This window comes from Brassica napus, chromosome A5 (assembly GCF_020379485.1).
Source record: "Brassica napus cultivar Da-Ae chromosome A5, Da-Ae, whole genome shotgun sequence".
Classification (NCBI taxonomy): domain Eukaryota; kingdom Viridiplantae; phylum Streptophyta; class Magnoliopsida; order Brassicales; family Brassicaceae; genus Brassica; species Brassica napus.
In genome coordinates, this window is record NC_063438.1 from 24,070,390 (window position 1) to 24,128,014 (window position 57,625).

At 34.7% G+C, this 57,625-nt stretch overlaps 7 protein-coding genes and 1 long non-coding RNA gene across 8 annotated transcripts; 4 read left to right on the forward strand and 4 right to left on the reverse strand.

The window, feature by feature from the left end:
- Positions 1–3,601: 3,601 nt before the first annotated feature.
- Positions 3,602–5,887, forward strand: LOC106393623 (ethylene-responsive transcription factor RAP2-2). The gene is made up of 3 exons (XM_013834306.3): positions 3,602–4,043; positions 4,613–5,500; positions 5,592–5,887. Exons 1-2 carry the CDS (start codon positions 3,743–3,745, stop codon positions 5,449–5,451), a joined length of 1,140 nt encoding a protein of 379 aa, XP_013689760.1. The 5' UTR covers positions 3,602–3,742; the 3' UTR covers positions 5,452–5,500; positions 5,592–5,887.
- Positions 5,888–6,507: 620 nt separating this feature from the next.
- LOC106420558 (GDSL esterase/lipase 1) lies at positions 6,508–9,564 on the forward strand. The gene is made up of 5 exons (XM_013861411.3): positions 6,508–7,832; positions 8,228–8,355; positions 8,494–8,727; positions 8,843–9,098; positions 9,210–9,564. Exons 1-5 carry the CDS (start codon positions 7,568–7,570, stop codon positions 9,449–9,451), a joined length of 1,125 nt encoding a protein of 374 aa, XP_013716865.1. The 5' UTR covers positions 6,508–7,567; the 3' UTR covers positions 9,452–9,564.
- A 1,093-nt stretch (positions 9,565–10,657) lies between these two features.
- On the forward strand, positions 10,658–12,285 carry LOC106393631 (GDSL esterase/lipase 4). Its single transcript, XM_013834314.3, has 4 exons — positions 10,658–10,988; positions 11,131–11,258; positions 11,353–11,583; positions 11,663–12,285. Exons 1-4 carry the CDS (start codon positions 10,721–10,723, stop codon positions 12,155–12,157), a joined length of 1,122 nt encoding a protein of 373 aa, XP_013689768.1. The 5' UTR covers positions 10,658–10,720; the 3' UTR covers positions 12,158–12,285.
- A 668-nt stretch (positions 12,286–12,953) lies between these two features.
- LOC106409486 (GDSL esterase/lipase ESM1) lies at positions 12,954–15,177 on the reverse strand. Its single transcript, XM_013850118.3, has 5 exons — positions 14,847–15,177; positions 14,594–14,712; positions 13,915–14,115; positions 13,554–13,803; positions 12,954–13,456 (listed from the first exon to the last, which is right to left on the reverse strand). The coding sequence occupies exons 1-5, from the start codon at positions 15,106–15,108 to the stop codon at positions 13,122–13,124; spliced, it is 1,167 nt and encodes a 388-aa protein (XP_013705572.1). The 5' UTR covers positions 15,109–15,177; the 3' UTR covers positions 12,954–13,121.
- A 13,534-nt stretch (positions 15,178–28,711) lies between these two features.
- Positions 28,712–30,474, reverse strand: LOC106407453 (GDSL esterase/lipase ESM1-like). The gene is given in 5 exon segments (NM_001315667.1): positions 28,712–29,034; positions 29,191–29,446; positions 29,542–29,742; positions 29,956–30,074; positions 30,213–30,474. Coding segments are annotated over 5 exon segments (1,161 nt in total).
- Positions 30,475–31,212: 738 nt separating this feature from the next.
- LOC106373779 (B3 domain-containing protein REM7-like) lies at positions 31,213–34,589 on the reverse strand. The gene has a single exon (XM_048779862.1). It carries the CDS (start codon positions 33,624–33,626, stop codon positions 32,955–32,957), a length of 672 nt encoding a protein of 223 aa, XP_048635819.1. The 5' UTR covers positions 33,627–34,589; the 3' UTR covers positions 31,213–32,954.
- A 13,029-nt stretch (positions 34,590–47,618) lies between these two features.
- Positions 47,619–48,799, reverse strand: LOC111197888. The gene is made up of 2 exons (XM_022698037.2): positions 47,677–48,799; positions 47,619–47,635 (listed from the first exon to the last, which is right to left on the reverse strand). Exons 1-2 carry the CDS (start codon positions 48,797–48,799, stop codon positions 47,619–47,621), a joined length of 1,140 nt encoding a protein of 379 aa, XP_022553758.2.
- A 2,830-nt stretch (positions 48,800–51,629) lies between these two features.
- LOC125609058 lies at positions 51,630–55,215 on the forward strand. The gene is made up of 2 exons (XR_007339557.1): positions 51,630–52,698; positions 53,517–55,215. It is a non-coding gene; the product is annotated as an uncharacterized LOC125609058 (long non-coding RNA).
- Positions 55,216–57,625: the final 2,410 nt, after the last annotated feature.

Consider the following 57,625-nt stretch of genomic DNA (forward strand, 5'->3'; position numbering starts at 1 on the left):
TAAAATCATGTAATTATTACTGTAAGTGAGGTATATAAAAACGGCAGATTATTTTTGAGTTTCATGTGATTCAAAAAGTACTGCTCTACAATTTAACCGGTTCATATCACAAACTAATTTAGGGTTATGTTAAATCAATCATTACCAGTTTTGGTATTTATGTTAAACGAATTTAATCAATTTTTTTTATTTCTCATTTTTCTTCAAGGGAAAGCTGCCCATGGAAATATTAATAATCGTGTGAGATCCATAAAATATGTTTGTTAAGTTTTTGTGGCCAAGGCAATATATTATTAATATATTTTATAAACTAACACATTAACCTATGGAAATTCATCGTAGTGGGAGACTTTGTAGCCAAGACTATTAATTAAGCCTAAGGAACTAATGGAAACTAAATAATATATAGAGCTTATATGTGAGGGCGTATCAATTGAGAATTTGCGGCCAAGGCTATTAAATATTGCTTATGCTAATCCGATCAAATATCTCGGTAGTTATATAACAAGCTGTTTTAGTTTCTCATGTATGTATATTAATTGAAAATCATTTAAAAATTTATAACTCTAAGTTTGTACTAATTAAAAAAGACTCTGATTCGGTGTCATTTAATTAGGATAATAATTTAACTTACGTGACAGTTTAAAAATCAATATTGAAAAAATGTTGGTTCAAAATTTAATTACTAGAAAACATTATATTAATCTAAAATATAAGAAGAGTGTATTATTTTCTTAAATAAAAACTACGAAATTACCTAATGTGATTAACATAAATATGACAATTAATGATTATGAATAATAAAGATTTGATAACAATTTTAACATCCTTCTGAATTTTTGTTTAAATTTATACTATTAAAAAACAATAAACAGTGACATTAACCATATAATAAAAAGTTAGATTTTTTTCTCATATGTTATATTTTGAATTTTCTAAAATGACTTTAAATTACAAAAATGAGGAGACTTATATGTTATATTTTAAATTCGTAAAACGACTTTATATTACAAAAATGAGTAAACCTTATATGTTATACTTTTCTTATATATTAGATTTTTTTCTTATATGTTATATTTTGAATTTTTTAAAACCACTTTAAATTACAAAAATGTTAGTTTTCCTTAAGAATACGATTAAAAACATTAAAATGACATGTATCAATTCGATGGTTGATCTGAGACCTTTCAAAACCATATGGAAGATAAATGTCAAAATAATTCTACTGTGAAAATAATACTGTTGAATTTTTTCAAGAATGTGTTCGGTGGAAAAAATAAAAATTTTGTGTCTTAATTTGCTTAATGTCCAATCCGATCAACCCATGATTTATTAATTATAGTTTAATTCCATAATTTTTAATAAAAATTGATCCGGTCGTCGGAAAAAAAATTATATAATAACAACAAAAAAACATTATATATGTATAAATAAAATGATCCAATATATAAAATAATTATCGATAATATATATAAATAAATTCACCCTGCGCAAGGCGCAGGTCTTATCCTAGTTTATCTATATAACACATGCTGTTTTCTTTTTGAAAGAGGCCATTATATAACATATGCTGTTCCATATTACTTTTAATACATTTTAACTCATTTAACACCTAAAGATATGAATGATCGACATTTTAGGGCATATGTATGTAGTTTAAATTTTAGTGTTTTATAATGGGTGAATCTTAATTTGCTGTGGAATCTTTGGGTGATTCAAGATTGTGCGTTAGTGAAAGTAATGACTAATGACGAAACTTTGTTAGGGGAATGAACGATGTAGATAAAGTGAGTGTAACAAGTAAAAGAACCAAGAAAAGAAGAATGATGTTAAGGTGGGTTTGGGTATTACTAACACTGGGTTTAAGTTTTATCATAATATTGTTTGTACTCGAACTTGTTGGTTTACGTAGAAATAAATTGACGCATTCCAGACTTTCCCTCGTGTTCTCAGAGGGTTAAATGTGATACGCAAGAGCTTCTACATGGAAGTTAGCGTGATCTCGAAATGATTAAAAGAAAAAGTTGACGGTTATAAAGCATAGCTAGGACTCGTTGTTACACGAGAGGGGGTTCCAAACCCATTCAAAACGTGAAGATATGGTGTATCCACGACGATTCAATTTTTTTTTAAAACAAGTTACCACTGCCTACACCATCAAGCCCTCCCAATCATTATGGATGGTCCAGTTTCCGCTGTCTTTATGAAAAATGGGTCGGATAAAACTCTTCTCTATCTTTTTGCCGTTGCTGAAGTATGTCTAAGACCAATTATTCACACATCTAATAAAAAGCTATTTCAACATAATATGTTTACTGTTACTTTGACTTTAATAAACTTTTTTTCTTCTCAAAGTTGTCGGTTTTAAATAAAAGTGGTACTAACATTTCCGTAAGGACGGATTTTTGATATATATAAATCGGGCTGTATATTGTGTGTTTTAATTGATTCTATTTATTATTTTCGTTTTCTTAAATAATAATACTATTATTGAATGATGCATGCACCTAACACTTTTCAATTCTGATGGCCTCCTTTTTTTACCGTGGATATTCCTTGTTGATGTCTCTTCGGTAGTTCTTGAAGATTCTAATTAAGATTAATGTTTTCCATTTTACCTTTAGCTTTACATGTACCTTTTAATATCAGTGGCCTGTTTTTTTTTTTTCATAGTAAAGTCAGATGTTTTAGAAAGAAAGTCAATGTTATAACTTATAGGCGAATGTAAACACTACTAACAAAAAATGTTTCAAGCGAGATAGTGTATAGTTAGTGTTTAGTGAAATGATCTAAACATTTTTTTTCTATACCAGCTTATAAATATATATTGATATGATCAAATATTTCCAAATATGTATTTTTAATATATATTATATTAAACTATAAAATAGAAATTTGTTTACCTTTGTAACAAATAAACTAGTTACAGTATTATTAAATTCTTAAATATTATTTTTTTGCTAGGTAATATGTAAAATCTACATAATTCACAAAATCTATATTTTTTTTCTGAAAGATCCAATCTCAATTATCACTTACTATGTATTCTTTAACTTATCATCATAATAATTAAGGAGATTACTTTTTAACCTTGACCACAAAGACCACATAAGACAAATAAATCATGGTTAGATAATCAAACAATTCAAAGGAGATCAATTAATACTAGTTCTTAACTGATCAATTAACTCCCAGATTTATTTTTAAACTTAAACTCCAACTAATTAGCTCAATAGATTTTCTTACACAAATATCTTATGGTTTTTCAAATGAAAATACAAATTACATACCTTTTTTGTTTGCTAACTATAAATTACATACTTCCAATTATATTCATGATTATCATCCATTTATAATGATTACATCACAACAGAATCCACACCAAATAAATATAGTATCTTGTAATAAGTTTATAAGCTATATAAAGAGTAGTAAATTATATGCAAGCTATATAACCCATTGCACAAAACAAAGGACACGTATTCACCGACCTATAAGATTGGAAATTCAAATTACCTTAACTCAATTCAATGGCATTATCGTAGAACGAGTCACAGAGCAAGGGTACAATAATAAACAATAAATCTATATAATATACGACGCACCATCTCTTTATCTTTCTGGAGAGCAACAAACCACAGAGACAGAGAGAGAAAGATAAATATTTCAAAAGAGAACCCCAAAGAAGCTAAAACTTACCGTTTTCGCCGCTAAGTTTACATTTTGAGCATTTAACACCGCCATGTGTGGAGGAGCTATAATCTCCGAGTTCATACCTCCGTCGAGGTCCCGCCGCGTCACGAGCGAGCATCTCTGGCCGGATCTGAAGAACAAAGGGAAAGCTTCGAAGAAGAAGCGATCCGGTTTCATCGATCTGGACGATGAGTTCGAGGCTGACTTTCAAGGGTTTAAGGACGATGCATCGTTCGATTGCGAAGATGAATTCGATGTGGATGATGACGTCTTCGCCGATGTCAAACCCTTTGTCTTCGCCGCAGGTGCCAAGCCCGTAGCTTCCCCTCCCGCCGCCTTGGCTTCCACTGGTATTTGATTCAAATCTCGAATCTTTTGAATTGGGTTTTGTGTGTTAAATGTTTAAAGTTTGGATTTTTATTTGGTTAATGATTATTTTGTTTAGGAAAGATGAGAGCTTTGTTATGGGTTCGTCTCCATATTCGTTTTTAGTTTCTGTTTTGGATTGTTATTGCTCAATAGACAAAAGGTTAAGATCTGAATAGCTTTTAAAGGTTTCTGGGGGAAGAGACGAGAGATTAGAACCTTTTCTAGCTTTGTTCTGTTACATGATTACTGGACTTTTTTTTGTTTCTAGAAAAAATTGAGAGTTTGTCAAGTAGTAAAGGGTTTGACTTTTTTTGTTTTTTTTATGTGATCGTTTTAAAAGTTATTGAAATGATTTGGATCTTCTGGATCTTGGTTTTCAGAGGCTTTTACTTAGTTTCTAGCATCAGTTATTGTTAAAATCTGTGGAAATGGTTGATATTTTATTACTATGTTGTTCATGTAGATGATGCAGTTTTGTTTATGTGTGTTTTTGCTTTGTGAGTTTATCATATGATTGATTAATATTTTGTGTGTGTTTTGACTTCATTAGGTTCAGTCTCTGGGAAGAAAACCATAGAGTCTGGTGGACAAGCTGAGAAGTCTGCTAAGAGAAAGAGGAAGAATCAGTACAGGGGGATTAGGCAGCGCCCTTGGGGCAAATGGGCTGCTGAGATCCGTGATCCCAGAAAAGGCTCCCGGGAGTGGCTTGGAACATTCGACACCGCTGAGGAAGCAGCAAGAGCTTATGATGCAGCTGCACGCAGGATCCGCGGCAATAAAGCTAAGGTGAACTTCCCAGAGGAGATGGTCCCTAGCGTCTCCCAGAAACGCCCTGCTGCTAAGAAGGCAGTGGCTAAACCAAACCAAAGCCCAGCATCCGTTCAGCAGCCAACACATGTGAGTCAGTACTGCAACAACTCCTTTGACAACATGGGACATGACTCCTCCTTTGGTGATGTGAGTTTCATGGAAGAGAAGCCTCAGATGTGTAACAATCAGTTCTTTGATGTCGGAGGCAACAATGGATACCAGTATTTCAGTTCTGACCAGGGCAGTAACTCACTGGACTGCTCTGAGTTTGGGTGGAGTGATCAAACCCCCAAGACACCTGAGATCTCTTCAATGCTAGTCAACAATAACCAAGCTCCTTTCATTGAAGAAACCAATCCAGCCAAGAAGCTCAAAACCAGCTCTGAGGACGGGACAAGCAACAATGATAGTTCTGATGATCTGATGGCATACCTGAACAACGCCTTGTGGGAGTCTCCATTGGAAGTGGAAGCTATGTTCGGTGGTGATGCTGCTACTATGACTCAGGAAGAGGGAAACCCAATGGACCTATGGAGCTTAGATGATATCAACTCCATGCTGGATGGTGGAGTCTTCTGAAAGTGATTGATGGGTTGCCTAGTTTGTAAATAAAGCTCTTTGTGTGTTGGTGTGTTTCAAGTTCATTGGTGAAGACAAACAGCCTTAGCTTTGGTTTTACTTAAACTTCGGTTTGGTTTTTGTGTGTTGTTGTCTCACAGGGTTTTGCTGTTGGCGGGGGAATGGTACAAGTTCATACCTGGAGCTTATTGCATCGTTATCTTATATGAGTCTCTTTCTCACGGAGAGTGTCTCTCTTTTAAATTCCTGAAATAAAAGGGGTGATGAAGTAAATAGAGTTGTAATTTCTATCTAATGAGTCTCTTCCTTGAGTTTTTTTTGTTTACTAATGTTTAAAACTCTCTTTTTGATCTTTCTTTTTATAGCGTATTATCATCACCCTCGAAAGTGTTTATGTTTTGTACCCCCAACACTTATATAAAAACTGTTTGAAACCTCTGTTTGTTCTATGAATCTTCTGTCTAACAAAACTTTTGCTTGCTTGGTAGATTTGATATTGCTAAATGCTATCTTCTTTACTCATTCATCATGTTTAATTCGAAAAGCCCCACTTTTGATCTCTTTAAAAAGGATAAAAGATTCGGAAAAGGACAGAAGGAATAGGGTTTGCTCTGGTTGAATACTAAGATAAAATCAAGTTATTCTTGTAAACTTTTTCGTGAACCTTTTGATGAAAATATAACCAAGTTGCAGACAAGTGACAAGCGAATAATACAAAAAGTGCACCCAAAATTATTCTGTAAGGCACTATGAATGTGATGAAAAAAGGTTACAACGTATGATCAACGAGGCTGCGACTGATTCTCAAACTTTTTAGTAGATAAGATCACCCAATGTAATCGTTGACAAAGAATAAGATCACTTTAATTAACCTATGCTGAAATGCTAAAACGTTATGTGGTTCCTCCCTCTCATTAAATCCCAATTGCCCACTACAGAGAAATCAAAACACACAAAATGAAAAATTTGCTTACATCTGATTTTGGAGTTCTTTTGATTTGATTAAACGAATCTGTTCACACGTACACTTAAAAGTCTTAAACCATTCATAAAACAGTCATACAACTTACTTATACAAGGTTCAAGTTCCCTACGGGAAGAAACTCTAACGACCGTTAATTTGATTCTACTAGATTCTATTGGTCAAACCAAAATCACATATACACTACTTTGTTACGTTTGCATGATTCTAAATCTAACATTTGATTTTGGCCTCTTTTCAGTAAACTACATTATTAGTTCATGGCCTTATATATTCTTCTGTACGTGCAAAAGTCAAATTTTTATAGTTAATTATCTGATCCGGTCGCCACTTAGTGACTAAATCGTAGATTAAATATCATATTGCTTGATCCGAGTTTGGAATAATTTTTTGACTAATACCAACGATTAGTCAAATTATTGTTACTGGACTATTGTAAACTGCATGGGCCGAAAGTCAAACCCAAACTGACCAAGTAGCTACAACTTTGTAAGTCCTATATGTAATAACTTAAAATCTGTTGTTTTATTGTGATTGTTTGTTTTGGTGAAATAGTGTTTAAAGAAGTGAAGAAGGATTGTTGTGGGAGTGGACCGTTTAGGGGAGCAGTACGTGCGGATACAGATCAGGAACGTCCCGTGATTGAGAAACTTTCACTAAAGTTTAGTTGCTCACCACAAAAAGAAAATAATTTACGAAAATGAAAAGATTTACGCCGAAAAAAATGAAGATTTGCATTTGATATGGTATTCGTTTTGATTTGATTAAACTAATCAGTTCACATGATACAGTTAAACTTTTCCATTGACCAGCAGTCCCGTGAAAGACAAGAAACTAATATATATCTTTCTATTCAATTAGTTCAAGCATATTTTTATCCAAATCTTGACTGACTAATCCAACTGTATTATATTTTATATAGTTCCCTCCCATATTCTAATCACATTTTGACATTTCAAAGAGGAATTTTTACAATTTAATTTTGGCGGAAATTGTCCAGAAACGTCTGATATCATTTCTCTTCATTTTTTTCTAGCTCGCTTTGACTTGCTATCATCTATATAAACACAGGCGTTGTTCTACTTATATGGCACACACATCTTATATAAAAAATCATCTTGAAGTACCATTCATATGGCAAACAATGGGCAATTATGTTCGATATTATTACTCTTTTCAACTATATTTTCATCGATCAATTTAATAAGCTGCGAGAAAAGTTTGATAACGAACCAAGCAGCATTGTTCGTGTTCGGAGACTCCGTATTCGACGTTGGAAACAATAACTACATCAACACACACCGAGCTGCTCAGGCTAATGTTTGGCCGTATGGCCAAACCACGTTCAAGTTCCCGACCGGGAGAAATTCTGACGGCCGTTTGATTCCAGATTTTATCGGTATATTCAAAAGCACATATCTATCTTATTTCCATAATTCTTCATTTAAATCTAATGATATATAAAATTCTCAGTGGAACAATTTTCAGAACCCGAGACCTAACGTTATGGGGGCCCTATACAAATTGAAACTTTATCTAACTTTTAGCAAAAATCAAAATTTTATGTTTTATTTTGTAAATGCTTATTTTTAAAAAGAATAATCATAAATTTTATATCGTAATATATTTTTTACTTAATACATTTAACTATTTTTATGTTTTATATAGTATACATTTTACATGTATATGAGTTTTTTTTTTTTAAATTGGGGGCTCCATGAAGTTGGGGCACATTCCAATGTTTCATCTCACTAGGGTCAAGTCCGGTTCTGACAATTTTTACTACAAATGCAGCGGAATACGCTTGGTTACCATTGATACCACCTTATCTACAGCCGGGAAATGGTGTCAATCAGTTTACCTACGGTGTTAATTTCGCGTCTGCCGGCGCCGGAGCTTTGGTTGAAACATATCAACCACAGGTATTTAATTATTATATTTTCTTAACATCATTTTCTCTTTATATACAATTTCAAAGGTACTTGTAAAAGGTATAGAGTTCTAATATCTCTACTCTATCTATATAGTTTAAAACGTTTTCTGTTTGTTTCTCTTATTAGAATCTGATACCTTTGGGAAGCCAGTTAAACAACTTCAAAAACGTGGAGAAGATGTTGAAAGATAAACTAGGAGATGCAGAGACCAAGAGGATAATCTCAAGAGCTGTTTATCTCATTCAGATTGGTCCTAACGACTATTTTTATCCCTTCTCCGTTAACGCCTCTCATTTTGAATCCAATAGCAAAGACAAATTCGTGGATTATGTTATCGGTAACACCACGACTGTGATCGAGGTATTTGTATATAAATATATATGGACTAACTATAATTCGATACAAAACTATAATTTTCAATATGCTAAGCTAGTAATTAATCATATTTTATAATGTTTTGTACTATTCTTTGCAGGGAATTTATAAACTGGGAGGAAGGAAGTTTGGGCTCATGAACATGGGTCGACTCGACTGTGTTCCGGGACTGCTAACCATGGACCCAAATAGAATAGGATCATGTTTCGAACCCATCACTGAGTTGATAAAACTTCACAACGTAAGGATTCCGAATGTCTTGAGAGGTTTACAGCGTCGATTACCCGGTTTCAAATACTCGCTCTTCGACTCCTACACTGCTGGAACCGAAGCTATGGAGAACCCCACAAAATATGGTATCAATCTTTGTGTGTTATAAGTTTTTTCTAAAAGCTTTGTGTTATTTATTTTTGTTTACAATAATATCTCATATTTATTTAGGAAGTGAATATCGTTTTGGTAACTAGGGTTTAAGGAAGTGAAGAAGGCTTGTTGTGGAAGTGGACCGTTCAGGGGAAGCAGTACGTGTGGGTACCGAGCAGGAACATCACGTGATTTCGAGTTATGCGAAAATGTCAGTGACTACATGTTCTTCGATGGCTCACACACGTCTGAGAAGGCTAATCAACAGACCGCTGAGTTGATGTGGGACGGTCCGTCTGATCTTGTTGGACCCTACACTCTCAAGACCTTGTTTCAAAACTTTTAGATTAATTGAAAGATTGATCGATGAATCCAGAACAGATGTGTTACGAAGGATGATAAACTTGATGGTTGTATGATAATAATTTGATAAATAAATAGTATGATATATGAATGAAATCCTTTTCTGACCAAAAAATAAAATAAATAGTATATACACTCAAATAGTACTACACCCAAATACACAAAGAACCAAAAATATTGATACAAGTCGATTGAGATTGACATTTGGAATTTTGGATCATTCTAATTTAGGTCAACTTCGAGCACACAACAACAAAACAGACTCTAATCAACAGTATGCGATGCTTTTATCGACCTTTATTAAGGAAATGGGCCGTTTTATTATTGGTCCAGTATGTAAAGCCCATTGTTAATTATCTCGACGTCATATTTCTGGTTTTACTATTGAGCCCAAGATGTAAATCCTTAATTAGGTCAACGCATTATCTCATTAATCATTCTTGTCGTCATAAAGTGACTCAAGACGAATCTGATTCTAGAGCCATAGACCACCGTTTTTTACCTCTATTCCAAAAGAAAGCTACCAGTAGCATTTGAGAATATACATCAACACCGGTCAAATATTCCTATCATGATATTTAGAAGTTTTGGCACTACATAGCCTTAGAAATTTCTCACGTTCAGTGTCGTGGCAAAGGTAGCAAGTCCACAGTTACGTATATCTTAGACCACATCAGCTACTTTTTCCTTTTCTGTAACAGAACACCGTTGCATTTTCTAATTCACTTGACAAATTCAATATCAGCAGTACCTTTTGAAATGTAAAACTTCCTTTAACAATCAGAATATTACTTCTGGTTACTTTCAAAGTCACATGTTTGTTTTTTTCTGGTCAGTTTCAAGACCAGATAACATAACATTGAAAGTCGATCAACTAAATAAAATAATACAAATGTATATTTTAATAAATGGATCGTTAGAAGGTACCTATACTACTAGTATCTTCAATTATTCGAGGCTGCATTCGTGAATGCCGCAGCCGTATACAAAAAATATAATTTATTTACAAAATACAAATTATTATTTGAGTCTGTCTTCGTCAAAACTCCGCAGCCTTATTCAAAATTAATCGAGTCTTTGATGAAAAATTATATTCAAAGTCGTACAACTGAAATAAATGATTACAAAGACAAGCAACTTGACCACGTTACATTATTAAAACGTACTGAAATATTCAACAATCTTGTGCATATATATAAAACGGACCAGCTAATAGTTCTGTATAGGAAGAAAACGAGACTACAACTCAAACATGGCAAGTTCTAAATTTAGCTCGATTATCACCATCTTATTCATCTGCACGTTAAGCTTATCGTTCGGCTCGATTTCTTGCAAGAACGACTTCGTTACGAACCAAGCCGCTTTGTTCGTGTTCGGAGATTCTCTGTTTGAAGCTGGAAACAACAACTACTTCGATTCTCTCCCTGGTTTCAAGTCAAATTACTGGCCGTATGGTAAAACAACGTTTCAGTTTCCGACTGGGCGGGTTTCCGATGGTCGGATAATGATAGACTTTATCGGTAAATCATCAGTTCTACAACATCTTCTTACGTTTAAATTGTTTTTATTTAGACAAAAAAAAGTTATAATCTGATTGATTTTTACTTGTGTTTTTATTTATGTTACCATACTAATGCATGTTGCTGATTTTGGACGTTGCAGCTGAAGATGCTTGGTTACCATTGCTCCCACCAAACCTACAACCTGGTTACAGCAGCAGTCAACTAACCTACGGTCTTAATTTCGCTACCACAGCCGCCGGAGTATTTGCCGCAACTTTTCCCGGAGTGGTAATTAATCTCTTCAAAAGAAACAAAAACATCAAAATAAATATTCATATGTTTGACTAAAATCATTGACTTTGACTTTTTTTTTTTTGTGAAGTCAAAAGACTTAGGAACGCAGCTAAGCAGCTTCAAGAACGCAACGCAAGTGTTGAGATCGAAACTAGGAGATGCAGAGGCTAGAAGAGTAATCTCGAAAGCTGTTTATCTCTTTCACATCGGAGCAAATGACTACCAATACCCTTTCTTTGCAAATACCACAACTATTACTACCACGACCAAAGAGAGATTCGTCGATTTCGTTATCGGAAACACAACCAACGTCATCGAGGTAAATAATATATTTTATAAACAAAAACAGGGATTAATATTAGAATACTTTGTTTTGAATAAATGTGATTTTTCTTTAGGAATTATATAAAATGGGAGCAAGGAAATTCGGGTTCTTGAGCTTGGGTCCATACGGTTGTACACCAAGCATGTCGATAACTGACCCGACAAAGATAGGATCATGTTTTGAGCCAGTCTCGGAGCTGATCAACCTCCATAACCAAGAGTTCCCTAAAGTTTTGAGGCGTCTAGAGCGTCAACTATCAGGATTCAAATACTCTCTTCACGACTTTCACACTTCTCTGCTCCAAAGAATCAACAATCCCTCACAATACGGTTTCAAGCAAGGGAAGATGGCATGTTGCGGAAGCGGACCGTTAAGGGGAGTCAATACGTGTGGATTCCGAAATGGACCGTCGCAAACTTACCAGCTATGCGACAACGCTGATGATTACATCTTCTTTGATCCTGGTCATTTGACGGAGAAAGCTCATGGACAGATCGCTGAGCTGATTTGGAGTGGATCGTCTAATGTTACTGCACCTTACAATCTCAAAACATTATTTGGACTCTAGGTTTTTTCAATGTCAACGGTTTTATTTTATTTTATTTTATTGTATTTTGTACTTATGCATGAAAAATAATATGAGTTTTACACACATGTACCAAAAAATAAAATAAAGAGGAGATAGAACTTTTACTTTCTGAAAACTTGCTTACCTATTTATACAGTACTTGTATCTCTTTTAGTGTTTCATTGTAGACCCACTACATACAGATCGACAATGGCTTGAATTTTGTGGTGCATTACTACTTCTCCAGCTAGCTTCACCACCTGTTAGACAATACAACTCTGTTCAGTTTTGAATGAAACACAAACGTTCCATCATTTGCCGTCTGTTGAATTGGGCTTTGCGTTATATCTCTGAGGTCCACAACTATCCTTCGTTTTAACCCATGACACTTTATCATCTTCCTTTCCACACGTCTCTGTTCTTAGGAAGCAGAGTAGTATTACTTACATGATATACATTTGTGCATGTCACACATAAATGTGGTGAATACGATCTATATAGTAAATAAGATAAATTGGGGATGATTTGAGGAGAGGTATCATTAAAATAAGTTCAGTAAAAAGAATGAAAAGAGTTAACACAAATGCTCTTGTAAAGTGATTAAGTGGTCCTAATTCATATACATGCATATCCAAATTTTTCTTTCAACATTATTCTAATTTTTTAAAAATCTTTTCTTTCTTTTCAAAAACACTATTTACATAGTCAAAAATTATGAAAACAATATACACTCTAACAATCCATGTTTATACATGCATTATTATTAGTCCAGCCAGGAATGAGAAAGTGATCAAGCTGTAGAAACAGTTACGATCTCTCTTATTATTCTATCCCCAGATAACGAAACAGAATACATTTCAGATACTCAAAAGCAATTTATTCAACGTCATAAGCAGAATCGCCACGAAAACGATTCATAGAGGATGGTATTGGTAGCCAATCTTACATATGATTCAGCTCAAACTCATCCAACTAAATCAAGAAGTCGATAAACTGATGTAGATTTAGTAGATGGACGACGACGGACCGAGGACAAGTTAGGCTCCCAAGACTCAAGCATGTTCGCTCCAGCTGGAAACACAATTAGCTCACGGACCGTCATCGGTTGGATCACATTAGTGTCAGCTCCATAGATCAGATGAGCTAGTTCCTCTTGGGCCTTCTCTGTGTTGTGACGTCCGTCAAAGAAGAGATACGACCTTTGATACTCACATAGTTTCGAGTGAACGTTTCCCATTCCGCAACCGTACGCAGTGTGCGTCCCAACACCACAACATGATGAGTTCGCCACGTAGAACCCTATACATATAAAGAGATATGTGTTTAAACAAACCATATATGTTTCACTATAACTTTGAAATTTAATGAGCAACCATTGGTATATTGATTTAATTACGGTAGTTATGAGGTCTCTGTGTCCTCCGAAGGATGGCGTTGTAGAAATCAAAGACGGTGAATTGAAAACCAGGGGATTTGGCAAACTGGTTCAACATCGGACCGATCTTCTCGTTGTGTTGTTTGGCCAAATCGTTAAGTGGCTCGTAACAGTCGTTGCCGGTTCCATGTTCTTGTCTCATGATCGGTAAACAACCCAATGGTGCTAGCAATTGAACCATGAACTTACTGGCTCCCAAGGAGTATAACAACTGTCACACATATAATAAACATTTTTATTAATAATGACAAGTACATTAAGTCTTTAGCAAATTGAACTTAAAAGTAGAAAATGTATAAACTGGTGTTTATTGGCAACTTACGCCGATGTCGTTCTTTAATTTGTTCGTGACGGAAATGACAAAAGCTTGCTGAGCAGAAGCGTCTGCAGTGGGATTGGTCTTGGTGAAGTTCAAATAATCTTCTGTACCGATGTATATCATAAACAGTGATTTCTCGATGTAGTCGTCGGTCCAATTTGATTTCATGCTTCTGAACTTGTTCACTTGTTGATTCAGTGTCATCTGCGTATATAATGTGTGTGAATGTCAATAAACATGTTATATATTTTTGTTTACTATGCGCGCACGTACAATAAAAAAAATACATAACATGTTTATTGACATATAACGAATATGTTTATGTTTTTTTTTTTTGAATTTGAAGATGTTTATGTTAAAAACATGGTTTTTGTTTATTATTTTGTAATTCCAACGTGGACAACCGAAGATAAAATCATCCATGGCTTCTTATTTTGCACATTTTCGCGCACTCTTTTTCTCCTAATTTTCAATCATTTGTTCTTATTTTGCAAATTACCCTAAAAAGCTTTAGCTGATTTGATCTTTTAAATACATAAAATAATAAATGGAAAAAGGAAAGAGATAAAAACCAGCATCTGTTACTATTAACTTTAACATAAAAGCAAATTTGTTAATTTGTTTTTAATTTCTCCTTTTTGGTAAAAGAAGTTTACGTGTTTTTTAGTGAAAGCTGACTTACAGATTCCACCGGAGCTCCAAGGATAGAAGCATCAGCGACGGCAAAACTAGCTCCACGTGAAAGATTAGCGCCTGGTTTAAGTGCAGGCGGGATTCCGTTCGGTATGGATATGAAGTCACCTATACAATTTACAATTCTTAATGTTATTTTTTTCTAATGAACCACTGTTAATGTTATTATACTAACATAACACACACATACACACACACACATATATTTATATATTATATATATATCGTGGAAAAGTGCATACCGATAAAATCGGGGACAATGTGGCCGTCGGAAAACTTGCCGTTAGGGTCGTCAAGGGATTTGCCATAAGGCCATTGGGTTTGTGGAGGATTTTTCTTTTTGCTTAGAAACGCTTTGTTTCCGGCGTCGTAATAAGAGTCTCCGAAAGTGAACAACGCTACCTCCGGAACACCCTCGCCGGCGTGGACGATGTTCGGATTATGGAAGATGGTTAGTACCAGTATGGCTCCTATAACACTCACAAAATCACACTTTCCTACCATCTTTGTATATTTAGTTATGCGACCATGAGGGAAAGATTATTTATTGGTCGGGTTGGTAAACTTCACACTCTCCACTTGTCATATTTATATTGCAAAAGATGATAATAATTAGCTTCACTGATTGTTTAAATTAATAAAATACATTAGCCAAAATCTAAATGAATCTTAACTATAACTATATAAGGCTCAAGTGGCATGTTAAGATCAGGTATACCCTACCTCAACTTTTTTGATAATTTACGAGAACAATGAAAACACTATTTAATAAAGCCCATTTCAAGAAAATATGACATTTGAGATAAATTCTACTATCACCTATATATTAATCGAGGATCATTTAAAAAATTGTAACTTTAAATTTGTACTAATTAAAAAGAAACTCTGCTTAGGTGTCACTTAATTAAGATGACAATTTAGGTTACATGGCAGTTTAATAATCAATTGAAAAAATGTTGGTCTAAATCCAATTACTATGGAATATTATATTAACCCAAAATATAAGAAACGTGCATTTTTTCTTTAAATAAAAGCTACGAAATTACCTAATAATTAACATATATAATTATATATGATAATTAATGAATATGAATAATAAAGATTTGATAACAAGTTTTGCATATTTCTTCACTTTTTTAATTTTATATTATTAAAAAAAATTAAACAATCACATTAACCATATAATAAAAAAATTAGATTTGTTTTTTCTTATATGTTATATTTTGAATTTTTAAAATGACTTTAAATTATAAAAATGAGGAAACTTTACATGTTATATATTTTTTTTAAATGACTTTAAACTACAAAAATGAGGAAACCTTATATGTTATATTTTTTTATATGTTAGATTTTTTCTTATATGTTATATTTTGATTTTTTTAAATGACTTTAAATTACAAAAATGTAAGTTTTCCTTAAGCGTACGACTAAAAGTATTAAAATGATATGTATCAATTCGATAGTTGATCTGAAACCTTCAAAACCATATGAAAGATAAATGTCATTATAATTCAAATGTGGAAATAGTACTGTTCATTTTTTTCAAGATGTGTTCGGTGGAAAAAAATAAAGTTTTTGTGTCATAATTTTTTTAATGTCCAATCCGATCAACCCATGATATATTAATTATTGTTTAGTCCACAATTTTTAATAAAAATTGATCCGGTCCATCGGAAAGAAATTATATAATAACAACAAAAACATTGTATATGTATAAACAAAATGATCAAATATATAGAAAAATTATCGATAATATATACAAATAAACTCACCATGCGATGTCCGAGTTCCATATTATATAGCATATAACTTCTTTAATAGATATATTTCACGCATATCTTATGATAATTTTAAAATTCACTATATATGTTTGTCGACTCAGCTTTATTTCTAACTTCAGAAAAAGGTATTTCAGACAGCTGAAAATTTTAAACTAATTTTGATACACAAGTTGATGAATAATATTGATTTAGTTTCCACAAAATAGGGTGCGACGATTGGCAGTTACATCATAATTTATAAACCATCAAGCTATATATATTTTTTTTTTGTAACACATATATTTCATTAAAATTAAAAAGCATCATGCCCAAATTATCCCAAAATTGGGTCCATTACAACAAAGAAAGAAGAAGGGGCTTGTTTAGCCAAACGATCTGCATCGGTGTTAGACAACCGAGAGATGTGAGAGAAGGTTATCCCGACGAAAACAGAAGATACATGTTGAATTTCCTTGACGATCCCAACGATTTCCTTAACCTGAGTGTCGTTGTTGATAGCTCTGATGAGCGTTGAGTTGTCAGAGAGTATCGCAAGATTAGTAATCTCGAGATTCACTGAAGAGAGGATAGCGGAACGGAGAGCCAAAGCCTCCGCTACTAGTGGTGTGGAGACAAGATCATGTATCACTGATCCTTGACTGAGACGGGAACATGATGGATCTGTGAAGATCCAAGCCATTTTGGCCCTCAGTGCTTGATTGTTGAAAGCTGTGTCTGTTTTGCATGCTGTCGCTCCATTCGCTTTGATTGGATTCATGTGATTTTTCCCCATGCATAGGTAATGGTTTGATCATCTGATTTTGATTTTGCGTGTTTGCCCATTCTCTTGCTAATCTGATTGCTTTCGATGCTGTTTCCAGGGGTGTGCTTGATCGGTTCTCAAAGATCAACATGTTGCGAGATGACCATATAGCCCAACACATCCACAAGATGATGTTGCCTGATATGCCTGTTGGGGGGAGACAGACCGCCTGTCTACATGCCGCCACCATTTCCTTGAAGTCCATACATGTAGCTAGGTGAACTACTTCTTTTAGAGGGATTAGCTTCCAAACCTCTTGCGCGAAGGAACAATGGAAAAAGGTATGAGTTGCTGATTCGATACCCTTGCATCTGGTACATATAATGTCTGATTGAATTCCACCCTCTGTAGGTCTTTTCCCAATGGAATGGCTTTGTTGATAATAGACCATAGGAATAGTCTCATCTTTGTTGAGCATTTCGGAGCCCATACATTTTTGAGCCAGTCGAAAGCTCCACTATTCAGGATAATTTGGTGTTGATCTTTCATTGATATTGAGTAGTAACCCGATCTCGTGGTGTAGATGCCATATTGGAGTGGTTGCCATACAAAGATGTCCGGCGCGAGTGAATGGCTTGGCTGGAAGAGTTGGATATCTTTTGCGATCAGAGGTAATAGCTCCTCAACTCTGCTTTTGTTCCATTTCATATCAGAGGTTAGGAGATCAGCCACTGTTAAATCTAGGGCAGCTTCTGGAATAGGTATGTGTGGTCTGATCTTGTTACGAGTCTTTCCAAACTCTAGTGGTCAGCCCATTTCCTATAGTTCTCCCAATGTTTCCTTTTAGGAGGTCTCTACCACGTATAACCCTTCTCCACCCGTGGAAAAAAGCAGAGGGTACTTAAGTTTCCAGGAAAGCTTTGTTATGATAGTACTTTCCTAGTAGAATCCTAGCCAAAAGGCACTCCGAGTTTGTTAAGATCCTCCACGCCTGTTTAGCAAGCAGAGCTTTGTTAAAAATTTGATATCCCTGAGCCATAAACTTCTTTCTACTTAAGGTTTTGTGAGTTTATTCCAAGCCACCTAGCACATTTATCGTTTACCATTTGAGGCATTCTACCAGAATCTTGTGAGTACTGACGGGATCCTCCTACATAAACTTGCAGGTAGTTCGAAGCATGACATTGAGAAAGTGGGAATTGCTGTCAGTACTGCTTTGAGCATGGTCAGTTTACCAGCCTTGGAGAGATGTCTAGTGGACAAGCTTGCAGCTCGTGTTCTGATGTGATCAAAGCAGTGCCGGTCCTGAGATATTTATGGTCCAATACAAAATGCAAAACTGAGAATCCTAGATAATATATAAATAAATATATCGATAGAAATTTAAGTTTATAATAGAAAATTACAATATCTTTAAAACTAAAAAAAAAACTTATTAGTTCTTAAATATAGATCTTCTTGCATTTTTTTTCCTTTTTTTGCCTTTTAATCTACTCATATTTAATAAAACAGAATATATAAAATTTAATTATTTTTCTATGTTAGTGATGTCCCACAACTTTCTTTACTTATCGTCTATATACACATAACAAATTGTCAAATTGATATATTTATAAGTAATAATATTGAAAAAAATAGGCCTTAAAATTTTGACAAAAATCGTAGACCCTATACGTTTGTATCGAATGTTTTGGTTCAAGCCTGGGCATGAATCAAAGTGAACAATATAAAGTTAGACATGGACTTTAACAAGTCCAACAATGACTGTATGGTTAATATAAGAGTAAATATTTACTTTTAACTTTTAAGTTACTCTAGGTTTCACTAAAATATTACCAATCAAGTGAAACATAGTTTTATTATGTTTATTTTAATTACTGTTTTAATAGAAAAAAATACACACTTATTTTTACTCTTTTGCTAGAATACCTCCATTTACTCTACTTTTCTTTTCTTTTCTTCTTTTCTATTATTTTCTTTTCATCTACTTTTCACCTTTTTACTCTTCTTTAACAAAACTAATCACACATATACTATTGTACAATTTCTTAAGTAGTGTTGTATATGAGTATATAGTTTGTCCTATCTCTGCGTGTACTGATTATTTTACACCAACTTTATTTGTTCTGTACCAGACACCACTCCATGCGAAAGGCATAGCTATCAAATAAAAGATGCACGAGTATCAATAGTGTCGCACTCGTGATTCACGCTACTTCTAGAGATATCAGTAATTATTGAAGGTCCCATTGTCCATAATCTACTTAATTTTCCTAAGAAATCAAGCGATCCTTTCCAATTTCAAATCTTTGATCAATAGAATATATTGATAGTTTTGTTGTAGCTTTTCGAAAAGGAGATCTACGGTATCGTAAAGGATATGAAGCTTCTTCTTCTCTGTTTGTCAATCTATTGTTTTCTTATTTTTCACGGGTTGAGAATGGGCAGGCTGATGCCTTAGCCAAATACATTCTCAGAAACCCAAACCATGTAATGGGCCGGCCCACGGGCTAAACTCTGTTCTTAGTTTTAATGCAATTTCGTTGACCAAAAAAAAAAAAGATAGTTTTGTTGTATATGTAAGTTTGTAACAAATTTGCATATACGGTATATATGGTGTCATACTGAGGTTCAATATTGTTTCGATCAATAGAATATTTGATTCATAAAGTCTATTGACTCTTGATGCAACAACAAGAGGTTAACTATCTACTGGCGTATGCGATTAATGAGTAAAACTATGTTTTCTTGATATTTTTCAGCGTCAATGTACTGTCGTAGGATGTTCTAATAGGTTTTACGACAGAATATATTTGTAGACTAGGTTGGTCCTGGACAAAACAAAATAAAACATTAGCTTTAAATACCCAAAAGTTTTGAAAAATATTACATTGACATAGAATTTCAAAAAAATAATAATTTAGTCCTCAAAATTTGTAAAAATAAAATTTGTTAAAATGTTTAATATATCATCTATGTCTTCCTATATCTCTGGTCCTACTTGTACAGTAGTGTTTTAAACATAGATGTTAGTTTTATCGTGTTTCTAGTTAAAATTTTGGTAGAATAAGTATTTTTGTCATGTTTCTAGTACTCGTGAATAGGGTTAGGTATTTTTCCGTTAAATTTGATTTGATCAGTTATTTACTTCGGTTCGATCCAAAAAATCCGAATATCCATAAATTAACGGAGCAAAGCAAATAATAAAAATCAGTATCCGTTAAAAATTAGAGAAAATATTTTTCGTTCTCTAAGCAACATATCAGGATTAGGGGATAAAATTAACGGAACAAAGCAAGTCCACCGCTCAATTTACAAAACAAAGCTACTTAGTTAATTAGGGGCATGTTGCTTTAATTTTATCTAGATCACATATCTATTATTGTTCGTTTTCTAGAGATATATTTTCTTTTTCTGTTTTTTAAAACTACTTACCTAAATTAAAATAAAGACTTAAAATGTTTTACAAGCCTCTCAACTATAGTTATAAAGTCCATCTTTTCTTTTGTCAACTAAACGATTATATTAAAATGAAAAGGTCTAAGCAATTACATCCGAACTATGCTCAACGGTAACAAAATAATTGTTGTGACGGACCAGACACACTTCTGGGCCAGATGCTCTACTAGAGCCAGACCGGATGTCCTTGTTGGAGGTCAGACGCTCAACTAGAGCCAGACGTCCGTCACTAGATGTCCAACCTCTTGCTTAGTATGATATTGTCCGCTTTGGGCTTAAGCCTTCACGGATTTATTCTTGGGTCGTTACTCCCAAAAGGCCTCATACTAAGTGGGATTGAACCAGCTATCTATATCTCTATAATATTATTTGAGAAGTCACTTTCCTATGTGTCGCTCTCACGTTAACTCTCACGATGGTTGATTACACTGATACCCTTAATGAATTAAGTTACACTTAAAATACTATTATTTAATATCTTATTTAGTTTCCTTTTTAAAAAATTTCGAAAAATATACACATATAATAAAAAGGAAATTTTTTTATAAAGTTAAAAAAAAAGAATTGAAAAACGAAAATATATGTACATATAATATGATTTCATGAAAAAAGGAAAGTTCACAAAATAGTAATATTACATTTAAAAAATATTTTTAAATAACATAAAATATTATTTTGAACTAATAAAATACTTTCTTTATATCTATATTTTCTTAGATGAAAATTATAAATTTCTATATGACATGATTTCATTAAAAACAATTTACACATATAATCTTGATATTAGAAACATAAATATTATTTCTTCTAAAACATAATTTAAACAATACAAAAAATTTCAAATTAATAAAAATATTTTTATATACCTATATATTTTCTTAGATGATTACATAAAATAATTAAGTAACATAAACTAATATATGTTTAACTATCTAAAAATATTTTATAATTAGTAATATTGAAATGTTTTATTTAATTTTCATAAATTTAGTTGACTATAATATCTTTCAATTACAGGAAAAAATATCGATAAATTATATTTTACCTATATAATATTATTTTAAATACAATCACAATTTTTTTACTGCTTATTTTTAAGAGTTTCATAAATTTAGTTGACTATAATATCTTTCAATTACAGCAAAAAAATATTGATAAATTATATTTTACTTATATAATATTAGTTTTAAATACAATCACAATTTTTTACTGCTTATTTTTAAGAGATATTAAAAAAAAACTAAAAAACAAATTCTAAAATAAACATCGTTTGATCAAATAGTTACAAAATAGTTTAATGAGGTGGATATATTATATTTTATCATTATTAAATTTATTTTTTCTTAATATTAAATATGTTTTTTAATTTTATGTTTTTTTATTTGTGAAACTTAATAGAACCATAATCAAAATACCAAAGCAAATACGAATTCTCATTTTTAAGATTATTTAAATAAATTTTAGTTTCCATTCAATAAATCAAAGGTATAAAGTTATTTAGAATTTTTAAAATATTTTAATTATTGTAAATATTGATATGTGTACATAAGCTTCTTACGCATGTAACTTCACATTGATCATCCTTTATTTTCTAATATTTTTTAAAAAAACATCAACATATAATTTGATAAATGTTATGAAAATACATGCACATTTGACTTAATTATAATAAAAAAATAATTATACTTCATTTTTAATTTGAAAGAATATATGTAACTCAATATACTCACAACATGAATGATTCGACTAATCCAACTTTTATCTAAAATCATAGATTTAACTGCGATAAGATTATATAATTTTATAAGAATAGTAATTTATTTTATAAATATAAATCATAGGACAACTCAAAAATATTAAAAAGGAAAATAAAATATTAACCAACTGTTACAATTTAGTTCTTTTGTAAAATTTATATATATAAATGAGACTTCAGAATATTATCGTTTCGTTATATTAATTTATGTAATTTGGAATCATACACTTTAGTTTATTTTTTTATTTCATTCTAAGCATAATATATCTTAAGTTATACATAATCTTCATAAAATATATTTACATATCTAAGATAACAACCACCTAAATGTAAATAAGAAATTAATTAAAATTTTAATATATATAATAAAAAATATTACAGTTGAATTCATATATGCAATCTAATTTACCCAAATGATAACTAAATCGACTAAAAAATAACAAAATCTATTAGATATAACATATATAAAAATTAAAATAATATAGTATTATTAATATAAATGACACACATAAATTATAAATTAATTTAATATTAAATATAAGTAGCAATCAATTATTATAATATATTTACTTTAGAAATATTTATATCCGTGCATGAGCACGGGAAAATCACCTAGTTAGACTTTATTCTGTCTAATGTCTGATGTGGGACTTGGATTACCTTTTTATTTATTCTAACAATCCTCCCTTCAAACCAAAGATCATTGAACCTTGGCTCTGATACCAATCTGTTGTGACGGACCAGACGCACTCCTAGGCCAGATGCTCTACTAGAGCCAGACCGGATGTCCTTGCTGGAGGCCAGACGCTCAACTAGAGTTAGACGTCCGTCACTAGATGTCCAACCCCTCGCTTAGTATGATATTGTCCGCTTTGGGCCTAAGCCTTCACGGATTTGTTCTTGGGTCGTTACTCCCAAAAGACCTCATACTAAGTAGGATTAAACCAGCTATATATATTAGACTTTATTCTATCTAATATCCGATGTGGGACTTGGATTACCTTTTTATTTATTCTGACAATAATAACCGGAGGGATCCTCGACATAGTGCAGAAACAAAACATCATAACAAAAAAATAACAAGTTACAAAGGCCATATTTGAATCACATAAAGAGCTTGATTGAGCAGTAAAAAAAAAAAAAAAAACTCAATTAAAGAAAGTTCATTGGTGTTTAGTAAAGGAGATTAGGAAACGTAGAATACGAAAGAGAAGAAGCGACCAAGTAAGGGAATCAGACAAGCCAGCTCTGCATCATAGGAGATTATCTAGTCGGGTTTGCTTCCCTAATGTGTCAAGTTCAGCACATAATTTACAACTTGTACATATTTTTATCTTCCGAAAGTGTTTTTTCCTTTCTTTGTTTTTTCCGAAAATGTAATTTGTTAATGGACCTATTTTTTTTTCATTTATTTAAAAAGCCAAATAGTTTGGATCATGCCTAGATAGATACACATGCATGCATACTTTGATGCATACTAATAAATGGTTTCCAATAATTAAAATGGTCTTTTATTGCGTCGTAATGCATATATGCAGAGTAGGTACTTGTAAGCAGAAAACACGTAAGAGCATAATTATTGAAAAGTCTTTAGGGTGGAGTTCTTAACGGAATATAAGACTATGTCTCTTAACTTTTAATTAAAAAAACTAAGAACCGACTCGTAAATATGATATTTAAGAGCATGATTAACCCGGTCTCTTAGCCAGGATTCTTAACTCATGATTTGACATTTTTTTGTTGTTTTTTTGTTATTTACACTTTTCGGTTAAGAGACGGCTCTTGTATCTTTTATTTAAGAGACGATTCTTAGTTTTTCTTAGTTAAAATCTAAAAAAAATTAAGAACAGTCTCTTAGCTGAATATAAGAACCCTAATTAAGAGACTGGGGTTAATCATGGTCTAAGAGCCGGTTCTTAGTTTTTTTAGTTAAAAGTTAAGAGATAGATTCTTATATTCCGCTAAAAACCCCCACTCTAAGAACTTCCCAATAATCATGCTCTGTGTTGTGACCATTTATGCAAACCTTTTCAAAATTAATAAATCATATTTCCTATGTTCCTAAATATAAGATGTTTAGGTAGAAACACATATACTAAAAAAGTTAATTTTTGTCTAGAAAATATAATTAAAATTATAAATAATGGTATTCAACCAATTACAAAATGAACTATTAAAATATGATTGGGTACACAGCTTTTAATAAAATAAAAGTTACATAGAAAAATGAAAACATCTTATATATTGAAATATCAAAATTCTGTAAAGCATACTACTTTTAGGAACATATGAGTCTTATTAATATGATTCATTACAACAGCCTCGTCATTATGAGTAGCTAGTGTTACAATCTATGAATAAAATTATAGTATATATATATGGCGATTGATTGGGTTTTAGTAAGTTTCTTTGGCTTTCAATTCTATATACATCCATATATTTTCCGTAAATCTATGTTTACGTATTGTTAATACAAGAGCAATCTCCAACCCAATCTCAAATTCTTAAATTTTGAGGTTTTATCATTCCAACCCATCTTTAAATTTATAAAACTATTCTTTTGGGGTTTTTATAGATATATCTTTTCAAAAATACATATATTAAACTTAACTTATTATAATTTAAATACACTAAAATAAAATAAGATAAATATTACATTACATTAAAGAAAGTTCACACAATAGAAAAATAAATTAAATAAATCTCACACAAAATAAGAATACAATTAACAAATTTAACACAAATTAAAACAAATTACATAACCACATACATATTACATATCTTACAAGTAGTATCAAAGCAAAATACATAAACAATTTGTGTGTATATAATATTGTTGTATCGTATGTTGTATAATATATTAAATATATATTTATATGTATTTGTGAAGTTTCTTTCAAAATGATATTATTCAGTAGTTGTATGGAGAGAACTTCAGTTCACTAATTCAAATGTTAAAAATGCAAGAATTAAAAATGAGCTGATTTAAAAAATTTAGTGTGAACACATCCCCTATATATTATTTGAGAAGCATTGCAACATTTTTTTGTAGCCACGTGTCATCACTAGAATGATTCTTAGAATTAGGGGTGTTCAATCCGGATATCGGTTCGGTTTCGGTTCGGTTTTTTTTGGTTTTCGGTATTTCGGTTAGTAAAATATAACTACCATTCTAAATCCATATTTACTTCGGTTCGGTTCGGTTTATATACCGTCGGTTTTCGGTTTATTCGGTTTTATACCAAAAAACATAATTATTTTGTTTGAGATCATATTATATGAATTTTAGAATCATATTGTCAACACACTCATTTATTAAAAACCTATTACATGTTCAAATAAATGAAAAAAAAAATAAAAATGCTTCTACCATCAAATAAAATAATCAAATCTATAACTAAAATCAAAGCTTGAAATTTTGAAAATAAAAATATGAAACAAAAGAAAAGTTTTTTCACTCTTCCATAATTAGTGTTCATTAAAGTCATGTTTTTTCAATTGAAAATTTTCCATTAATTATTGTCCATCAAATTTATAATCTTCATATTAATTTAGTGAAGACTAAAATAAATCAAAAAGATCAAAAAAGACTTAGAAAATAAGATGTCTGAATTGCGATGTATTGTTATTTAGTTATAGTTCAAGTGTTTTACAAATTAAGATTTTTTATTACTATAAAATCATGGTAATAATTATTAACACAAATTTAAATTATGTAACAGATAGATTTTCATGTATTGTTATAAAATAGATACATATTTACATGTTTCTACTTTTAATCGGTTTTGTTCGGTTTATTCGGTTTAATCGGTTATATACCAAACCATATCCAAATCCTACGGTTTTTAGAAAATTATATCCATTCGGTTTATATGGTATATACCAAAACCAAACCATATTGTCTATTTCGATTCGGTTCAGTTCGGTACGGTTCGGTTTTACCATATTGAACAGCCCTACTTAGAATCTTTAGAGAAGTAAGTTGGTCTATTTAAATATATAATAAGCTTTTTATTAAACCACAATAAATATATTATTAATATGATTCATTATTTTCTTAAATAAGATTACGAAATTGCCTAATGTGGTTAAAGTATATATGACAATTAATGATTTTGAATAATACAGATTTGATAAAAGTAAGTGTGTATTATAATTATATTTGTTTAATTTTAAGCTATTAAAATAAATTAAACAATCATAGTAACCATATAATAAAAATTAAAAAAAATATTTATATATTATATTTTGAATTTTTAAAAATGAGTATAAATTACTAAAACTGTTAAAAGTTTCACATTCAAATTTTGTGATCTATGATTTAAAACTTTTGTTATACATGATACAAATAATTGAAAAATAATATAAGTTAAAAGTCTCATTTAATAAGTATCAAAAATAAAAGATATATAAATATATGTATCATTTTAAATTAAACTATATGCCATATAGAAATACATAAATATCATAATTTTGAAATTTACTTTGAATATTTTTTTGATAAAAAATTTGAAAAAATATTGACAATTTAATTTTTTTAAATATTATAAATTACTTAAACCATTATTCCCACAGTGAAAATTTTGTTATCACTAATTTAGACTTTTTGCTATAAGAGATACAAATGATAAAAAAAAAATATGAGCAAAAAACATCATATAATAAATATTAATATTAACATATATGATATATGTTAATATCATTTAAATTTAATTATATTTCATATCAAATAGAAAAAATATTTTTTCGATTTATTAAATTTATTTATATGTTCGCACCAATTTAATTATATAAGTAGTAAATAATGAATTTTTATTTATTCAATATATATTTATTATTTCATAATATGTTATAAACATATAATATATAAAATAATTTATATATATAATGTTCATTACGCGCAAGGCGCTGATCTTAACTTAGTGTATAATTAATATTGAGGATATACCGACAAGTACTCACTAAGCCTGTGAGGATAAAGCCCGTACCCGTATTTGACAGACATGCTTCGCTGCTTTACCCCCTCTACCGACATGCTCCTCCAAATCATATCCCACCACGTCTAATGTTAATCGCTGAAGTAATATTTAAGCCTTGTAATAAGTTTTTCTTTTGTTAATGAAACTTTTATACTATTAAGTTGCAACTGGCTACTCCTAGCTCTAGTGACCCGACATCACCTTCGAAATTTTAAATTAAAGCGTCAATAATGGTTGGTGGATTCTTCATCTCATATTCTTGTGACCATTCTTTAGTTTTATGGTAAAATTTTCAGTATTCAGCGATAGACTTTGTTTTCTTTCAATGACACTCTATTGGCCAATAGAGCTTTAATCATACTGGATATATACTGATCTCATCTATAGCTAGATGTTCTTTTTTTTTTTGAGAAATCTATAGCTAGATGTTGCTTCCCATTCTTAATAAAAACGGTTTTGAGTACTAACTTGTTGAAAATAGCCTCATGCATGCATGAAAAAAAAACACACCAAAAGGTTATGATAAGGAATACAGTATCAGTCATCAATCATTGCTAGATGTTTTTACTTTCTAGAATTGCAAGATGAGGGTGAAAACTAACGAATAATAATGGCAACCCCCAAAATGTTACGAGTTGGGTTTAACGAATCCTAAAAACAAGTTATGATATCATCTGGAACACCAAAATTTAATGGGACGATTGATGGATTGACTTTCAATAAGTTACGACTTTTCTTACATGAGTATTTTCATTTGCTTACATATTCTTTTGTTTTGTTAAAACCCAATGATAAAAGTATTTTTAACGATTTCATTTTTTTTCTTAAAATGTTTTTCAATTGATTTGAAATAATTAAAACTCCACAACTAGTGAAACCTTACAAATAAGCAATAACATGTTTTGAATTTAATAAACTGACTATTCAAAAGAAAAAGAATAAAGATGAATGTGTTAATTATTGATATCTAAATTTTCCATTTTATTAAATTTCTTCATGTATTAACTAACTTATGATGATCATTACAACTTGACCAGATCAATTAAGATTTCATCAATACTAGTTAAATTGTATACGGTAAAATTAAAAAAACTAGTATGTAAACGCATTAATTGTTAAATGATTGTGAGACCAAACACAACATCATACTCGAATTGAAATCGATGTGAGACTGCCACGTCCAATATAGTTGGAAAAAAATTAAATGACAATGCTTCTCTTTTAATACATAGGGATTCAATACTCTTCCATTATAATTTCCATAGATTACGAAACATAATACATACCACGCAATTTATTCGATAGCACAAACATAACTACTACGCGATACAGGATACAATAGTTGTAGGCGCACACACAAGATTGATTGGTTCAGCTCAATGTCATCCAGCTAATAATAAGCTGATAAATCGAGGTAATCACGAGATGATCGTCGACGACGAATAGACGTGTTGGGTTCCCACAACTCACGCATGTTCTCCTTAGCCGGAAAAACGATTAGCTCACGTACGGTCATCGGGTGGATCACGTTAGTATTGGCTCCATAGAGAAGATGAGCTATTTCCTCCTGAGCTTTCTCAGTGTTGTGACGTCCGTCAAAGAAGAAGTAAGATCTTTGGTACTCACATAGCTTCGAGTGCACGTTAGCCATTCCACAACCATACGCGTTGTGAGTCCCTACCCCGCAGCACGATGAGTTGGCCACATAAAACCCTATAGAGAATCATTGAACTTCATTATATCTTCACGTACGGTTTACGTATAGTTTGGTATCTCTTATCTTTTCTTTTAATAATAACAAAATACCTGAAATTTTCTCAAATGTACTAAAAATGTATGCAACGATTACTGTTAGTGGTGTTGACTTACGATAGTTATAACTCCTTGTTGTCCGACGGATAACAGCATTGTAGAAATCTAAGACAGTGAACTGAAAACCGCCGTTGGGTTTTTTAGCATACTCGTTCAATATCGGACCGATCTTCTCGTTGTGTTGTTTGGCCAAATCGTTGAGTGGCTCGTAACAGTCGTTGCCGGTTTTGTATTCTTGTCTCACGATCGGTAAGCAACCCAATGGTGCTAGCATTGGAACTGCGAATTTACTAGCTCCCAAGGAGTATAACAACTGTAAAATGAATTAACGTATACTATATAGTGAGCCAAATGAACATAAAGTATATATAGCAAACCGCATATAATTTGTTTGTATCGACAACTTACGCCGATGTCGGTTTTTAGTTTGTTAGTGACGGAAGTGACAAAAGCTTGCTGAGCAGAAGCAGAAGCAGTGGGATTAAACTTGGTGAAGTTCAAATAATCTTCCGTACCGATGTATATCATGAACAATGATTTCTCGATGTAGTCTTCGGACCATGTTGATATCATACTTCTGAACTTGTTCACTTGTTGATTCAGTGTCATCTGGATATACATAACAATATATAAATCGAATGCAACTTTTCTTTTCAACTAGCCCTTAACAAATACAACATAATATTTTCGACATTATTAAAAATTAAAGCTGCATACTTCAGATGTTATATAAAAAAAAAGATAAAACCTTAAAAGGTATATTATATATCTCTCATATATAAATAAATCCAAATTTGCGAGTTTTAGTGAAAGCTAACTTACAGATTCCACCGGAGCCCCAAGAATAGAAGCGTCGGCGACGGCAAAGCTAGCTCCACGTGAAAGATTAGCACCAGGTTTAAGCGCCGGCGGGATTCCGTTTGGAATGGACATGAATTCAGCTATATAATCATCATGATTAAAACAAATTAAACAAATTTAGCATGTTTTATCGTTTTTTGTCAACGTTTATATCGTTATATACGCAGATATTAAAACAAATTATCTTAAGAGTATTAAATTATTAATAAAGAACGTACCGATAAAGTCGGGGACAATATAGCCGTCCGAAAACTTGCCGTTGGGGTCGTCACGGGACTTGCCGTAAGGCCACAGGTTTTGTGGAGGGTTTTTGTTTTTGCCTAGAAAAGCTTTGTTTCCAGCGTCGTAGTAAGAGTCTCCAAAAGTGAACAATGCTACCTCCGGAACACCTTGGCCGGCGTCGACGATGATCGGATCATGGAATATGGTTAACACCAATAGTACTCCCATGACACTCACAAAACTAAACTTGCATGCCATCTCCAATATATTAGGTATTAGAGCTAGAGAGGGAAGTGGTGGTGGTGAACTTCATAGTCCGTCGGTCTATTTATATTGCCAAAATATTATTAAAATATACAATTTGCAAAAGATAAATAATAATATATCTTATCTTTTCTAGTTTGGCCAGAAGTGAAAAATAAATAAAAATGTTTACTAATCTACAAAATTTTAAAATAAAATAGTAAAACTACATTGCATGCTAATGTTTGGATCAGAATCGAAATTTTATATTTGTATAAAATTCTAACCATCATTAATCTTGAACCAGGCAAATGTACATTTATTAGGGGCCATACCAATTCATTTATTAGGATATCTAATTTTCATCGAACATCTCATCTCGTTGGATTATAGATCCCATTAGTTTTGGGTTTAGGACTTTCCTACTGCAACACCCATATAATTGCCATGAATTCCCATAACAACTGAGATTAATGCACAAGAAAACATAAAATTGAGACCTAAAAATCAAAATACTCTTTTTGGTAAAATAAAACCAAAGTATACATGGACACACTTTTACCAATTTTTTTTTTTCTTTAACAAAAAAAAACTTTTACCAATTTAAATCTCTCGATTTATAATATTTTTTATAAAATTCTAAAATAAAGATAATCTTATCTTTTAAGATTTTATTTTATAGGAAAAGTAAAACAAATTATCTAATCTACAAAAAAAAAAAGGATCAAATTATTCACTGAATGTTAATGTTTGGATCAGAAATATTGAATGCTCGAAATTTTGTATTGAATAAAATTCTTAACATCATTATTATCACAAAATAGCGTACAAGATTAAAAAAGTCATCACTAAACAATAAAAGTAATTAAATCATTAAAATGATATATTTAGTATAAATAAATATTTTTAGAAAAAAAATATATATATATATATATATGTTTAAATCTGAACTTTAAACTCTAAAGTTCTTTTGACAAAAAAAAAAACTCTATAGTTCTGAATAATAAATACTAAATGCTAAAACCTAACCCTAATTGTTCTTTCCGTTGTTTTGGGAATACATAAGTGTATAACATCCCAAAATCAAAGCACCTAAAACATATATGCTTAGTTAGGGGATAATTGGTAAGTGTTGTGGCTTTTATTTTTTGGTTTTAGAATAATAGCTGTAGATTTTCTTGTTGTACCTATAGATTAATTATTTTTAGAGCACTAAATATAAAGCTCTAGAAAAATTGATTTCCAAAGCTATTTTGTTTTCTATTTTAGTTTTTATGGCTGTAACTTTAAATTTTTTCTTAAAACATGATTGGTAAAGTAAAGTGGATGTAGAAAAAAAATGAGATGTGGAAAGCACTCATAGCACTTACCAATCACTCCCTTCGATTGGTAAACTAAAATAGTGTTTCCTTTTTCTAGTAGTCCAAACAGGACCCTTCGATTAACTTAATGTGGTGCCATTCTTTACGAACTTAGAGCATCCACATTGGTGGATCTCATGGGGGAGTCCTTAGCCATTATTAAAGTATTATACTTTTTTTTTTGAATAGTTAAGGACTCTTAGCATAAAAGTCCGTCCAATGGTGGACTCCAATTACGAGTCCTTAGGAAAAAAAAATTAAACATAAAGATACAATAATTAGCAAATTAGTTTGTATACTTATTTTTAGAACAAGTATAAAACTCTTAGTTTAGAACAAGTATAAAACTTTCGACAAGTATAAAAAGAAGATACGAGTTTAGAACTACAACTATCAATGAAATCAACGATTTAAAACTCGACGAGTTTAGAATTACAACTATCAATGAAATCAACGATTTAGAACTCAACAAGTTTAAAACTACAACTATCAATAAAATCAACGATTTAGAACTCTACAAGTTTAGAACTACAACTATTAATGAAATCAACGATTTAGAACTATGAACACAAAGGCTACTTCAAATTAGTTAAAGGCTAGAGTAGAAGATGTTAACAGAAGCTTAGAGCAATATCAATACAAAGACATAATTTGGAGAATTCGTTTGAGTAGATTACAAAGACATAAGTTTGAGTGAACAAAGACGTGAGAAATATTTCACATCAACAAAGACATAAGTCTCAAGCAAGTCAATGGAGAAGACTCAACACTCTTTCTTCTTTCTGCTCAAGTGTTTGCTCAGTAGTTCAGAACACTCTTTGCTTTCCGAACATACACACATCAATGGAGTAGTTTTCCCATCTCCAATCAGATTGAACACAAATAAGTCTCCTATGTCGCATCTGTTATCAAGACAGAACTTTCTCCAGCCTCTTCCGATGTAATACATGCCGCCTGATTCGCTAAATTGTAAACTCACAGTCCATGAATTTCCCTCTTTGTTCACTAGTATCATCTCTTGGCATTGTTTGTTCAAAGCAGTAGAACTCGTAGCTCCCACAGGAAGATGCTGCAAACACAGAACGTTAAGACACAGAACAAATCAAACCATATATTTGACTAACTAAATATGGTTTATACGTATGAAAATTGACTCACAAGTTTGTCTTCTTTTAGATTTGAAGCAGTGACCTCAGCTAAAAAACAGTAGTCGAATGAGAAAGAAGACATTGCCCATGTTCCTCCTGAAATATAAGAAACAATTTTCCACGTCAAAAACATCCCACAAGTTTTCCTCCCAATTACGGTGAACTTTGATTGAAACTTACTAATCTTGTGGTGATGCTCATTGTCATCAGCATCATCCGCAGCATCATCCGCGTCGGCTTCTTCCTTGATGATGTGAGGATGTGTATACTGAATCTCACAACAGCTAGGACCAAAAGGAGTGACATGAAACACCATGTCTCCTTCGTGTTTGAAGATGACAATGTCACCGATTCGAAGGTCATGTGCTGTGGTAAAATCTTTCCAACCTCCGGTGAGTCTCCTGCCTTCTTGTATCACTTCCCAAGTTTTATCTGAAGTGTCCGATCTTAGTTTCCATATTTTCTGGTTCATCTTTCCTTTTATGTGCTTTGAGAAGAAGCCAAGTGGTATTGTCTGCAAGTCAGAAAAGGCAAAGTTAAGCAAAACTCCAAAATAGGAACATATACAGAGGAGAAATAGAGAGAGTGTGTCTACGACGCCACTGTGGAAACCAGGAAGCAGAGGCTTGAAGAAATGAGGTTCATGCGGGTTCGCCATCTGCAAACAAGAAACGAATGTAAACAATATCAGAAGCAACCGAATGAAAGCGAACACATATAAACCTAAAAGGTTTTGAAACCGTTAAGATTCCGAAAATGGGATGGAACCAAAATGGGATTTGAAACCGTAAGAAGAAACGAGAAGAACCCCAAATCGAGTGAAACAAGTATCGTTTTATACACAAATCGTTTTATAGCAACGAAATGCAAGGAATTAGAGCAACGAGCGAGACGAACTAAGACAACAGATTATCACATAGCATTAAGAGCAATGAAAGCAACTATTACAAATCGAATGAAACCAAAATGGGTTTTGAAACCGTAAATCAAATGTAACCAATATGGGTTTTGACCAAAGATTAAGAACAAACGAGAAGCTCTCCAAATCGTTTCAAATCTCGGTTGTAAATAATCGACGGTAAAACAAACGAGAACCTCCCCAAATCGTTTCAAATCAAAATCGTGTATAAACCCTAACTACAGACGAAAAGATCCCCAAATCAATTGAAAACCCAAATCGTTTGAAACCCTAATTTCATACGAAAAAATCTCCAAATCAATTGAAAATCGAGAACCCAACCCTAAATTGAGAGAAATACAACATCGAACCTAATCTAAATCCAAAAATCCCCATGAGAAGGCGTCGATTTACCTTCGTGTTCCGACATATCGAATCGCCTATCCTCGAGAGCTCTCCTTTTTTTTTCGTCTTCCGTCGAAAATGATTTTTTTTCCAATACCAAACGCAAAAGCCGACCAAACGAATCAAATCATGCCACGTTGCTAAGGATCAACTCTGCTAAATCCTTATTTACGGATTGATCCTTAGGTTATTTAACTTAAATACTATTATTCTAATACAATTTCCCTAGGTTAGCATGCTAAGGACTCACATGGTGCTACCGTTGTGGTTGTGATATCTTGCATATTTCTATTGTTTTATCCATTCATCCATGTGCATTTTGATCATATAGATTAGGATTTAGCCATGTTTAGGTTGCATTTTGCATACATGAGTCCTTATCAGGTATTGGAGTACCACATGGAGTTCTTGGAGACACTTGGAGGCATTTGGAGCTCAAAAAGGAGTGTTTAGAGTGGTCATTGGGCGAGCAAGGCATGGGAGCGACCAGTCCGGAGCGACACCACCGAGTCGCTCTGATCACCCTACTGGAGCGACCTAACCAGAGCGACAGGGAGAAGTCGCTCGCGGTTTCATCACTCGGAGACGCGAGAACGAGCCCGGAGCGACCTCTCGGAGCGACACAGCGAGGTCGCTCCAGCTGGGAGCGACGTTATGGGAGCGACAGGGAGAAGTCGCTCGCGGTTTCATCACCCGGAGACGCGAGAACGAGCCCGGAGCGACCTCTCGCAGCGACACAGCAAGGTCGCTCCCGAAGCCTGGAGCGACTTGTCGGAGCGACGGGCTGAGGTCGCTCGCGGTTTCATCACCCGGAGACGCGAGAACGAGCCCGGAGCGACCTCTCGCAGCGACACAGCGAGGTCGCTCCCGAAGCCTGGAGCGACTTGTCGGAGCGACGGGCTGAGGTCGCTGCGCGTTTTATTTCTACTCGAATTTGTGATTTCTCAAGGGCCTTTTGGTCATTTCATTATGCACGTTTTTATTTTCTAAACCTATGTTTTAATACTCTAGGAGCCACCAAGAGGGGGATCATCTTTGTTCTTAGAAAAACCACCAAAAACCTTTGGAAAGTCATCTCTTTGAATCAATTGATCAGTTTATTATTGAGAATTCTGTGTTCTTATCTATTTTTCTTGTGTTTCTCTACATGATTAATCTGAAATCCAACATGGGTTTAAGAAGAATCATGGAGATTAGTGAGTAATCACCTTTTGAATTCATGGGTTAGGGAGATTGAGGGTGATTAGATCAGAACTAGGATGTTTTAGTGTAGATCATTCATATTTCCTTGCTAGTTGAGTGAGCATAATGCATCTTCTGAGTTGGCCACTCAGTAGTTGAACCTTAGGCATTTCCCCCCGAAAGGTGTTCGAGGAAATGCCCGAGACAACTCTTCTTAGCTTTTAGCATACTTTGCCAAAGACATTTGTTGTTAGAGGTGCTAAGATAGCCATTGGACTTGCTAGTTATGATTGCTTTCATATTATTCAACCAAAGACATTTGATGTTTGAATTGTGTTAAGTAAATGAACATTCATCTAGACATAGAGTTTGTTTAGGATTGTGTCCAAGCTTAAGGTTAATAGATTGATTGATCGTTTGCCATCTTTAGTTCGAAGCTTGATCACCCGAGGTCTAATCCCTATATCCATGAGTTCTCTTTTCCAATAGTTAAGAAAGTATCATTTAGTTATTTCTTTTAATTAGTCATAGTTTAAAAACCCATCTAAATCATTGGTTGCACTTAGATTAAGTGATTACTTGCATTCTCGGTGCTTTGATATCTCTCAGAACTGGTTCGACAATCATTTATACTACAGCATTTGTCTTAGGAGCCTTGAAAACTCCTAACACCAGGTTGCCCTTAAAACAAGTATAAATATTCAAGGAGAAACAGTGATAAATAAAGTCTAAAACGTTAAAAAAACGTTGTATAAGAATTATTTTATCAAATTTTCATAATAGATTTTTCCTTCTACACTCTTTCGATAGATGAAGTATTGTGTTGGGTCTGCGTTTTCTTCGTGTATTCTATTGAAGTAACTTGAATTAATGTGATAACCAAAATAGTTTGTTACACAGTTTGTTTAAATACTCCGGATAAGCTAAAGGAGACTCAAACCGGAGTGGTTAACCTCTAACCATAATAAACCAATACTCTATTGTATCTAATACGCCCCGGTCAAGTCTCTGAATCCGAAACATGAGGAAGAAAGAGACTTGAGAGTGACATTCGATCAAGTAAGGATCGAAAAGGACCATAGTGCAGCGGCTTCGTGAAGATGTCTGCATGTTGATTGGCGCTTGAAACGTGCATCAAAGTAATGAAGCCTCGCTTCACTTGATCACGAACCGTGTGGCAATCTATCTCCACGTGTTTTGTCCTCTCGTGGAAGACCGGGTTGGTGGCTATGTGCATCGCGGACTTGTTGTCACAGAAGAGCTTCGCTTTGGTGGTGACTTGTATCTTCATGCTAGTAAGAAGCTGTTGCAGCCAAAGAAGTTCACAAGTCGTGTGTGCCATGCTGCGATACTCTGCTTCAGTACTGCTTCTACTAACCACGTCTTGTTTCTTTGACTTCCAGGTAATCAAGGAAGTGCCAAGATAGACACAGTAACCAGTGACTGATCGACGACTGTCAGGACAAGTAGCCCAGTTTGCATCGGAAAAGGCATTGAGACACACCGTCGAAGAAGCTGAGTAGAATAATCCCTGACCAGGATTGTTCTTGATATATCTCAGTATTCGATGAGCTGCGGTAAGATGAACATCAGTCGGAGAACTCATGAACTGACTCAAGCAGTGAACCGCAAACGTGATGTCAGGACGAGTGATTGTTAAGTAAAGAAGTCGACCAATCAGAGCACGAAACGGAGAGGGATCATCAAGAGGGGTACCAGATTTACTGCTCAGCTTCACTAGCGGATCCATGGGAATGGGACTTGGTTTGCACGCAAGAAGGCCTGTATCAGATAGGAGACTCAATGCATACTTCCGCTGAGATATTGAGATTCCTTCAGAACTTCTAGCTACTTCCAAACCAAGAAAGAATCGAAGATCACCAAGGTCTTTGATCTTGAAGTGCTGGTGAAGCGTGTCTTTGAGTTGATTAACCACACCATCATCATTCCCAACAATCATGATATCGTCTACATAGACAAGAGCAGCAACAAAGGAAGAACCAGATTGCTTCACAAACAGGGTATTATCCGCCGGGGATTGTATGAAACCAGCAGATAGAAAAACTGCAGAGAGACAATTATACCACTGGCGGGATGCCTGTCTCAACCCATACAGTGATTTGTGAAGTCGACAGACAGGATTTGGAGGCAAAGAACCAGATGCAGGAACATATCCTTGAGGAAGACTCATGAAGATTTCCTCATCCAAATCACTATGCAAAAACGCATTGGAGACATCCATTTGAGACATACTCCATCCTTGAATCGCAGCAAGAGCCAGGAGAAGCTTGACACTCGCAAGCTTTGCAACTGGAGAGAAAGTATCAGTGAAGTCGATACCTTCTTGTTGCGTGAAACCCTTGGCAACCAGACGAGCTTTGTAACGCTCAATCGTGCCATCAGCCTTATATTTGATCGTATAGACCCATTTACAACCAACCACGTTCTTCCCTGGAGGCAATGACTCAACAGTCCAAGTATTGTTAGCTTCCATAGCCTTGAAAACTCCTAACACCAAATTGGCGGGTAGGGTTAGGGTCGTCCGGTTCGGTCTAGGGTGGTTAGGGTCGGTTTACTTGAATTAAACCGGGGTTTAGAGTTAGGAAACTTACCTGGACCGGTTCGGGAGCGACGTGAGGGTGTCGCTGGGAAAGGTCGCTCCCGAGTCGTTTCCTCGCGTCGTGTTTCGACAAAACCGCGAGCGACCTTGAAGTGTCGCTCTAGAAACCTCGCTCTGGGCTGGAGCGACTTCAAGGTGTCGCTCTAGGACGTCGCTCCGGGTCAGTTTTTGAGCTCCGTTTCGTCGAAAACGCGAGCGACTCCGAGGTGTCGCTCCCATAATGTCGCTCCCAGCTGGAGCGACCTTTCGGCCTCGCTCTGAGGCGATTTTTCTTGATCCGACGACGAAAACGCGAGCGACCTTGGAGTGTCGCTCTCGAAACCTCGCTCCCAGCTGGAGCGACCTTGAGGTGTCGCTGTGAGACCTCGCTCCCACGCACGACTCCTGCTCAAAACTGAACCGATCAAGCACCTGCACACAACTCTCTCAAACTCACCCACACCAAAAATCCCAAAACCTTATCAATTCTCACCCAAATCAACTAGTTCTTGTTTCTAAACCAAGCTTTCGCCCCTGTAGCTTATTCCTCACCACCCATTCACCATTTCCTTTCATCCAGAGCAAGGTATTGAGTTTTTAAATTCAAATTCGTAGGTCCATGAACCCTAGAATTTGAAAGTCGAAATTTGGTCAATTTCTTGCTAGATTGTGGTGAAATAGACTAGAGAAAGTTTATCTATCAAGTTGGGTTGTTGAATTAATGGTGAAATTGAGTTTAATTTGCACTTTGGCAAAATTAGGGTTCATGGAATTAGGGATTTTCGAATTTGACCTTAATTGGGTGAGTTTGTGGGTGAACTAGATGTGTTAAGGTGTTACAAGAGTGAGAATTGTTGCATTGTGTTGAACTTGAGTTTAAATTGATAATTCATTTGTTAAGTTCACTTTTACAATTTTCTCTTGCAAAATCTTTTTTTTCTTTACTTCCAACTACTTATCCCTTTTCAAGTTTTTACTTCTTCAGGTGAAAATGGTTAAGAAGACAAAGGGAAAGTTGGAAGCTGAGAAGCAAGAAGCTGAAAGAAAAGAGTTTGCACTAAGAGGAAAAGCTTTATCCTGCGAGCCAACTGGGTCAGGGACGCAGAGAACCGTTCGACAGCAGACTTTGGCTGCAAGGAAATCACAAGAACAAGAGAAGAGGGCAGGGAAAAGTGTAGCAGTTCCCACTCATGAGGAGAGTGAAACTGAGAGTGCTGATGAGCAGGCACCTACGAAGAAAGCCAAGATGTCCAAAGGAAAAGGGGTTGCTGTTGATCGAGACAGGGCAAAAACTCCATCTGCGGAGGAGCTGTATGATCACTTGAAGAATGGGGTCACTTGGGCTCCAACCAGGTTCGCCGACCTCGATTTGCTGAAGGAGTTGGGCCTAGAATCCGATATTGAAGCGATGCTGGGACATTTGAAGATGCCAAAACTCCTCACCATGGCTTATCCTTTCTACAAGGATGTCACTTGTCAGTTCCTATCCTCTCTTGTGGTCACTTACCACGACACGGCGCATGTGAGGCAAGGATGGGGAAAAATCACGTTCAAGGTCAATGGAAGAGAATACAACATGAACTTCAAGGACATTGGGAGGGTCATGGGGTTCCAAGACCTAGAAGACCACTCACTTCCCAAGTGTGAGAACCCCCCCCACAGAGCTTTGGAAGTTGATCACTGGAAACAGGCACTCTACCGGGGCTGACAAGAACTCACACATCCGACACCCGTCTGTACGCTACCTCCACAGATTGCTAGTCCATGCTTTCTACCCACGGAAGCAAGCTGGTAATGTTACTGAGGAAGACATGCGACTGCTCTGTCCGGCTATCCGTCCTTACACTCAACCTGGAGTGTTACCCCTTCCCAGCACTGATATCTATGCTACCTTTGGGATGGTCAGTTTCTTTGTGGGCCGTCTCGAACACTACAGAGACTGGGCGTGGTACACCACTGATTCGCGCCCAAAGATGGGGATAGGCGGAATGATCACACCACTGCTCCAATTTCTGAATGTTCCCTTGGGAAAGGACGCAGCGGGGCCTAGGTTCATTGATGGCACCTACTTGAGGATTGCCACCTATTTCAGTGGGATGTATGGGAAGGACTACGTCTACCACTACTACTTGCAGGGCAAGCCAGTCGAGGTGGTTCTTCCAAACCGGAACCTGACGAGTTTAGAGATACCTGGAGCTGTCAGCTTCAACATTTCCCAGGAGTACTTTCTCGGAGAACACGGGCCTCTCGATCCAATTCAAGCAGCTTCATCAAGGAGAAGGAGTGTCCCTACGCAACCTGACTCGCCTGTTGCAGACACGTCTGAGCATATCTATGGACCTCCGCGCTACTACTTCAAGCCCCATGACGGAGTCCTTCCCCCTGGAACTCTCCGTGATGCTCATGACCACATTGGTCGTCTCCAGAGGTGGAACAAAGCTCAGGACAGAACGATAGAAAAGCTGAAGGATAAGTGCAAGGCGCTCAGCAAGACTGTGAAGAAGCAGGCAAAGACTTCAGCCAAGTTCATGAAGAAAGTAGCTGATGTCTTAACTAGGGGAGGAATAGCTGGATGTAGCTCAGCCGATTTCGCTTTCGCGAACACCTCAAACCCCCAGCCCCCACCCCCGCCTGATGCTCTTGGCTTCCCCCTCACTGCTGCGCAGCTTCAGCGTAAGTGGAGGAACCCACCCACTCAACCTTCCACTTCCGGCAACAAATCCCCATCCCTCGCTTCTTCTGACAGTGAGCACGAGATTGACGAGGTTGAGAGCCAGCCATGGTATGGAGGCTCCGGTTCAGCATCCGGTGGTTACTACACCACCTTCCCTCCTGACGACGACGAAGCTGGGGCATCTGCCCCCACCTATTATCCATAGGAGGTACTTCTTTCTCTCCCTTGTATATACCATTTCATTTTTGCATATTAGTTTTCTTCTGGGTATCTCTCTCTTTCCTTGACAACACAGAGACTGTGTAACTCAAGTTTGGGGGAGGTACCAAGCATTTGATTATGTTTGCTTTGATTGTGTTTCATTGGAGTCATGCATTGCACACCTATTTGCATATAAAAAAAAAAGGGATTTTTCATTTAGTTTGCATCATTTGCATTTTTAGGAGAGTCTAGAGCATATAGGTTGCATTCACTTGCATTGGGAGCAATGATTTTAAATGCCTTGTAAAGAACACTACGTTGCCTGAGTAGCCATGCACCTCTCGAAAAGACTTGTATGTTTTGAGCCTTGAAAACTCTTCTTGAAACTTGTTGATTGCTGAAACTCAGTCTTTGAAGCCAACTACAACCTTATTTGAACTGAATGAACTTAATGCTTCTTGCTTAGGGTCCCTTGTGTACTGAGTCATGGCTATACACACTTGAGTTGTCACATCTTTTATGCCAATCTTTTTGACAAACTCTAGTGGCAGACCACTCCCAAAACCTTTCCTTCCTTCTGAGCTTTCATTGTTTGATGAGTGAGGCCTTCTTCGGAAAGTCTTAAATGTGCATAATGTTGAGAGTATCGGGAACGACAATGCTTGATCTTCATTTTTGCTAGATTGGACACTCTATTGTCTAGCTATAGGTGGGAGGGTGAGTGTTGTGATCATGATTTGGGAGAAATAAAAAGGATAGATTCTTTGTGTTTAAGTGAATTGATTTATTGGGATAAGTAGAGAACCTCCAGCTCTAGTTTTGAAAAGTTTTGGCCCCCAACCTAAAAAAAAAAAAAAAGAGAGAAATCGAAAACTAAAAAAAAAAAAGAAAGAAAAAAGGGGGCTAGCAAAGTTGTTAGGAGCTGAGAGACATTTTGAGGTTGTGAAAAATCCCTTATAGATTTCAAGGAAAAAGAGCTGATGTTTTTAGAATCTTTTGGTGAGAGGTGTGAGTTGGGTTTGACATTTGAGAGTGAATGTGTAACTTATATGTTTGTGAAAAGGGTAGAACAATGGAGATTGAGCATTGTATGCATGAGTTGGTCCTTTTCTTAGATATATTATGTGCAATGTTAAGGCTACTTGTTTTGAGAGTAAACCACCTTAAAGATCATATGTTTTTGAACCTCTTGAATCACTTGAACAAAAGCCTTCCCTTACCCAACCAAATGACTTGGACCAACTGACCATTTGCAAGAATTCACTTGATATCTTATGCTTAATGAATGTGAGAGTTGGCTGATTTGAATGTGTGGATGCCTGATGATGAGTGTAGGGACAAAAGGAGTTGAGATAGGCCTAGAGAAGCTAGAGTGTAATAAGAGAGTGTGCTAATTGTGTTTGCTAGTGGTGTTTCTTTTGGCTATGAGCTCCCACCTTCAACCTCTCTCCCTATGAGTTCTAGAAAGCTCACTTGTGGACAAGTAAAGAACAAGTTTGGGGGAGTTGATATCTTGCATATTTCTATTGTTTTATCCATTCATCCATGTGCATTTTGATCATATAGATTAGGATTTAGCCATGTTTAGGTTGCATTTTGCATACATGAGTCCTTATCAGGTATTGGAGTACCACATGGAGTTCTTGGAGACACTTGGAGGCATTTGGAGCTCAAAAAGGAGTGTTTAGAGTGGTCATTGGGCGAGCAAGGCATGGGAGCGACCAGTCCGGAGCGACACCACCGAGTCGCTCTGATCACCCTACTGGAGCGACCTAACCAGAGCAACAGGGAGAAGTCGCTCGCGGTTTCATCACTCGGAGACGCGAGAACGAGCCCGGAGCGACCTCTCGGAGCGACACAGCGAGGTCGCTCCCGAAGCCTGGAGCGACTTGTCGGAGCGACAGGGAGAAGTCGCTCGCGGTTTCATCACCCGGAGACGCGAGAACGAGCCCGGAGCGACCTCTCGCAGTGACACAGCGAGGTCGCTCCCGAAGCTTGGAGCGACTTGTCGGAGCGACGGGCTGAGGTCGCTGCGCGTTTTATTTCTACTCGAATTTGTGATTTCTCAAGGGCCTTTTGGTCATTTCATTATGCACGTTTTTATTTTCTAAACCTATGTTTTAATACTCTAGGAGCCACCAAGAGGGGGATCATCTTTGTTCTTAGAAAAACCACCAAAAACCTTTGGAAAGTCATCTCTTTGAATCAATTGATCAGTTTATTATTGAGAATTCTGTGTTCTTATCTATTTTTCCTGTGTTTCTCTACATGATTAATCTGAAATCCAACATGGGTTTAAGAAGAATCATGGAGATTAGTGAGTAATCACCTTTTGAATTCATGGGTTAGGGAGATTGAGGGTGATTAGATCAGAACTAGGATGTTTTAGTGTAGATCATTCATATTTCCTTGCTAGTTGAGTGAGCATAATGCATCTTCTGAGTTGGCCACTCAGTAGTTGAACCTTAGGCATTTCCCCCCGAAAGGTGTTCGAGGAAATGCCCGAGACAACTCTTCTTAGCTTTTAGCATACTTTGCCAAAGACATTTGTTGTTAGAGGTGCTAAGATAGCCATTGGACTTGCTAGTTATGATTGCTTTCATATTATTCAACCAAAGACATTTGATGTTTGAATTGTGTTAAGTAAATGAACATTCATCTAGACATAGAGTTTGTTTAGGATTGTGTCCAAGCTTAAGGTTAATAGATTGATTGATCGTTTGCCATCTTTAGTTCGAAGCTTGATCACCCGAGGTCTAATCCCTATATCCATGAGTTCTCTTTTCCAATAGTTAAGAAAGTATCATTTAGTTATTTCTTTTAATTAGTCATAGTTTAAAAACCCATCTAAATCATTGGTTGCACTTAGATTAAGTGATTACTTGCATTCTCGGTGCTTTGATATCTCTCAGAACTGGTTCGACAATCATTTATACTACAGCATTTGTCTTAGGAGCCTTGAAAACTCCTAACACCAGGTTGCCCTTAAAACAAGTATAAATATTCAAGGAGAAACAGTGATAAATAAAGTCTAAAACGTTAAAAAAACGTTGTATAAGAATTATTTTATCAAATTTTCATAATAGATTTTTCCTTCTACACTCTTTCGATAGATGAAGTATTGTGTTGGGTCTGCGTTTTCTTCGTGTATTCTATTGAAGTAACTTGAATTAATGTGATAACCAAAATAGTTTGTTACACAGTTTGTTTAAATACTCCGGATAAGCTAAAGGAGACTCAAACCGGAGTGGTTAACCTCTAACCATATTAAACCAATACTCTATTGTATCTAATACGCCCCGGTCAAGTCTCTGAATCCGAAACATGAGGAAGAAAGAGACTTGAGAGTGACATTCGATCAAGTAAGGATCGAAAAGGACCATAGTGCAGCGGCTTCGTGAAGATGTCTGCATGTTGATTGGCGCTTGAAACGTGCATCAAAGTAATGAAGCCTCGCTTCACTTGATCACGAACCGTGTGGCAATCTATCTCCACGTGTTTTGTCCTCTCGTGGAAGACCGGGTTGGTGGCTATGTGCATCGCGGACTTGTTGTCACAGAAGAGCTTTGCTTTGGTGGTGACTTGTATCTTCATGCTAGTAAGAAGCTGTTGCAGCCAAAGAAGTTCACAAGTCGTGTGTGCCATGCTGCGATACTCTGCTTCAGTACTGCTTCTACTAACCACGTCTTGTTTCTTTGACTTCCAGGTAATCAAGGAAGTGCCAAGATAGACACAGTAACCAGTGACTGATCGACGACTGTCAGGACAAGTAGCCCAGTTTGCATCGGAAAAGGCATTGAGACACACCGTCGAAGAAGCTGAGTAGAATAATCCCTGACCAGGATTGTTCTTGATATATCTCAGTATTCGATGAGCTGCGGTAAGATGAACATCAGTCGGAGAACTCATGAACTGACTCAAGCAGTGAACCGCAAACGTGATGTCAGGACGAGTGATTGTTAAGTAAAGAAGTCGACCAATCAGAGCACGAAACGGAGAGGGATCATCAAGAGGGGTACCAGATTTACTGCTCAGCTTCACTAGCGGATCCATGGGAATGGGACTTGGTTTGCACGCAAGAAGGCCTGTATCAGATAGGAGACTCAATGCATACTTCCGCTGAGATATTGAGATTCCTTCAGAACTTTTAGCTACTTCCAAACCAAGAAAGAATCGAAGATCACCAAGGTCTTTGATCTTGAAGTGCTGGTGAAGCGTGTCTTTGAGTTGATTAACCACACCATCATCATTCCCAACAATCATGATATCGTCTATATAGACAAGAGCAGCAACAAAGGAAGAACCAGATTGCTTCACAAACAGGGTATTATCCGCTGGGGATTGTATGAAACCAGCAGATAGAAAAACTGCAGAGAGACAATTATACCACTGGCGGGATGCCTGTCTCAACCCATACAGTGATTTGTGAAGTCGACAGACAGGATTTGGAGGCAAAGAACCAGATGCAGGAACATATCCTTGAGGAAGACTCATGAAGATTTCCTCATCCAAATCACTATGCAAAAACGCATTGGAGACATCCATTTGAGACATACTCCATCCTTGAATCGCAGCAAGAGCCAGGAGAAGCTTGACACTCGCAAGCTTTGCAACTGGAGAGAAAGTATCAGTGAAGTCGATACCTTCTTGTTGCGTGAAACCCTTGGCAACCAGACGAGCTTTGTAACGCTCAATCGTGCCATCAGCCTTATATTTGATCGTATAGACCCATTTACAACCAACCACGTTCTTCCCTGGAGGCAATGACTCAACAGTCCAAGTATTGTTAGCTTCCATAGCCTGCAATTCCTCATTAGTAGCCTTCCGAAAATTTGGGGATAACATGGCTTGTTTAAAAGTTGTGGGTTCTGTTTCGAGAGAGTAAGAAAGAATATAAGATTGATATAAAGGTGTAAAGTGGGAATAAGAGAGAACAGAGGATATTGGATATGGTGTGGAAGTAGATAAAAAAGGAGTAGAAGATGAATCAAGAGAGGTTTGAGAAAGAGAGCACCTCGCAAGATTGCAGTGATACTGAGACAAGTAACTTGGAGTTTTCACATTTCGTTTTGGTCCTCCACCCAAAAGATTCCCTTGACCTGTGCTTACTGGTACAGTCTCTCTCATAACAGGTTCATTATGAGGTGAATGCAAATCTACATGTTCAGGAACACTATCAATGATCACAGGAATAGGCAACGGAAGTATAGTGTTATCAAAGATTGTAGAAGAAGAATCAGAAACATTAGTCTTGTCATCTTTATAAGGGAAAATTGTTTCATGAAAAACTACGTTTCTGGTTACTGAAATCCGATTAGTATCAAGATGTAAAACCTCGTACCCTTTGTAACCAGAAGGATAACCAAGGAAAACACATGAATCAGCTCGAGCAGTGAATTTGTTTCGATCTTTAGGCAATGTAGACACATAACAAAGACAACCAAACGATTTCAAAATTGAGTAATTAGGAACTTTCTTTGTCAACAATTCATATGGAGTCTTGTTACCTAGAAGAATAGAAGGAGTTCTGTTGATAAGAAACACTGCAGTGCACACACAATCACTCCAATATATCAGAGGAACACTAGATTGAAACAATAATGCCCGAGCAACATTCAATATATGCTGATGTTTGCGTTCGACAATGGAGTTCTGTTGCGGTGTATATGCACATGAAAATTGATGAATCATACCATGTTGTTTAACAAGTTGAGTAAAGGCGAGTTCAGGTGCATTATCACTACGAATCACTTTAATAACAGATTTATACTGAGTAGAAACATGTTGAATAAACTCTGGAAAAACAGTGAGAACATCATTTTTATTACGCATCATGTATATCCAAGTAACACGAGTACAATCGTCGACTATGGTAAGAAAATATCGATATCCTTCAACAGACTCAACAGAGAAAGGACCCCAAACGTCTAAATGAATCAAATCAAATGGTGATACAGACACAGTAACACTAGACTCAAAAGAAAGACGCTTCTGTTTTGCCAAAGGACAAACAGAACAGTATTCAGACTTATCAATAGTAGAGACAGGAATATTCAGAATACCAGACATTTGCTTTAACTTGGAAGCTGATGGATGTCCAAGGCGTTGATGCCAGAGAGTCTCATCGGCTCGCAAGGTTCCACAGAAAGGCAGAGAAGAAGCAGTAGTATTATTAAGCTCAAGAACATAAAGGTTTTGAAGAAGAATGCCTCTACCAATCATCAATCCCTGAATAGACTCCTGGAATAGACAAAAATCAGGATAGAAGTGAGCAGAGAAGTTACTATCATGAAGAAGGCTACCAACACTTATCAGGTTAAACTTGAAAGATGGAACGTGAAGAACATTATGCAAGACAATGAAAGAGTTAATATGCACAGTGCCTATATGAGTTATGTTTTCACGAAGACCATTGGGGAGAGAGACTGTAACACCAAGCACAGACGAAGTGTTACTAAAGAGTGAAAGATCAGAACAAACATGTGTGGTAGCTCCACTGTCAATTATCCAAGAATCACTAGCAATAGAATTTGAAAGAGAAGAAAGGCACTGGTTTTGAAAAGTGAGAATATTGTTTTGAAATTTTAAACTGGTAGAAGGAAAAGGGATGATACCAGAAGTAGATTGGGGTGCCATGTATCCATTTTCAGAGACGGAAGACTGCTTACTAGAAATTGCATTCACAGAAGGACTAACGTAAGCCTGAAGCTGTTGAAGTAATGCCTGAATTTGATTGACATCCATCTGACCAGGGAGAGAAGTTGATGAAGCAGGAACAATCTGTTGAGCAACAGCATTAGCTTGTTGAGAGTGTTGTGGTTGAGTGTAATGATTGTTCTGCTGCTGCATCGATCGTTGATTGTAGCTGTTCTGCGGCTGCATCCCCCTTTGGTTGTAATTGTTCTGTCCCCGAGGAGCATAACCAGCAGTAGCGTGAGTGCCTTGTCCAGGATTAGATGACTTATTGAACTTGTGACCAGGAGGATAACCATGAAGACGAAAGCATTTATCAACAATGTGACCAAGTTGACCACAATAGGTACACAAAGGACGTTGCTTTGGACGGTATCCTGAGTTGGCATGAGCTGCAGCAAAAGCTGAATGATCAGGAGGAGCAGAAAGTAAAGTCTCATCTGGACCAGATGCTTGAAAAACAACACTTGTTGGAGTAGAGCTCGGCTTGATAGCTCTCTGACGTTCATCCTGTGTCACCAGATTAAACACCTCCTCAATAGGTGGAATTGGCTTTAGCATCAGGATATGACGATGTGTTGATTCATAAGATTCATTCAGCCCCATCAGGAATTTGGTAACTCTGCTACGTTCCTGAAGACGTTCCCATAGCTCAGCAGCATTGCACTCACACTTTCCACAAGAACACACAGGCAATTCAACATAGTTCTTGTGCTCTTCCCAAAGAGTAACCAACGCAGTATAGTAAGTGGTTACATCATCAGAGCCTTGCTGAATCGAACTCAACTTCTGATCAATCTCATAAACGCGCGGAGCATCATCTTGTTTGAATCTAGAGAGAATATTCTTCCAGATCGATTCAGCGGTGGACACAAACAATAAGCTTTGACCTATCTTCTTGGATACAGAGTTCATTAACCACGTAGCTACCATATCATTGCAACGTGACCAAGATCCCGAGTCTCGATGATTATCAGGAGGTTTAGGAATCGTACCATCGATGAATCCAAGTTTATTCCTGACGTTGAGAGCCATACGAACCGAGCGTCGCCATGAATGGAACTCTGCACCGGTGTTGAGGCGATCGGAAACAAGGACGAGACCGGCATGATCCGAGCTATGAAGGTAGTATGGATTTTCATAGTGATCAAGGTGACGATTTGAAGAAGGTGAACTCATCGCGATGACGATCGGAGAAATGATGCAGCGTAGTTGATTTCACAAGAATCGGAGTGAAATCAAGAAACGCAGAGAGCTTCAACAAAGGAGAAGAAGCAAAGCCGAAAGGAAGTAGACGGAGAAGACGATCTCGAGCTCGAACACAATCAGATCCTCGATGAAGAGACAAAGAATTTGAAGAATCAAAGAACTCATGAAGCTCGATGATGGAGAATCGTCACAGGCTCTGCTCTGATACCATATTGAAGTAACTTGAATTAATGTGATAACCAAAATAGTTTGTTACACAGTTTGTTTAAATACTCCGGATAAGCTAAAGGAGACTCAAACCGGAGTGGTTAACCTCTAACCATAATAAACCAATACTCTATTGTATCTAATATATTCGTGTCTTGGATAGCTCCTGGGCTTTGCTTTTATTTCGCTCGCCTGATCCTCTTTGTCGTGCTCTTACTTCGTGGGATCAAGCAAGGTCTATCTTCACCTTAGACGCTTCTCGAATCTTTTGGTTTGGATTCAACTCAGGCTCCAGTATCTTTGGTCTTCTATCAGTTGAGTTATAAGTTTTTTTTTTTTTGTTTCTTTGTCATAAATACTTTATTTCTTGTTTATTTCTATTTGTTTCTGGTTTTTTTTTGTTGGGCTTTTGTCTCCGGAATATTTGTTTTATAATTTGTGTTCCAATATTTTAATAAACTTTTAGATCACAAAAGAATACAAATGATATGAAAGTCAGTTAACTTATCTTGTGATATCGTTTATAGTGAAATAAGCTATTTTCAGCTTTAGCTTCTGAAAAGCGTCACTGAAAGTCATTCTACTTTAAACATGTTATTTTAGGTGACACTTAACCAGGATCTCATTTAAATTAGTACAAACTTAATGTTACAACTTTTTAAATGAACCTCAATTAATATATAGAGAATTAACCGGGTCTCGTAGTCTGGTGGTAAAGGAACCTCGGCTGAGGTGCCCGCCATCACGAGTTCGAGCCCCGGCCACAGCGGATTTAACATGGTTTATGTTTGGTCTTCAGGACCCTTCCTCGCCAGTTCCGGTTGAACGCGATAGGATAATCAGACTAAATGAGAGGTCCGGATACCTAGATTATCAAAGAAAAAAAAAGCGTCACTGAAAACGGAAACGTTGAATCAATAATCTTCTTTCAAATATTCATGAGTTTGAATTACAATATGTCATGTTTTTTAAGAGTTAAGCATTTCAACCAAATTTTTGTGGTGTTTTAGAAAATTGTATTTTTTTAGTTTATAGAACCAAGCATGTTCCTAACAACAAAAGCTTTATGTTTAGAAAGACTTCAAAATTGATTCAAAATGTTATCAAATTATCGTCACTTGTTAACTGCAGTTTCTTTTAGAAAAAAAAAACAAAGAGAAAAATTGTTTAAAATATCTTTCACACACAGTTTCGATGAAGTGTGAAATTCTAATGTTTCTTCTGGATAATAATTGATATAAAACTGTGACTATTCGTCAATAAAACTGTTCATCTTATATATTAAAACAGAAGTCACAACTTTGATTCATGTGTGATTTTTTAAAAAAATGGACCTATTGGACCTATTCATAGAAATACATACTATATTTTAATTCAGACTAATAATAAACATAATTTTTAAAATATTTTAATCATAGTATCTTTTGATATCTTTTCATTTTAAATCTAAATATATTTATTTTAAAATTCTAACAAATCTGTTTAAAAAGATTTTTACAAGATCTTCATTTTCGAAATTATATTTAAATATTTTCACTAATTTCGAAATTAGTTTAAAATATTATTATACATTAATATATTCAGTTATATAAAATGAAAAATAAAAAAATCTATAATATTTTAGTTATTATATAATCACAATCAATCATATTAAATTAAAATTATTATATTGAGCTAAATATAATAAAATTTTATTATGTTCAAAAATAAAATCTAATATGTTGGTAAGATGGGTTAACATTATCAAACTATATAATACATGTATAAAAATTAACATGTATTTCTTTAAAGTTAATAATATAAAATCTTTGTAACTACTTTAATCATAATATATTTTCATTTTAAATATAATATATATTTATATATTATATTTGAAAAATTCTAATAAATCTGTGTAATATTTAAACAATAACTTAATGTATTTTAAGTTATCGTTTAGAAATGAAAATAAATAAATTATATCCTATTTATCTACTTTTATAGTCATGATCATGTTAAAATATAATTATTATACTAAAATAAATATGATAAAATTATATTCAATTGATAAATTTATAAATTTTATTTTCATAAATATAAACTATTTATTTAAAATATAATATGATGATAGAACGGCTTAAAATTAACAAACTATATAATATATGTCTAAAAATTAAAATATCTTACACTTTTATATATACAATAATAAATTATTTAAAGTGAATAAGCATAAAAATATTGGTAAAAAGAAATCCAGTTTTGAAATACGGGTCAGAATTTAGCATAAATTAAAGACAAAATATTTTTTAAATATATTTTAAATATATTTTCTCATGAATATATTAATTTGCTGAATAACTAAATGCAAATACAATAAGATAAATATATAATAAGAAGTGGCAAATACATAAGGTTTAAACAATTAATTAATTATAACATGTAAATTATAAAATTATTGTATTTGAAATAGTTATATAAATATTTAAGTATATGATTAACATTAAAAATATATACTACTTATGTTTTAAAACAATAATTTATGTATAGAAAAGTGAAAACAAACACCCGTGCGGTTGCACGGGTCAAAATCTAGTTTTTATTTTATATGAGAAGTATAAACATGTTTGTTTTTGTGCAAAGTATAGTTTCAGTCGCTACAGATTTCTAGATTTGTATATAATTTTACTTTTCAGTCTCAGAGCACTAAATAAAAAATTTGTTAAACCAATCAAATAATATTTTTATGGTTTCAATTCTATATATTAACCCCTATAAACTTGAGACCTGGAAATAAAAAATGTAATGAAACTATAAGCCGAATTATGAACCCCAAATCACTTTTTTCCTATGATCTTATCCAATGAATTATGATTCTGAAGACAACCAAGAGAAGCAGCTAACTAAATGACAGAACCCCAAGTGGGCAAATGGGAAGCCGACTTAAATGTTTCTTTAAATTTTAGAGAGATTAAGTGAAATATACCCAAAAAAGACCCATATTAGTTAAATGCCCTAGTGGTGATAAACTCCAAATGCCTTCTACCCTTTTGGGCCTAGAAGGACAATAATACCCTTGCTTTTTTGATAACATCATCGGCTGAACTACGAGTTGTGTCAGAGAAGATATGCAGAAGAAATTTGGTGTAGAATTGTTTGCAGGTGTAGACCTGACTGTAGAGGACGCTTCACTGAAGAATCTGGTGGATAAAGAGTATTTTTTATACAGCCTCCAATGGCTTCGGTAAGTGGATCTATTTTTTTTTTTTGAACAAAAAGTGGATCTATGATATCTTATGGAAAAGGGTACTTGATACTAGGATTTCTAGTGTAGAATATATAACTTAGGAGACACAGAGAGATTTGTGTGAGAGGTAAATCTAAAACGAAAACTGTGATTGAGAATTTAAAGGGTAGCAACTCGTTTACAAAAAAGGTAAGAGAATGTGTTTGTTGCTAACACGAATTATTTCTGTCAACTATTTTGTTAACGGCTATTCCTGAAGTTGATTGTGTAAGGAAGGCATTATCTGATAAGAGGAAGGGTAGGATGCTGGACACTGTCGATCATGGAAAGCACTTTCTGAACTTGGAGCTGGGTTCAGGTTCAGGTTCACACACCCAGCAATTTGGAACGGCTGATGTCCTACCAAACGACGACGGTTCTGATGATTATGGGATTCTAGGTATTTAGCAAACAGGCTAACATTTTCAATAGTTGCTAATTTCTATATTACCTGATAATGTTTATATGTAGGTGATACTTGAATACGTTAACTAATACTTGTGTCCATGTTATTTATCAGATGGAATTGTCAGCCTTATATGGCTTGGCGTTATGTACACTAATGTCAGCACATAAGTTAATAACCCCGTCTTTAGTAGATAAACAATAAGCATAGAACATAACTTTTTAGTTGATAAATAATATGTTATATGTTTTGTTATTGGTTTATCAGTTTGACAGGATAGTTATAGGCTATCATAATGTCACCGCATAGCTAAATATGGATTCCCTTCAGTATTGTTAGTTGATAATAAAAATGTTATCTGATAAGAGGATGGATTATCATTTATGACCTATAAATACCTACATGTGACTAAAAACAAGACCCAGTTCTTTGTGTAAACAAACATGCATGAAACATACCTTTCAGTTGATAATGATTTTTTATCTGATTTGGTAGTGGATTAGCATTTTGGAGGGAAAATTACAATCTATCAGATACTCACCTCATATATAAATAAGGCTTATGTGGGGGTTGTTAGTTGCTAATGAGGGTGTTATCTGATAAGTGAATTGTTTATCAGTTATGAAGATCAGTATGACCACATGTCTAAAATATGGACACCATGGTTTTAGTGTAGGCACGATACATGTAACCTACATATGGTAGCTGGTAATTAAAATGTTAACTAATGAGTGGATTGTTTGTCATTTAAGTCCCACAACATCATCACATATGGGTCCAATGTTGTTAGTTAACGGCCAATTGTTTTGCAGCTTCTGCGAGAACGCAAGGAGTGATAGCCTTACATTGATCAACATCACCTGAGGTGTGAGCTTCAATCAAGAGCATTGTCATGATGGTTGCCTCGTTCACCAGTCGGTTCCTCGCCAGCTGCAAACACTTTCGAAGGGAGGATGATTTCTTCCATCTTATGATTAAGAAATCAAAGCACTATCTTTGACTAGAGTTTTGGTTTTAGGAGAAGAAAAAAAAATTGGATAAAAGAGGAATGAATCAGTGAATTGAAAGTAGGTGGTTATTAGAGGTTGAACTAATGCTTAGACCGATGGAAAATGATGTGTGTCCTGTCCTGACACTCAATGCAGAGAGTCTCCTGACACTCAACGCACAGGGTCTATGGTGTAGGGAAAAGCAGGTGGTAAGGGCAAAATGGGAAGGAAATTTGGCGTCAAAGATAATGGGTATATTGCAAAATAGAGGTTGGTTTAGGTGCATTGACACCAATTTCTCTAAATTTTATTGGTCCACATAATTTGGTGGCCTATTGTTTTTTTTTTTTTTTTCCCACTGAAATTTTCATTACTACCATAAAAAAGATACATCGGTGAAATCCTGAAGCCGGCGGAAAACGTAGAAATCCCCGGAAACTAAACCCAAACACGGGAAGCTATAACCCAAACAGACGGGTCTTGTTCAAACTACCGAAACATCACCTAAACCCTTACATTCCCTCAAAAACCCAAAGTTAAACAATAAAGGATAACAGAACAAAGACTTAATTGTCTATGACTAGCCGGAGATCTTACTACGAACTGAGCAAGCGAGCACGCAAAGGTTGTGAAGGAGAGCAGAACCTCATCTGAACCTCATGTTCAAGATGACAACACCAAACCACAAAAACCTCATCTGAACCTCCTGTCCAAGATGACAACACCAGAGCACAAAGACCTCATCTGAATCACTTGTTCACGATGACAACAACCAAACCACAATACCATAGGCCAAACATAACACCAGAGGGAACCACACCTGTGAAATTTCATCTTCAATCGCCCCTTCATCTGGACACCTCCACACTTCAACCTCATTTTATTGCTTCACGAGTTGAAGCCACCGAGGAAGAACGACCAAAGGCAAACCAGGAACACTTATTCAAAGGACGAGATATGATACCTTTAAAACACAGCAGGTGAAGAGATGAACTGAACTTGTCTTCATCTCAAACCCATAAAACCTTCGACTGCTCCTCACAACACCACCTCACTGCTTCACCGTTGCAGAACCAAAGACCAACCAAGACCAACTCTAAAATCCAAGACAGACTAACTGGGTTCAACCCCTAACAAAGAGTTGCAACACTACCCAAAACCGATTGTAGACACAACGGCCACATCACAACAGAGACACCAAGGCTCAGACTTTCACCTCGCTAGGAGACGCAGATGGAGGCCATAGAAGGGACCAACCCTTAACCACCACCGACAAACACCACTCTACGCACCCAGAACTACAAGAGGATCACAGATCTGAAAAACCAAAAGCTCATATAGAGTATATTCAGAACACGGGCAACTGGAGCAGCTCTAAAAGAAAGAGGAGAAGAGATCTAAGAGAGGAAAGGGAGAAAATACAGTTTTCAAGATCAGATCCGGCGACCGCGAGGGATGGCGGCCGCCGAGTTAGGGTTCTATCACGAGAGCGTTTCAGAAGTAAACACTAATCAATTTAATTTCCCGACTTTGATTTCTTCAGTGGCCTATTGTTCTCCACGCATATTTTCTTGGCTACTCTTTTCTTATTTTTTTCTCCACAAATGGAAAAACAAAAGATGCTTCATCAGTCAACGTAAAAGTTGCTTCATCAGGCAACTTATAAAAGTTTTATTTTTAAAAAATAAGAGACAACTTAAAATAGTTATCAAAAATAAATAGTTCTCAGCATCAAGGCAACTACACTCACCTAGGCTTGGCACGGATCGGATATCCGGGTTTTTGAAGGTATTTACGATTTGCTTCGTATGTCACGGATATCTAATTTTTTTATTTGCTTTGCTTCGGTAAAATATGGATATTCGGAAAAACGGATATCCGAAAAATAAATAGATATTTGCGGATATTTACAAATACTTATAGATATCTCATATGTTTTGATTAATACAAATAACCTTATTATTTTGATACAAATTTTGTTTTGTAAAATATTTTTTTGCATGATATATATGATAAAAATTAAAAGAAGTAGAATCTACATATTTTGTAATTTTTTTTTAACTTAGTTAACAATTATAATAACACAAAACTTAAGAGAAAAGTATAATTATCATAAATGTGTTCTTTTCCTTTTATGTAATACTTTTATATAATTAATAATGTCAATAGAATTTATCTAATCATATGTTAAAATAATAATTATATAATTTATACATTAAAAACTTTAAATATAATCAAGATATACATGTATTTATATATTACCGGATCGGATCAGATATCCGCTTCCCAAAATTTTAATATTTGTGATTTGCTTCGATTTTAACATATATTAATTTTTAGTATTTGCTTTGATTCGAAGGTTTACGGATATCCAAAATTTTCGGATCGAAACGAATAACGAATCGAATCAAATTTAACGGATAAAATGTCCCGCCCTACACTCACCTAGCAAAACTTTATGATCAATATATAGAAGTACGATATGTAGGTTGTCATAATTATGCACATTCAAGAATGGCCCATTTGCATTTAAAAGAAAAGGAAAACAGAAGGAATAGTGAGTTCCTGATATAATTATTTTTTGCCGCACAATTTAGAGCATTTTAATCCCTACCAAAATTTCTATAATTTCCAAACGAAGATAATTAATATTTCAATATAAATTAAATATATAATTAAACTTTAGTTTTAACATAAGAATCGAACTAATAGAGAGTGACAATTGTTATTGGTGTCAGGTGAGTTTTTCGAAAGATTAAGTTCTCACCTAAGAACTTCTTCTCACACTTTTTTTTTTTGTTGAAAAACTCTTTGAATATCCATTAATATAAATGTTAATACAATTTATAAAAGAACAATATAATTTATCCATCTATACTATACTAAAATGGAGATATAAGCTCCTCTTAGAGTGTCCACGTAGGCACAAAAAATCGTCCAATCAGAGAGTTCGAAGTTGCCACGTCATCTCATTTATTTTTTCGTAAAAAATGAAAAAACAATGCAAATGAAATGATTGAACCCGGGTTAGTATGACATAAATATATGGCAGATACCACTAAGCCATTAAAACTTTCTTGGACACTTATACAAGAATCACTAAATATATAATCACAAACTCTTATGTACATTTACAATAATATGGATTCAACTTTCAAGACTCCGATACTTTATTTTGTAAAAAAAAATAAGTAAGTGACTAAGCTAATATATTCTTTGAAAGTGTGAGAACATTGACAAATATGAAAAAGCATAGATTTTTGTATTCGTGACAAAGTTAAGAATTTTGTAAAAGTAAGTTTAACATATAAATTTTCGTGACAAATATGAAAAAACATAGATTTTTGTACAATTTTGACAAAACAATTCAAAACATAGTTCTCTAATGTCTTAATAAAATATTATTTAAGGGTGCAATAATTAAATATATCAATTCAATAAATTTTGTAATTTATAGACAAAACAATAACACAACAAATTTTGAAATATTTGTTTAACCTATCGATTTTTTTTCATGAGAATCCAACTAAATAAGACAAAAAAAAATAATTAGATTTATTTAATTACCATTTTATTCAATTTTGAATAATTTCAAATTGTAATCTAAACTATACTAAAAGGGGGATATAAGCTCTTCTTAGAGTGTCCACGTAGGCACAAAAAATCGTCCAATCAGATCATCTCATTTATTTTTTCGTAAAAAATGAAAAAACAATGCAAAGGAAAGGATCGAATCCGGGTTAGTATGACATAAATATAGGACAGATACCACTAATCCATTGAAATTTTCTTGGACACATATACAATAATCACTAAATATGTAATCACAAACTATTATGTACATTTACAATAATATGGATTCAACTTTCCAAACTCCGATACTTTGTTTTGTAAAAAAAAAATAAGTAAGTGACTAAGCTAATATATTGTTT

Bases quoted from the DNA above. Each gene is read 5' to 3' on its own strand.
- LOC106420558 (XM_013861411.3), top strand. From the start codon at position 7,568: ATGGCAAACAATGGGCAATTATGTTCGATATTATTACTCTTTTCAACT. The intron at 8,356-8,493 runs GTATTTAATTAT...TTCTCTTATTAG, and splicing joins TTGAAACATATCAACCACAG to AATCTGATACCTTTGGGAAG. The intron at 8,728-8,842 runs GTATTTGTATAT...TATTCTTTGCAG, and splicing joins ACACCACGACTGTGATCGAG to GGAATTTATAAACTGGGAGG.
- LOC106409486 (XM_013850118.3), bottom strand. From the start codon at position 15,108: ATGGTAGGAAAGTGTGATTTTGTGAGTGTTATAGGAGCCATACTGGTA. The intron at 14,116-14,593 runs GTAAGTCAGCTT...TTATATACGCAG, and splicing joins TTGGAGCTCCGGTGGAATCT to ATGACACTGAATCAACAAGT. The intron at 13,804-13,914 runs GTAAGTTGCCAA...TATGTGTGACAG, and splicing joins AATTAAAGAACGACATCGGC to TTGTTATACTCCTTGGGAGC.
- LOC111197888 (XM_022698037.2), bottom strand. From the start codon at position 48,799: ATGAGTTCACCTTCTTCAAATCGTCACCTTGATCACTATGAAAATCCA.
- LOC106373779 (XM_048779862.1), bottom strand. From the start codon at position 33,626: ATGGCGAACCCGCATGAACCTCATTTCTTCAAGCCTCTGCTTCCTGGT.
- LOC106393631 (XM_013834314.3), top strand. From the start codon at position 10,721: ATGGCAAGTTCTAAATTTAGCTCGATTATCACCATCTTATTCATCTGC. The intron at 10,989-11,130 runs GTAAATCATCAG...TGGACGTTGCAG, and splicing joins GATAATGATAGACTTTATCG to CTGAAGATGCTTGGTTACCA. The intron at 11,584-11,662 runs GTAAATAATATA...ATTTTTCTTTAG, and splicing joins ACACAACCAACGTCATCGAG to GAATTATATAAAATGGGAGC.
- LOC106393623 (XM_013834306.3), top strand. From the start codon at position 3,743: ATGTGTGGAGGAGCTATAATCTCCGAGTTCATACCTCCGTCGAGGTCC. The intron at 4,044-4,612 runs GTATTTGATTCA...TGACTTCATTAG, and splicing joins CGCCGCCTTGGCTTCCACTG to GTTCAGTCTCTGGGAAGAAA.